Source organism: Schistocerca americana, chromosome 5 (assembly GCF_021461395.2).
Source record: "Schistocerca americana isolate TAMUIC-IGC-003095 chromosome 5, iqSchAmer2.1, whole genome shotgun sequence".
NCBI lineage: Eukaryota > Metazoa > Arthropoda > Insecta > Orthoptera > Acrididae > Schistocerca > Schistocerca americana.
In genome coordinates, this window is record NC_060123.1 from 689,891,288 (window position 1) to 689,963,376 (window position 72,089).

The window sequence follows — 72,089 nt, forward strand, 5'->3', positions numbered from 1 at the left end:
CTCAGTTTATGAACTTCAAAAATTTAAATAAAATATGATGCAATATACAGCCACATATGTCTTATTTTTTGAAGAAAAGCCTCCAAAAGCTGCAGTTTTAAAATATTATGAATCAAAATTATATAATTATGTATCATAATTATTATACATATAATATTTTTATAATTCAAAATCTTTTATGTTGCAGAGGTATTCATTCTTTATGCGGCGTTGTCCAGAGAAAGTTCAGAATGGATTTCTCCGTACCACAGGTTTATATGGCCTAGGCCTGTGGAAGCCTCTTTTCCCTTAAAAAGTAGCTCCCCTTGAGAAGGTGGTGAGGTTGTCGTTCCTTCAAGGGCTTATCACTAACATACCACCGGCCACTAAAATCGCAATTTGTTTTTACAAACACAATCCTGCATAAAAGAATATTTATCCAAAATTTAAAAAAAAATACGAAACATTTCTACTTTTACATCCTCTCGAACGGTTCACTTTAGCAAGATTATGCACTGAACCATTTTTGTTCTCAACTTAACGTAGATTATTTTTGTATACGGTACATTTCGCGCTAAACTATTCGGAATATTTAATACAAACTGATAAAAACTACTAATTTAACAAAATCTCCATCTCCTCACACCCACATACCCAACGCTTAAAATGGTGTAACGTTTTACCAAACAATATGTGGGCTGTACAGAACAATTTGGATCTGGAGGGAAGCTTTTACTTTGGATGTTGAGGTTTGGGTCTAATTGCACCGTAATATTTCCGCGTACAGCCCTGGGTCTCTGTTAGGCCTACTACGAACATCTACAAGCAGTAAATACTCTACAAGTCGCGATATCGTGAGTGGCGGAGGGTACCTTCTATACTTCTACTTGCCATTTCCTTTCCCATTCAACTTCCAACTAGTGCGAGAGATAAAAGACACTCTCTCGTATGCCTGTGTACATGCCCTCCTTCATCTTGTCTTTATAAGCATCACGGGAAATTTACGTTGGTGGCAGTAGAATCGGTCTGCAGTCAATTAGAAAATCCATTTCCCTAAATTTTCTCAGTCGCCTTCCCATTTGAATTCAAGAAGTACTTCAGTGAATTGAACCTACCAGTAATAAATCTAGGAGCTCGCCTCGAAAATGCTTCGATGTCTTCCTCTAATCCGACCTGTTGCGAATTCCAAACACTTGAGCAATACTGAAGGATGGGTGGCACTAGTGTTCTGTACGCGGTCCCATTTACAAGTGAACCACTCTTTCCTAAAATCCTCCCAACAAACCTATTTCGATCGTTAGCCTCCCCTGTTATTGTCCTTCCGTTCTCGTTCGATTTCAGATTTGCAATGTTACTCCTAGATATTTAATCGACGCGACTATGTGAGGCAGTACACTGCTATTGCAGTATTTGAACATTACGGTATTGTTCCATTGGATGTCTATGGATTCATTACAGGTGGTACAGACAAGCCGTATTGTGAATTACTTTTGAACACATTATACGAAAACTGTCTTGGGCAGCTGAATCGACAGCCAACGCGTAATGGAAATATTTTAGATCTGGTAGCCACGAACAGACCAGACCTCATCGACGGTGTCAGTGTTGAGACAGGGATTAGTGATCATGATGTCGTCATTACGACTGTGGTTACGAAAGTTAAAAAGTCGGTCAAGAAGGCTAGGAGAGTATTCTAACTAGAAAGAGCAGTTAAGAAGTTGTTAGCATCCCACTTAGTAAAGAATCGACTTCATTTACTTCCGGTACGATGGACGTGGAAGAATTATGGGCAAATTTTAAACACAATGTAAATCACGCATTGGAGAAGTATGTGCCGAAAAAGTGGGTTACAGAAAAGACCCACCGTGGTTTAACAGCGCATTTCGGTGAATGCTCAGGAAGCAAAGACAGTTGCACTCGCGGTACAAGAAAGATCGGGAGAATGAGAACTGGCAAAAGTTAGTAGAGATTCGTGCTGCTGTAAAAAGAGCGATGCGCGAAGCATACAACCACTACCACCGTCATACCTTAGCAAAAGATCTTGCTGAAACCCAAGGAAATTCTGGTCTTACGTAAAATCGGTAAGCGGGTCGAAGGATTCCATCCAGTCACTCACTGACCAGTCTGGCCTGGCACCGGAAGATAACAAAACGAAAGCTGAAATTTTAAATTTAGCATTTGAGAAATCTTTCACGCAGGAGGATCGTACAAACATACCGCCGTTTGAGTCTCGTACAGATTCCCGTATGGACGACATAGTAATAGACATCCCTGGGGTTGTGAAGCAGCTGAATGGGTTGAAAATAAATAAATCGCCAGGTCCTGATGGGATTCCAATTCCGGTTTACAGAGAGTACTCTACTGAATTGACTCTTTATTTAGCTTGCATTTATCGCGAATCTCTTGCCCAACGTAAAGTCCCGAACGACTGGAAAAAAGCGCAGGTGACGCCTGTATATAAGAAGGGTAGAAGGACGGATCCTCAGAATTACGACCAATATCTTTAACATCGGTTTTTAGCAGGATTCGCGAACATATTCTCAGTTTGAATATAATGAGTTCCCTTCAGACAGAGAAGTTGCTGTCCTCGGATCAGCACGGCTTTAGAAAGCATCGCTCCTGCGAAACGCAACTCGCCCTTTTTTCACATGATATCTTTCGAATCATGGATGAACGGTATCAGACGGATGCCATGTTCCTTGACTTCCGGAAAGCGTTTGACTCGGTGCCCCACTGCAGACTCCTAACTAAGGTACGAACATATGGGATTGGTTCCTAAATGTGAGTGGCTCGAAGATTTCTTAAGTAATAGAACCCAGTACGTTGTCCTCGATGGTGAGTGTTCACCGAAGGTGAGGGTATCATCTGGAGTGCCCCAGGGAAGTGTGGTAGGTCCGCTGTTGTTTTCTATCTACATAAATGATCTTTTGGATAGGGTGGATAGCAATGTGCGGCTGTTTTTGCTGATGATGCTGTGGTGTACGGGTAGGTGTCGTCGCTGAGTGCCTGTAGAGGATACAAGATTACTTGAACAGGATTTGTGATTGGTGTAAAGAATGGCAGCTAACTCTAAATATAGATAAATGTAAATTAATGCGGATGAATAGGAAAAAGAATCCCGTAATGTTTGAATACTCCATTAGTAGTGTAGCGCTTGACACAGTCACGTCGATTAAATATTTGGGCTTAACATTGCAGAGCGATATGAAGTCGGACAAGCATGTACTGGCAGTTGTGGGGAAGGCGGATAGTCGTCTTCGGTTCATTGGTAGAATTTTGGGAAGATGTGGTTCATCTGTGAAGGAGACCGTTTAGAAAACACCAATACGACCTATTCTTGATTACTGCTCCAACATTTGGGATCCCTATCAGGTCGGATTGAGGGAGGACATGGAAGCAATTCAGAGGCGGGCTGCTAGATTTGTTACTGGTAGGTTTGATCATCACGCGAGTGTTACGGAAATGCTTCAGGAACTCGGGTGGGAGTCTCTGGAAGAAAGGAGGCATTCTTTTCGTGAATCGCTACTGAGGAAATTTAGAGAACCAGCATTTGAGGCCGACCGCAGTACAATTTTATTGCCGCCAGTTTATATTCCGCGGAAGGACCACAAAGATAAGATAAGAGAGATTAGGGCTCGTACAGAGGCATATAGGCAGTCATTTTTCCCTCGTTCTGTTTGGGAGTGGAACAGGGAGAGAAGATGCTAGTTGTGGTACGAGGTACCCTCCGTCACGCACCGTATGGTGGATAGCGGAGTACGTATGTAGATATAGATGTAGATGTAGTCATTTGGATTTCCTTACTTTTTCTTTATTTAGAGCAAGCTGCCATTCATGGCACCAACTGGAAATTTTGTCTAAGTCGTCTTGTACCTTCATACAGTCACTAAACGACGACAGCTTACCGTACACCACAGCATCATCAGCAAACAACCAGAGAATGCTGCCCACCTTGTCCGCCAAATCATTTATGTATATGGATAACAACAGCGGTCCTGTCACGCTTCCCTGGAGCACTCCAAACGGTGCCCTTGTCTGTGATGAGCACTCGCCGTCGAGGACAACGGACTCAGTTCTGTTATTTAAGAAGCCTTCGAGCCATTCTCGCATTCTCTGTATCTTCGAACCTCCTTTAACAGTTTGCAGTGGGGCACTGTATCAAATTGTTTCCGGAAATCTACGAATATGGGATCTGTCTGTCGCCCCTCATCCATTGTTTGCAGTATATCACGTGAGAAAAGGGCAACGTGAGCTTTGCACTTGCGATGCTTTCAAAATTCTAGCAGATTTGTGAACAGATGACGCTACTTTTCAAGTAATTTTATTATATTCGACTGAGAATACGTTCAAGAGTCCTGTAGCAAACGGATGTTGTGGATATTGATTTGTAATCTTGTGAGTTCTTTCACCCTTCTTATATAAGGGAGTCACGTCCGTTTGTTTCCAGTCGCTTGGGACCATGCGCTGGGTGAGAAATTCGAGATAAATGCATGTTAAGTAAGGGGCAAAGGCCGTAGGAACTCTCTGTAAAATGGTACTGGGACTCCTTTCAGACCTTGCGACTTCTTTGTTTTCAACCTTTTCAGTTGCTTCTGTACATCAGTGAAGCCTATTACTCTGTCCTCTCTACGGGAACTTGTGCGACGGTCAGACGACGATATGTTTGTACGAACCTCCTGGGCGAATGATTTCTTAAAAGCTAAGTTTAAAACTTCGGCTTTACAGTCATTGACTTACGTGGCAACGTTGCCACACTAGACTGGTCACAAAGTGAATGGGTAGATGTCTTAGCCCCGTAGAGAGACTTTACGTGGGACTAGAATTTTCTCGGGTTCTCGGGAAGATCTTTCGCTACATGATGGTGGTAATTGTATATTTTGCTCCTCGGTCTTCTTACAGATGCACGATTTTACTGTCTGTCATCATTTGACGCACTAGCGCTCCAAGCGGTGAGAAAGCAGACAGCCAGGTGCGTCTTGACGATAACGATGGTTTTTAATTATTTTTTATTCGATTAACGAAACGGTTGTTATAATTGTGCGTTCCTTACGTTAGTAAATTACCTAAAGGCATGTATTATCGTGAAAATCATGTGAAACCTAACGATTTACGTTAATTCAATAACATAAGCCACAGCTTATTTCTGAAGATGTACGTTCAAGTACGAACATATTTGCAGCTTACTCCACTAAACACAATGGAATATAAACGTGTATTTCGAGCATGTGAAGCCCATATTTCTCATGTTGTCTGTTGTTATCATCACAAATACTTTCACTGACACTTAAACAATTTTATGCAGTCAAACGATTCGCCTATTCTTAAACTTCACTCGTCTCTCTAACGCACGAATAATTTTGTTAATCTAGTTACTTTTGCTTCAAAAACGAAAGTATTGATGTTCCTTGCTGTTTGTGGTTCAAATTTAGCAACATGTTTGGAACTGGTTCCTTCCTTATTGGGAAACAGTTCTATTGCTTTTGATGATTTATTATCACGTGTGAGGCGTTTTATCTCAAGCTACAGCTGTGGTGTCGTATTTCGTACATTATGTAATGTAGTTGAAATCATGTTCCAAATTCATTGAATTGGCCTGAAGTGTAGCGGACAAAATTCGACTTTGTAGGGTAGACATATAATGTCTTTATGTTAAGGGTCAGGTCTTCTGGTATTTGCTAACAGTTTTTTGTTATTAAAGGAACACATTATTCGTTAAATATCTGTACGGTACAACAGAATCGTAAGTCAACAGTTCTGTGATGTACCGTTTCGTACCTTCCAGGGTCCTCAGGAAACTACAGAGTGACAAATGTGGTGTGATTTTGTAGTTATTTTCGATTTTTATGTTAGTTAAGGTTCCCAACATGGGGGTAATTACCCTTGAGGGACAAAATGAAATTTTCTGAGAAATGAAAACAAAATGGGTTCGAATGTGTTTGTCACGAATTTAACTTATTTTTAAAATATTATGTCCATTATTACTAGTGAATTGTTTATGACTCTTTGCCGTACCTCTGTATTGTGTGCGAGTCGACTGAGGTTCTGCGGTGGTTTCGTTTTGCAAGCTGCCTGCCACGCACGTGAACTCAAATGCAAACGACGAAACAAGTGATTCTGAGCTCAGGCAGAATCCAACACAATAATACAAATGTTAAATTGATAATTATTAATGCTGCTAAATGCCAATGCAGGTGAAGTTCCGTTATTCCCAAAAAAAAAAAAAAAAAAAAAAAAAAAATTCAGTTCGTATAATTAGAAAGCGTGCAGCTAACTTTCCAAATTAAAAGAAACGAAGGTGTAATGGCACCTGTGTTATATCGGAAACAGCGTCATATTGAGACTGCAGTTCAGTGAGCTATAGTCCTCTGACGATATTTTTCATTAAAAGGGTCGCTTCATAATAACTAGACTGAGGAAAACTCATTTCAAAAATAATTAATTTATTTTCTCTCAATCAATATTTTTCAAGTTGAAGTTGGATTGATCTACAATTATTTTCATCAAAAAATTTAAACCGCAATATGCGTAGAAGGTTAAGATTGTTCTGAAGCACTAGCGTAATAACATGCAAATCGCCTCCCAAACGCTGCTCAACTCAGAAAAGCGACATATAGTGTATAGCTTCGAGTTAAAATCCCAGTATGAGAGAGAACTAACGATAGAAATCAGTCACAAAATCACGAAAAAGACTCGCAAAGTGTCAGCTACGCAGTGCACAGACGACACAAACCCGAGTCTCACTCAGAAACAGTGAAAGGAGCGTGACGCTGCAGCAGTGCGCCGCAGAGAGACTCTCGAACGAGACACGAACCGCCGCTAATGTGTGCTCGCCCCAAAATGCACTACTGACTACCTGCTCTGACATAAATCTCCAAATTACCGCAAGAGGAGAGAAAAATCACAGGGTTGCCACTGTGTCAACTGAAAATCTCCCTCTTTGTTGCTGCATGTAGCGAAAGCTTGCAGAATTTTCTTCCCCAGTACTTGTTGTGTTTTCTGTCAACAAACTGAAAGTAGCCAGTGTCCTGACCCTCACCTTACGATTTGCGGCATGATGTCTGGGCGTGTAAATGCAGTTCGCTTCCCATACCGTTCACCGAAACATAGCGGTGTTCAGTTGTCCCCTACCGCCTTTAGGACAACCTGTAAGCTTTTATTGAAACTCTCTGACGATCTCCTGTGATTTGCACTGCTTTAAAAGAATCTTTTGAAGTACTCTAGCCTAAGAGGCACTCACAGTGGTTCACTCACACGACCGCTGTCCATTGGAACTCATGGTGGTAAACCTCTCGGATTTCTGCCATTGTCTTCGCAACACGTAAAACTCGCAGGTGGCACATCTCGGCACATTCCAGCAGCTGGGAGGAACAGGAGCTAAAATGCTAGAATTCACAGACCCTGCTCTTCCATTTATATGTTGTTGTTGTTGTCGTCAGTCCTGAGACTGGTTTGATGCAGCTCTCCATTCTACTCTATCCTGTGCAAGCCTCTTCATCTCCCAGTACTTACTGCGACCTACATCCTTCTGAATCTGCTTGGTGTATTCATCTCTTGGTCTCCCCCTACGTTTTTTACCCTCCACGCTGCCCTCCAACGCTAAATTTGTGATCCCTTGATGCCTCAGAACATGTCCTTCCAACCTGTCCCTTCTTCTTGTCAAGTTGTGCCACAAACTCCTCTTCTCCCCAATTCTATTCAATACCTCCTCATTAGTTATGTGATCTACCCATCTAATCTTCAGCATTCTTCTGTGGCACCACATTTCAACAGCTTCTATTCTCTTCTTGGCCAAACTATTTATCGTCCATGTTTCACTTCCATACATGGCTACACTCCATACAAATACTTTCAGAAATGGCTTCCTGACACTTAAATCTATACTCGATGTTAACAAATTTCTCTCCTTCAGAAACGCTTTCCTTGCCATTGCCAGTCTACATTTTATATCCTCTCTACTTCGACCATCATCACTTAATTTGCTCCCCAAATAGCAAAACCCCTTTACTACTTTAATTGTCTCATTTCCTAATCTAATTCCCTTAGCATCACCCGACTTAATTCGACTACATTCCATTATCCTCGTTTTGCTTTTGTTGATGTTCATCTTATATCCTCCTTTCAAGACACTATCCATTCCGCTCAACTGCTCTTCCAAGTCCTTTGCTGTCTCTGACAGAATTACAATGTCATCGGCGAACCTCGAAGTTTTTATTTCTTCTCCATGGACTTTCATACTACTCCGAATTTTTATTTTGTTTCCTTTACTGCTTGTTCAATATGCAGATTGAATAACATCGGGGACAGGCTACAACCCTGTCTCACTCCCTTCCCAACCGCTGCTTCCCTTTCATGCCCCTCGACTCTAATAACTGCCATCTGGTTTCTGTACAAATTGTAAATAGCCTTTCGCTCCCTGTATTTTACTCCTGCCACCTTTAGAATTTGAAAGAGAGTATTCCAGTCAACATTGTCAAAAGCTTTCTCTAAGTCCACAAATGCTAGATATGCAGGTTTCCCTTTCCTTAATCTATTTTCTAAGATAAGCCGCAGGGTCGGTATTGCCTAACGTGTTCCAACATTTCTGCGAAATCCGAACTGATCTTCCCCGAGGTCGGCATCTACCAGTTTTTCCATTCGTCTGCAAATAATTTGCGTTAGTATTTTGCAGCTGTGACTTATTAAACTGAAAGTTCGGTAATTTTCGCATCTGACAACACCTGCTTTCTTTGGGATTAGAATTATTATATTCTTCTTGAAGTCTGAGGGTATCTCGCCGGTCTCATACATCTTGTTCACCAGATGGTAGAGTTTTGTCAGGACTGGCTCTCCCAAATTTGGTTAGTTGCTAATGCTGATGGGAACTAATAGATATGTGATTGCTCTCAGGGGGTAATGGTCTCAGAAACCACTGCACTAAATAGACGCTCTGTTGCAAAAACTGTGCTGCAGAGCAGTATAAACGTTAGTATCCTCACTCATCCGGTGTCGTATTCAGAGTGTTTCTTACTGGCCGCTTAGTGCGTTGCTATCGGTGTGGGTCACGAAAACGAGACGGAGTTTGTTCCGGCAATTCAATTGTGGGCCGTTAGTATGAATATTTGGGTGCCTTGTTGGCCGTTCCTGCTGAGTCTAAATTAATTACACGTTTTCCTGATAGTGCCCTGTACGTAGCCTCCACTGAAGTTACGATTACGTGGTGCTCAAAGAGCGAGATTTAAATGTCAGTGAGTTCCTTTAAAAGGCCCGCTGACAGAAGTAAATAACTAGCTCACCTGTATTGGTTTGCATAATTTACCAGTGATTCATTCAATCATACCATGCAAGGGTAAATTACAGTGAATTACGTAATATCTTTCAATCAAGTGTCATTTAATTTAATATCATCCGAATGTGTTAGTCATTCTTGGCGCCAAGTTTATTTTGACCACGACTGATTCACCACAACCGTTAGGTGGCCGACCGTTGTATCGTTAACACGGACTGTCATTGTCTCTATACAGACACAGTCGGCAAGGTCAAGTTTGTTCATAGCTACAAGATTTGAAACACTCCTATTATGTATTGACTCTCGAACTAGATGCGCGACATATTTTCGGAAAACTTGTTCAAAAGTACTTCACAAGACTTCCTGTCTGTGAAACGACAACGAATCCGCAGGTTCTGCCTGGGTTGATGGTTGTTTCCCTAGCATCTCGTGGAATCCCTATGGAACGGTCTCATCAAGTTACTGCTACTGGCAGGACGGATGTACCATCAGGTAGTACCTACACCCACTCATCACACAGAGCGCGGCTGGTCAGTCCTCCCGAAAAGTCTCAGAATCATAGTAACAGGGCATTAGTGTGTCATAACACTGTCATTGTAATCAAGCAAACTGAGGGAACCGTTTCTATGTTCACAAGGCACTGGAAGATATTGCGGGGTCTCTAAAAAGTGTCAAACTACTCTGTAATGGAACAATTCTAGTTGAAACTGCTAATTCAACCAAAATATCTAGGCTCCTGGGGTGTAAGGCCTTAGGTGACTACCCAGTCGAGTCTGACTTGCATAACACTCTTCACTTTAGTAATGGCGTGGTTACCTGCTCCGATCTAATGGAGGTGAACCCCGCACAGTTAGTGAAGATTGGAAAAATATGGTCGCCACGAAAGTGCAAAACTATGGCACATTAGAAAAATCGGCACCATCCAATCTAACGTATAGTACTCTGGAATTACCTGAACAAATCCTTGCAGGCTATATCCGTCTTAGGGTTCGCCTGTTTGTTTCTAACCTAATATGATGCTACAAATGTCAAGGTTTGGAAATACCACTGTGGGGTGTAATTGGAGGGTTACGTGTGGCAATTGTGGAGGCTCAGCTCAGGAATCAGGCAATTCTTCTACACTTCGAAATGTGTAAACTGCTCTCGGGATCACCCAGTGTGGTGCAGAAAGTGTGAGGTTGCAACGAGGAAAGGAAAATTCAAAGCAGTGCAACACTCGGTTTTTGCTACTTCTTTTGCATCAGCCCTTAAGTGTGATGTCTCCACACAAATTCAGACCACAGATTCAAGTAAGAACACATGCACTTGCCATTGTACCTGTGGGTGGAATGCTCCACTTGAAACTGAAGTCGTTCGGAAGCCATCAGCAATGGGCCACATACCACTACCCAACATCAGAAGCCAACTAAACTGTCTCCACAACCCAGGTAACCACCTCCTCCCATCAGTAAAGATATATGTCCTTCAAAAAGTAGTTCCAAGACCAAGAAAGCGGTACTTAAACCTTCAGATCGTCGAGCTCTCTCCCTCTCTGATGGGGACTATGATCTTGAGGATATGAACTTCCAGTCAGAAGAAGCAGAGACCAGAAAGCCGGCTATCGTTCTCCCTGACCTCTGCGGTAAATAACCGCCTCTGACGGAGAAAGGAAAGAACAAACATCGCTAAACACTGGCTTCCCAGGGACCTGCGTGTTGCAATGGAATCTGAATGGATATCGCTCACATTTGGAAGAAGTATAGCTCCAGGTCCAAGAGAAACTGTTGCCCATCTCCTTACAAGAAATGCATCTTAAAGTCACCTACACACCAGCATTACGGGGTTACCACACATATAGGAAGGACGATACTACTGGAGACAGGGCTAAAAGTGGAGAGGCTGTTTCCATTGGTACCAGATGACATTTCTCTTCTGTCCCTCTTACCACGACCATACAGGCAATTGCTGAGAAAGTTCTCACACCTTTCTATGTCACAGTGTGTTCTTTGTACCTTACCACTAATGAATCTTTGAATGCAGAAGCACTGGCAGCACTCTTTGGGCACACGCATGCCCATTCCGCCTTGTGGGGGACTTCAATGCACACAATGTACTGTGGGGCTCGACTACCACTTGCTACAGGGGTAGGATGATCGACCGACTCGTCCATTCTGAGATTATCTGCCTTCTGAACGCAGGTCAGATGACACACATTTCTGTAGCTACAGGGTCTTTTTCAGCCATTGACCTCCGTTTTTGTTCCCCAGAGGTTGCAGACTCATTTCAGTGGGAAGTGGGTACAGATTCACATTCTAGTTACCACTTCCCAGTGTGGCTTCATCTGCCGACTAGGATGGTGGCTGACAGGAGACCATGCAGATGGGTGATACCAAGGGCAAATTGCTTGCGGTACAACCGACAGGCTATTTCTGAACAAAAGCATTTGGCACAGAAGACAGTGGCCAATATCATTTCTGAGATGCAACAGGCTGCAGCAGAATCCGTCCCTACTAACCACCTCAGACGATGGCCTGCACCTTGGTGGAATGACGACTGTCGATTGGCAATCAGCGCCAGATGAACAGCTCTGCGGAATTTCAGACATTGCCCAACTACAGAAAATCTTTGTGCAGCAGATCTGCGACAGCACATGCGAGGCAAGTGATAAAAAGAATGGAAGAGGGCTTCCTGGAGGAAATTAACGACTTCCATTAGTCGGTCCACTTCCACTGTGCAAGGTTGGGAATCAATAAGATGGATTTCGGGCAAGAGTGGTAGTACACATCCCCTTACGTCCTTGTCAAGTAATGGGCTCTCGGTGACCACGCCAGATGACATGGCTCAGGTTTTAGCAGAACACTTCTTTACTGCCACTATATCATCCACAGAAGCTCCTGCTTTTCAGGTGTTCCATCAGACTGCAGAGAGGAAGTTCAGCTTCCTCTTGCATAATGAGCAAGACTACAATCTTCCATTCTCCATGTCGGAACTGGAATAAGGTTTGTCTGCAGCTAGAGACACTGTTCCAGGGCCTGATGAGATTGCTGCAGGGGCAATCATTGATGGAACCAATGACTTTCGTTAGCGCCTAGGTAAAGACAAGCCCAAAAATATGCTAATTCCCCTATTCGTCAGTCAAGATGGCATGGCAGGCTGACAGCAGTTATCACCATGGAAGGCAGAGACTCCCGATGATTCAGTGATTTCTGATCGAATGTTGATCAAAGGGAAACCTCGCACTAGCAGGTTTTGCATTTGTTATTAAATTATGGTTGGCATTACACTGGATCTTCTAATCAGTGACTGATAGAAGTGCTCCTTACATGATAGCAGTCTCCTTCCTATAGGTGGTTACACAGTAACTTACATCCTCGTTCTACCATTCTCTATAGAAATGTCACGTCTCTCTCTCTCTCTCTCTCTCTGGGACCATTCAGGTAGCCTTGCAGTCACCGTCCCGTGTCTCTAACTTACAGTTTATTTACATTAGCCATTGCTGATGAATTTTGTGATACATAAATATTTACTGAGAGATGAGACAAAATGATCAGTGCTTCACAATTTCTCAGATGCCCAGGACTGTGGATGGCCAACACATATTGAGAAGCTTATCTGTAGCTTTGAGTATTTTCTGGAAATACTGCTAGTTTTCTAGATTTTCAGAACAATGTTATTTTCCACTTACAGGAAGCCCTCTCACTCCACTCTCAGGTCGTAAAATGTTTTCACCGTGAGTTCACTCTACGGGAAATGTTATCGGTGTTCGTATATGAGGTGGCTGGACATCCTAAGGCGACACCAAGGAGATGGCAGGGATCCATTTGGCTACTGCCACTCGGCTCTACATCGTTAACTCTCCACGAATTGGGCCTATGGGGCGGTTGAATCTACTGACCCTGGCAGTCCTTGTTATTCCTCACCATTCAGAATGCTTTCAACGTTTTCTCACTTCTACCAGATAAGCAAAATGAAAATTAGATCTAGGAGTAAAAGAATAGTAAGTTACGTCACACAGTTTCTGACAATCACTAGTAATGCTGCTTTTCGTTTAACTTAAATATTCTAATCAAATGGGACTTGCATTATGAATGAGCATACATTATGTGAGTGGTTCTCGAAAAAATGTCCCATAACATAACCCTTCCTTCCTGTTTTAAATTTATGCCAATGCAGTTGTGCCCAAAACTTGTTAAAGCACCAGTGCGTCAAAGACATTTTGGTGCTGTGTGACATTAGAATTATGTGCACGGTTGAAACTGTTGCCGATATGCACCCATCAGTTTTGCTGGTGCACTGAATCCGTACTTCGCATTATTGTCCCAGATTATACTCATTTATCTATCTTGAAAATTGCCTTTACAACTAATTCTTACTTATCCTACATGAAATCATATTCTCTATTCACACATACTGATCGTTTGTAGCATACACTCATTCCATCATTTTAAATAATAATCAATTTTCATTTACTCTTCAGACTATTTCATATTTACTCCATTCCCACTCTCATAAAATTAGATACTAGATTCTACTAATACGTCATCAACATATAAAAATACTTTACTTAATAATTAATCTCCTAAGGAAAGATCTAATAATTGAATGAACTCTGATACACACAATTCAATCGAAATGGTAGAATTTTAAACTGATAATTTCGCCCGTTAAATAGAAAAGTCGCGTAATTTCGCAATTCTACAGCGAGTTTAACCTGGCAATGGCCGACCATGAATCCAATCATACTTAAATATGTACTTTACAGACACCCAATGAAGTCTCCCTGTACAGTTTCCTCTTTACATCAGTTCAAATAATGTAATTGATGTAATATTTCCAAGAGGTGTTGTACCTGAGTCCCTCTCTCCTCTATCAGTCATTCTCTAACACCATCAGGTAGTCGAGTAACAAGTTCCTCGACGATATGCAATTCGTTCACTTCATTTGAACGGTAGTTCATAAAAATTGCGGTAGCCTCCCCAACTCTCGTTGTATTTCAGTGGCCCAAAACTACTCTAGTCTTAGTTTGTGTTGGGTACTCTATGACGAATACTTTGCTTTAAAAGTTTTAATAAATTGATGAACAGTTGAAAATAGATTTAAATTTAACATCACACTTATATTATTACCCCATGTCTCTGGAAGAATACCTGTAAACGCTTTAAGAAATGTTAAGAGATGAACACAACCAATAGTGTCGAATGTAGGAAAATGGTTACTACTGTCTCTCAGTTCCACTAAGCGATCATACTCACTACACTTACATTTACTTTTACTAAAGGTGTGTGAAAATCCTAATGATCCTTCTCCGATTTCCTTCGATCCACTATCAGCACACTATCTGTACTACTACATGGAGTGGAATACACGCAAGTCCGATTACCACCATCAGGTTTTCGGTTACTGCTGGTTTTATTCTGGTTAAAACTGCCTTCAGATACTAAAAGGTTAGCATTTTTCACATTCTCTACTACCTATCTGCGTGCTTTAGTTATTCAGTCTTATACACTAGTACTTAACTTATTAATCACGGAATTAACTTTAACATGGTTACTACTAACCTGGTCAGTCACATCCTGAAGCGAGGGACTAGTATACGTTTCCTGTTCTTCTTTTGCTTCATTTAATTTTTCCTCAATATTTCCTATTTTTGTACTAACATCTGTGAACTCAGGATTATGGTACAACTTCTTAAGTCCTGTTTTGCTCTAACTAACTCATTCCTTGAAACATTGTTGACCTTGTGACAAATTTTCAATACTCTGTTTTGTATCCCCACAGAACTGTTTAGTATCTTCCTTGTCTTCTTACGAAACTGTTTAATCTCCTATAGAATTTCTCCTAAGAGTAGTGGATACTGCTCTGTCATTTTAAAAAATAATCTAGCATTTCCTTTGAATATCCGAACTTTACTTCACGAGCGTTAAATTCTCGTAACCACACTTAAACAAGTCACAGTCTGCTTGGGTTATCACTTGGTGCAAAATAACTCCCTACAGTGCTTAACTCGATTCGCAATTGAAAAGGAATAGCTGTCTTGACAACAATCCCAAAAACATTCATCTAATCAGATAAACTAATAACTCTTGTTTTATTACTTAACGTTATTTGTTCTCCATTCTCCGGAACCTTTCGAGGTGGCTACAAATAGGTCGCCGTTGGTAGGCGCAATGAAGACAACAGAGGCACAGCATGAAGTACAATCAGGCTGCATCCTCGTTACGCCTTATCTGTAATCGACTATGTCTCATTTGAAGTACTATAACTAATCAAACCAATATGCTTTTTTTTATTTAATTATATCGAACGTTCCACTGTGAATAGATCCACTCTCTCCTTCATGTATGTTCTGTATCATTTTCACAAAAAAAGTTTTTTCTGTCACCTAACACCCTCAGAATGTACCAACTTTACTATGTACAAACAACAGTACATCCTGGACCACATTGTCTAAGGACACCTGTACTATTCCTTACTGCTGTGATATGTCCTCATAACAGACAACTATACTATTCTCACACTAAAAGTACTGAACGATTAGTTTGTACCCTGTTTCTGGAAAGAAACAGCTTTTTTGGTAGCTGCTAAGTTTCGCTGCATATTCTATACCGTAGACGAAACGGAAAAACCCTCTGCTGTCCAGATGGACTGCAACTAAGGTGAATGCGTTCCCGAACCGCAAAGGCCATATGACTAGCGACTATTTACTTCCGACAGTCACTCAAAACCTTTGTATTTAGTAGAGGACAAATGGGTTACCTCCAACTATTCTTTTAGCCCCAGGTGAATTGTTTCTCGGTAGCCTGTCACACTCAGCAAGATACACAGCTCAGAATATTAAGAAGCAGGGATTAGCCCTAGCTCAAGACAAATCAGCAGACTATTGGCGCAATGGACTGACTGTATATATCACGATTCAGGATGTAGGTTATTTATGCTTTTATTAAACCCTGTCCTAGGTGTACATTTTAAGCAGAATACAGTAACATAGTTACATGAGACAGTAGCTGCTCTCTATTCACAGTAAAAAAAAAATTAAAGACTAGTTCACTTATTACCTCTCTGAACTTTAAGATTGCTACCCATTTAATGCAAATCTTAGCGATTCGTTAGCAGTCTTTCTTTCAAGGGGCAGAAATCAATGCACACGTCCTTCACGTGTACTGTTGGTACCACTCGGAAGTAAAAAAAAATAAAGCATTTCTATTTCTGTGTCAGCAAGCAAAGTCTAATCACTCGGGAATAAAACAACAACCACCCTAATAGTAAAAAATTATTTGAGATACTTGAATGTTATGCTTACAGCGGTGCGGTATTCTCAGCTGCCGAAACGAAATGTAAGTATGAATCAGTAATTGCGAAAACAACATTTGTCCAAAAATGCAAATATTTCAAAAGAAGAAGAAACTGTATACTAGCTATATGATGAAATGTAGGATGCGTGCATTCATTTAAAAATCAGCTGTATCTGTAATGTAAACTTTAACAATAAAATAATGAACTGTAAATGTAACACGTTGCATGTAGCATTTCTAAAATAATTTATGAATTTATGTGGTATCGGAGGTTGAACATTTTATACTAACATTTTGATAACAAAGTTTTTTTTATGTTACAAAATATTAGTTTATTATGTAAATTTAATATACAATATTACTTCTAGGATAGCTTCACACCAATTGTTTATTTTTTAAAAAGGACATTGACAAAAATCTACACAAAGCTTGTTTTAAACAACAGAATTTTTTATAAATCATAAGCAGGAATGTCTACAGAGGCCACTGAGCCAGTTCCAGATAAAAGGCTTTGCGCCCTTCAGGAATGTACAGCAGTAGTTGTCCTATGTCTTTCAGCTTTTTGACATTGATTGGGGCTATGTTGTTATGTGCCATTTATGAAGGCAACTTTGGTTGTGTCTATAACGAGAGTCGCAAAGAAGTTTTTTGAGACCATCACTATGATAGTAACACTCAATTTCCCCCATAAACTGTGATGGAAACTCATAAATGAGGGCCCTGTGAATTAAACTGTACAGTTCTGGTCCATACAGTTTACGCAACTGTCATCAGACAAACAGTATTGCTCATAAAATTTGGGCCACCATTTGTTGTAAACCAAAATCCCTTCTGTGTTAACAAGCTATGCCTGAATATTTTGATTTTTGGACCAAGTGACCATCTTTCCGACATAGCCCTACAAGGAGTATATTCTGTCTTGTTTCACGCAAGCAGGTTTACGATGACATGCCAAAACTACATGACCACGCACAGCAAAACGCTGGAACACACCTTTGAATTTGCCGGGATTTCAAAGCATTAGCTTAACCACTGAGTTGTTCTTGTATTATGCTGGGGACACGTCAGAGAACACGTGCTATTCAGAAACACATTTATTATGCACTGTCCTAATGTAATCAGCCAAAAAGGAACATATTTCGTTAGGTCCTTTGTCAACTGTATCTTCATGGTACAGATATAGCTTTGATCTGTTGCTTTTTAGGTATGTAACACAGAATGCATTAACGTTAAGTCGACGCAAATTAAATACTTCCTGCACTGTGAGCTCAGGAATCTGCAGATACTGCATGTAACAGAAACACAAATTTCATATATATACTCTCTTATGAAATTTGTTATTAACAACCAAACCCAATTCAAAAGTAATAGCAGTGTGCATAACTACAATACTAGGAGGAAGGATGATCTTCACTATTCAAGATTAAATCTAACTTTGGCACAGAAAGGGGTGAATTATACTGGCACTAAAGTCTTTGGTCACTTACCAAATAGTATCAAAAGTCTGACAGATAACCAACAAGTACTTAAGAAGAAATTAAAAGAATTTCTGAATGACAACTCCTTCTACTCCATAGAGGAATTTTTAGATATAAATTAAGAAAAAAAAGAAAAAAAATATTAAAAAAAAAATAAAGAAAAACAAAAAACACAAAAAAATAAAGTTGTTATATTAACTTAAGTATGTTGTTAAATTAACCTAATTATGTCATGTATTAGAAAATTCGACTCGTTCCACATCATTACGAAATATCGTATTCATGATCCATGGAACTAGTATTAATCTAATCTAATCTAATCTAATCTACACCACATGCTCATTTTCTGCACACATCTTCTTTACTGCATCCATCTTTGAACTGAATTTTCCTACTACCTTTTTTATGTACCATTAATTCCTCATAGCTGTAGAATATGCTATATCGTTGAACGATTGCCTCTCAGTTTTCGCTGCAAGTGACTCAAAAGAACATCAAATTCGGTTAGTGGCTGCTCAGAGCATAATTAAAACACTCAGTGAAACCCCTGAAATATATTTCATATGACGTGCAAATGTAGCTTTCTGAGCATTTCACAAATAGTTTTTACAAACAACTCAGCATCTAAGTAACACACTTCTTCGGTAGAGTTATGCGTGATATTCATAGGGGATGGATTAATATGCTTCTCAGTTATCTGCAGGTCTGGGGTGCCGCATTGCTTGCAGTAGCACATCCTATCTGTCATAGGGTTCAACATTGTTTTTCACACAATACCAAAAATCGTCGCACACGTTCATTTTCAGTGCCAAAAAGGCTGCAAAATTCCGGTTTGCACACTTTGACATTCCCGGCCTCTGTAGATAAACACGCGATATCGATAATTTTTTTCCGGGGTCTTTTGTGCACCACGCCTTCTTTCTCGATCAGCCGCGGAAGGTATCCATTATGCGTGCTCTTACTTTCAAAATCATGAAATTTACGGAATATTTCAATCTATTCGTGATCAAAAATCACATTTCGATACAGTTTCATACACTTGAAACATATCAGTACACGATTATCAATGCTATATGACAGAAACTGACATCACCATACAATCCAGAACTCATGTTGTTTCTACCAATTTTTGTAATGATAATATGAGAGCATTTGCAAACATAACTTATTTGTCTGTCTTTGAGGAAAATAAAAATTCTGCCTTTAATGTTTTTATAGAAAGAAGCTTCCAGATATTTTATAACAATTCTTCCTCCTCCTGTTAAATCGTAAGTTTCTTCAGTGCTTTGTCTTACTGAGACTTTTCATTCTTTATCTGGTTTATTTTATGGGTAAGATGTGTGTAGGTAGGGAACTATACTCTAATTTTAGAATACGAACTTTTTTTTGTTCCGACAAGTAACAACGGGTTTATTCAATAGAAACAAACACTACTGCAGGGTGCTTACCAAAGATTTGTCACGAGTGTCCTCCAGACATTTCTCTACACAGAACTCCATTTATAAAAAAATAAGAAAAATGATCGCCATCACCTCTTTGGACCCTGACATTAACTACTTGAAATTATAAATGAGCACACAACAACTCAACCTCCTCAGGCAATGGCTAGCAAAATCTACTGACACCCCAATAATCTACACTGACTCCGTTGGACCACTCGGCAGTCCTAAAATGCATAACAGAATGTACGGTGTGAAAAAAATTATTGATAAATAGTTCCAGAAAGACTTCCCTGTTACGGGGATCTCTGGATATTATTCAGCATTATTGGTCTCTTTGTCAAAGTCGACTTCCTGTCACCTGTAACAGTGCTTTGATCTTCTAAAATCGAACAGGGCCGCAACCTCACTACCATCCCCCAAAAAACACCGTCAATTAATTACGTGGAGCATATGAATAGCTTCCACTTAACAAACTTCCAACAAATTCTTCCATGAAATAGTCTCGCATCACCTATTGTGTCCTCCTGAACTGGTGAGTCACCTAATCCACCTACAATCCTGACTTTAGCAACGAATCAGCAGTCAGTCGATTTATGTCATTAATATACCAATGAACACGCAACCTGGCCACATACAATTAAGTAAGGCTCAGAGTGAACTCCCAACTGCGTAACTGCTCCAGCACACACTGCACTTGGAGAAATCCTATTATCGGTCACGAACGTCAATTCTGTCCAGTATTATCATCGCAATCATTTCATCAGCAAACGTATAGACAGGGCCTTTACTATCCTACTCAAACGCGCGGGAAATGCTAAACTCTTTTCGGCTAGTATGTTAAGCAGCCAACCGGATCATCCACAGCACTTCTATACTCGCGGTATTTCTAATGCCGGCCAGTCAGATTAGCACAAGTAATTTAGACTAGAAATGTCGTAATTGCAAAACTACATAAAATTTAGTGAAAACAAAATGCGTTTCCTTTCCACAAAACACATTACTAATAAATTTAATACTCTATGCCATTTCTGGCTGCCTTATAGAAAATCAAGCTCACTCGGACATACGTCACAAATTGCCCTATTGCGCAGCAACATCCTCACTCATGCATTTACATACTTTTAGTAAAATGTCACATTCTCACTTTACGTATGTCCTTCATTTACTCTCTGTCTCTCCAAAGCACTCACACCACCAAAATACAATGAAATAATAATTTTCCAACGTACTTCTAATTACGTCAGGAATCTGTGGTAATGAAACTAGAGAAATTCCATAAAATTAGGTTATACGAACCCATACTCTTGGTTGAAGTTTCAATTAATACTGCAGATGAATACGTTACAGTCCCTAATACGGGGCCGGCCGTTGTGGTCGACTGGTTCTAGGCGCTTCAGTGCGGAACCATGCGGCCGCTACGGTCGCAAGTTCGAATCCTGCCTCGGGCACTGATGTGTGTGATGTCCTTAGAACTACTTAAACCTAACTAACCTAAGTCTAGGGGACTGATGACCTCAGATGTTAAGTCCCATAGTGCTCAGTGCCATTTGAACCGTAATACGGTTTCACAATGCCAGCACGGATATTTTGTGTATTAGGTAAAAATTTACATCTTCGAAATCACGGAAGCTTTTGATATAAACTTGTAACAGTATGGTTGCGTTATCCATAGAAGTTGGTGTACCAAGTATGAAAACGTATTGCACGCAGCGTTAAGCAAGTACAACGCTCGTTCTCCCCAGGAGAGGTTGCAAGACAAGACAGACAGACAGAGGTGTAAAAAGAGAGAGGGCAGAAGAGAATATGTGAAATGCACGAGGCGTGTGAGAAAATTATAGAGATGAACAACAATGCGAGCGATCTGGTAACGCTGTGTTGTTCTTGTGCCGACCAGTGCTTTCATCCCTTCCTGATACTCAGTCTGAGTTTTCACCTCCGTATATCCATTATGTAACTTCTGAGACGCCATCAGTGATGTGGCGTTTTTATTGTCTGTTACGAAAATGGAACAGCGGAATCTAGAGCAACGTTATGCCATAAAGGTTGATGTTGCATTGGGGAATCAGCGTGTGTGACATTAGATCACTAGAAACTGGTCCTTAGGAAACATTTCTATCAAGAGCGCATGTTTTTACTGTCGCAAATAGATTTAGGAAGGCCGACAACACGTTGAAGAAGAATTGTGCTCAGAGAGAGACTTCAACTTCAAAATCCAACCAGAACATCGAACGTGTGTGGGCTATTGTGAGATTCTTTCTCCACGACAAAACCGTCAAGCAAGAGTTTTACAAAGATGTCCTTTAAAAGCCAGGAAAAGGGTGAATCGAGTGAGGCCGGACATCATAGGCAGGTGGATACTGCATTGTGACAACACTCCACTTCAAGTGGTCACATCTATCACGAATTTTTTTACCTCAAACGTAATTCTGTTCTTCCATAGCCCCACTATTCACCTGATATGAGTCTCTGCCACTTTTGTTTTCTCGAAACTGAAAAATATCTGAAAACGACATCATTTTAGATCACTGAAGAACATTCAAAAGAGTGTGACAGACGTGTTAAAGGACCTGCCAACTGAAGTCTTTCAAGTCTGATACCAATACTGCAAACAACTCCACTGGAGTGCACCTCCTGAAGGGAACTACTTTCGAGTGGACAAAATTCTTGTTTGAAAAAATTGTAACTATGATAAAAAAAATCCTTCTCATTACTTTTCTTACACATCTTGTACATGACATAGCTACACTTACCTGGGCCAAGGTGCTAGTACAAGGGTTGTATTCTCATAAACTGTACTTGTACAATATGTGTTCTTTGTATGCTGTTTTTGCATTTTGGGAGAATGCATTGAATGAAGTGTACAAGGAATTAATGCTTTATATTTTTCCTGTTCTTGGTTTGATACTATAGCGTTGAATCGTTGTCAATGCTAAAATTTATTCTAAACTTCTTTAGTCCCAGTACTTTCCGTAAACAAAAGTGATATTTTTTCCTGGTGTTGTAGGTTAGCTTGTGGCATGAGGAAGCAAGACAACTCAGTCGCAAAAACAGCGCTCCACATCAAGGCAGCAGGAACAAGACCGGCAAAGAGATGGACTGACAACGTCAGGGGAGACATGCACGTTTTTGACTTAAGAGCAGAAGATGTTAACGACAGGGAGAAATGGAGGAGATGTAGCAAAACAGCAGACCCCGCAAGTCGCTATTAATGCTTGGAAAGAAAGAGAGAGTAGGTCACCTTGTATTAATTTTCCTGTGTCATATTCTCCCTTATATCCATGAAATTTTAATTGTGGAATAGACTCCAATGCCGAATCGTCACTATCGCATAATTAATGCAACTCTGAACTGGTTTACATGGATCTCAAGTGTGATGGTATACTTCGAAGCTGTCATTGTGATAACCATTTTACCATGCACTTTGGTCCGTCTGGTTTCATTCCCTCATTTCCGTTTCAAACTATATAAACTCCTCACATCCGAGCGCTCCCACACTTCCAAAAACGTAATGCATCCCCCAGCCCTCCTTTCTGTTGGTGTTATAGTATCCACCTCTCTAACGGAGGGTTAAATAACAGAATTTTCAAAATGTATTTCTTGTTTTCCCAATTCCATAACATGGTTTGTTGTACATTACAAAATATCTTTGAGGCAATAATTTACTTTTTCTGTACAATCACAGTTTTCAGGCTCACGTGTACTTCGTCAATAGGCATAATAATAACCATTTAATATCTTACTTCCCATTCACACCATCATTCTGCATCTACATCTACATCTACATGGATACTCTGAAAATCACATTTAAGTGTCTGGCAGAGGTTTTATAGAACCACCTTCACAATTCTCTATTATTCCAATCTCGTATAGCGCGCAGAAAGAAAGAACACCTATATCTTTCCGCACGAGCTCTGATATCCCTTATTTTATCGTGGTGATCGTTTCTCCCTATGTAGGTCGGTGTCAACAAAATATTTTCGCATTTGAAGGAGAAAGTTGGTGATTGGAATTTCGTGAGGAGTTTCCGCCGCAACGGAAAACACCTTTCTTTAAATGATGTCAAGGCCAAATCCTGTATCATTTCTGTGACACTCTCTCCCATATTTCGCCATAATACAACCTAAGACGGCTCCTCAGATTGTCTCCCAAATCGTTTATATAGATAAGGAACAGCAAAGAGCCTATAACAGTACCTTGGGGATCGCCAGAAATCACTTCTGTTGTAGTCGGTGACTTTCTGTCAGTTACTACGAACTGTGACCATTCTGGCAGGAAATCACAAATCCAGTCACATAACTGAGACGATATTCCATAAGCACCAAATTTCACTACAAGCCGCTTGTGTGGTACAGTGTCAAAAGCCTTCCGGAAATCCAAAAATACGGAATCGATGTGAAGTCCCTTGTTAGTAGCACTTTATGTGAAAAAGAGCTAGTTGTGTTTCACAGGAACGATGTTTTCTAAACCCACGTTGACTGTGTATCAACAGACAGTTCTTTTCGATGTAATTCATCATGTTTGAACACACTATATGATCCTAAATCCTGCTGCATATGGACGTTAACGATATGGGCCTGTAATTTAGTGGATTACTCATACTACCTTTCTTGATTAATGGTGTGACCTGTGCAACTTTGTAGTATTTGGGTACGGATCTTTCGTCGAGCGAACGGTTGTATATGATTGTTAAGTATGGAGCTATTGCATCAGAATACTCCGATAGGAACCTCACCGGTATACAGACTGGACGAGAAGACTTGCTTTTATTAATTGATTTAAATTGCTTCACTACTCCGAGGATCTTTATTTCTACGTAATTCATGTTGACAGCTGATCTCGATTCGAATCCTGGAATATTTACTTCGTCTTCTTTTGTGAACGCATTTCGGAAAGCCGGCCGAAGTGGCCGTGCGGTTAAAGGCGCTGCAGTCTGGAACCGCAAGACCGCTACGGTCGCAGGTTCAAATCCTGCCTCGGGCATGGATGTTTGTGATGTCCTTAGGTTAGTTAGGTTTAACTAGTTCTAAGTTCTAGGGGACTAATGACCTCAGCAGTTAAGTCCCATAGTGCTCAGAGCCATTTGAGCCATTTCGGAAGGCTGGGTTTAGTAACTCTGCTTTGGCAGCACTGTCTTCAATAGTATCTCCATTGCTATCGTGCAGAGAAGGCATTGATTGTTTCTTGCCGCTAACATATTTCACATAAGACCAGAATCTCTTTGGATATTCTACCAGGTTTCGAGACAAAGGTTCTTTGTGGAAACTGTTATAAGAATCTCGCATTGAAATTCGTGCTAAATTTCGAGCTTCTGTAAAAGATCGCCAATCTTGGGTAATTTGCAACTGTTTAATTTAGCATGTTTGTTGCGTTGTTTCTGCAACAGTGTTCTAACTCCTTTTGTGCACCAAGGAGGATTAGCTCTGTCGTTTGTTAATTTATATGGTATAAACCTCTCAATTGCAACCAATACTATTCCTTTAAATTCAAGCCACATCTGGTCTACACTTATATTATTAATTTGGAATGAGTAGAAACTGTCTCTCAGGAAGGCGTCAAGTGAATTATTATCTGCTTTTTTGAATAGGTATAGTTTTCGCTTTTTTTTTTTTGGGTTAACCGATTACAATATTCAATCTTGCTATGGCAACCCTGTGTTCCTAATCCCTGTATCGAATTTGATGCTCGTTGTTAACTCAGAATTACTTGTTGCTGAGAGGACAAGTGTGTTTTGACAACCGTTTACTATTCGCGTGGGCTCATGAGCTAACTGTTCGAAATAATTTTCAGAGAATGCGTTTAGCACAATTTCGGATGATATTTTATGTGCACCTCCGCAATCTCGCCAACATATTGAGGGTAAATTAAAGTCATCACCAACTGTTACCGTATCACTTGGTTGCGTGTTTGAAATCAAACTCAAGTTTTCTTTGAACCTTTCAGCCACTGTATCATCTAAATTGGGAGGTCGATAAGAGGATGTACCACATTCCGCGAACGGTCCTGTCGACTATTCTGCAAATGGTCAGTTCCGCTTTCATCTTGCAAGCAAGACTAGCAGCCTTTACCACTTCTGTTAGCCGCTCGAAACCAGAGAGAATCTTTTATGATCAAAAATGACACACATCATTGGTACCGACGTGATCAATCACCCGCAGTTGGCTGCATCCTGTGCCTTTCATGGCATCCGGGAGGACCATTTCCACACCTGGAATGACTCCAACCGGTATGCACACGAAGTCCCTAAGGGGCCCCATAATGCGCATAACGTTGGAGCTCCCAATTTCCAATAAACCCACCCTCTATGATTGCCCAGATCTTGCATGCTGAGTGGTTTAAAATTATTAAACAAATCAGCAATAATTAATGACAGTCGTAAAAAGCATAATAACCACAGTTTTGTTTCAAAATTATGTTTTAACTACCAGATAACTTCATAGTCCGTAAGAAGCTGATGCCTTTCGACCACAGACGTAACGATAACCATGACTCGCTGTTGAAAGCTGCTGCCCGCTCCCGTATCTTACTTAATATAGGCGCGTTATGATGCGCTATGCCTCATGGCCATTCTTATTTTTTTTTTTTCATAGAATTGCTCTTGCAAAGCATGGTGGTTCAGTTAATTGGGCAACTGGCGAAGATAACAACAGAAAACACGTAGCGATACCTTCAATGTAAATGATGACGTTCCTAGAGAATTTATATAAAAAATTGTCCTGAACGCCTACAGCGTATAGTAAGAAATTGGCATCAGAATGAAAAACAATCTGAGTCACTCCAGTTTATTTTCCTTACCCAGATTTGCATAATCACTGTAGATCTAACGATAAATATGTGAAAGACGTGAATTGGTAGAATGTAAGACATATCTTGGTAGTTATGAAAACCTCTAATCACGTGGACAAATGCACAGGTTGCGCATTCAGTAACAGAAACTGACTGACTGACTGGCCGACAATGTTATCACAGCTACAGTCCACCTGTAATTTAAAAGTGTTGCATCAACAAGGAGCGGCGCTGTACGTTTACCAACACTTTTCTGGATACTAATCTGGTACGAAACTTGTGGGAAGGTTATTACTTAAACAAGACAATTTTCCATAACTCCGCACACGCAGTACTCAAAAAACTTTTACGCGAGTGGTGCGACATTAAACACCAATCACAAAGGATTACCGTTTCATTCGTATTTCCACTTCTTCTCCTGCTGGGCGACAGCACAATTTGTTATGAAAACTTTGCACTTGGTGTTTTGCCTGGCAGCAGCAGTGATTTGCCTTTGTATAGTCAAAAATCTGTGCTTACATTAGCAATACAACCACCTTTAACCGACTCTGTTGTGCATTACAACCATTCAGCTTAATATCCGAATTGGATATTCTAACGGGAATGGTTGTACTTATTATCTTCACCTTTAGGTCGTCGTTTGTAGAATGATTAGTAGAAATTTTAGAGTACGGTACGTTTCCCATGTGAAAGGAAAAGTGAAATTTTCGTTACTTTTTACTCAGTACTTGAGTTACATATAAAATTTATTTGATACCTCTTTCTGGTCACTTACTGTTTTGAGTGAAAATCATTTCAAAAACTAAGTTTCATGGCTTTACCTCAAACTATTCGTAAGCCGTGACGCCTCTTTCTAGGTGATGATGTAGACATATAGCATTCTCAAAGGGAAAACATCAAATAAGTGAGATAAAATACGTGGTTGCAACCAAAAAAATAAGTTTTCGAATGAGCAGTTTCAATTATCCAGAAACTATCTTCATTAAATGTAAATATCGGATAGAAAGCCACTTATATATATGGTTCTATTAAATATTACATGCTGTTTAACGCGTCGGCAAGAAGACAACTAATAATTCCTCGGATAGCGGTAACGATTTTAGATCGAACCTATTTACTTCAAAGGTACATTCATTTTTCGACACACACATTATATTTAGTTGTCAATTAACGACAAAGCTCACATTTTGCTAACGGATGTGGTTAGTTATTCCCATAAACTACTCAGACAAACAGCGTAAAAGAAGCCTTAAATACTTCCTGAGTGGAAGTATGAGGATTTAGCATGTCACGTGCGAGAATCTCCACTCCGGTTTAACACTCTGAAATGATTACAGGCGCTATTCGTGGGCATGCAGTCCGTTTGACGGCTCGTCTTTAATCCTCCAGAAACAATAACATCGATCGATATTGCAGAAGAGACGGCACACGCAACAATGAATGACAGTTGACGATCGCTAAGATCATATCCGCGGAAACGCACCCTCTCATTTGCTTCAAGATGTCGGAGCGCGTCGGAAGTGTTCCTGTCGCTGTGCCCGAGGCGAAGCGGAAGCCGTACTACGTGCCGTGGCACGAGTACGGAAAGGTAAGTGATATGTTGCACACGGTTTCAGGTAAGATCCGTAGCAGTGGAAAGTGCACAGATTGGAAGCTACAGAATTCGGATGCAGTGTGCACCGCTCCTCTTTCATAAAACGACTTTAAAACGGACTCAGCGACGTTGGAAGTTGCATCCAACGATATTACTGATTATGAAAGACAAAGATACTGAAACACGGTGTACTCGTTATTTCTTTGCTTGAAATGCGGGTCGATTTGCGTGGTTTTTTGTGCTATGCAGTTCGTAAACAGACGAAATGTAAAAGACGTTATGTATGACTAGCAAAATTCCCTTATCGTTGATACACATTTCGGAATGCAAGGATTTCATCACTGTAGCTTCCATTTTGTATCTATTTTGAGTTTCATTAATAATTTGTTGAACTGACGTGAACTTATAGCGTGTGCAACTCATCCGTTGTACGCTGCTGTTGGTAATTCGTTGATGTTTGTCGTAGCCAGTCTGGTGATAGTACACGGTAGCAGTTGAAAATCAATCTCTTCCCGTTTTTTCCGGCTATATATCCATTTCCGAAACGTGGCTGAAAATTTCACCGAGTTAAAGAAAATATCCATCAACTTCGTTTATGAAACACAGAAAGTTACGAAGAAGCAGTGTCGGTCTTTATCCACGGAATACAGAAGCGTCCGATCTTACCCGTCGGCTTTGACCCATGACGTCACAAATACCGCGGAAACGACTATAAACAATTCCAATATGGCGGATATAAAAACATCGCATACGTATTGTAAACACTGAAATACACAAGTTTCACAAAAAGCCTAATGACTGTAATGGGACAAGCGTGGGAAATTAGGGGTTTTTGGGTGCGGAGAAACTAAATATACAGAAATGTAGCCACCGACCGCCATTCAAAACCACGCAAAACAACGAAATAAATCAACATCACAAAACTGACCAAATACCAAAAAACACATTCCTATCCATAATCGGACACTTCCCTTAACCTATATAGCTCAACAGAACCTCCCGATCACATCCCCCAATAGAAAACTAAGAAACGAAAGCTTCCCTTACACCTACATACATCGGCACTTATGCAGTTTAGCAGGTACGGAAAAAATTTTTCATTTTTTTTCAAAATTTGATCATCATGTGTCGTTATGCGGTGGGGGGAGTCTGCAGTGCCCCCCCATCCCCCACAGACTTCATTAGTGTCAAATCAATATTTTCGAATCATAGGCGGCCGCTGCCGCGGCCGCATTCCAAAAAAAAACTCCCAACCTAACCTCGTATTCAGGGCTACGCTACAGATCAATGTGTAGGTCCCTTACGTCACGGGTCAAAGCCGACGCGTGATGAGCATTAAATTAACCATTAACTCACTAATAGAAATTCCGCTTCAAATCCAACACCTGAGCAACAGAAAACTGACCCCACCACACGAAACAAACGAAACAAACGAAAACCATGAACACACCACCAGAGAGCACGACAAACAAAAACAAGACATCTACAAACACGCCACAATCGCAAATCAAACTCCGCGCCGTAATGACGTCACACACCACAACACGCCTACGTCACGGGTCAAAGCCGACGGGTAAGATCGGACGCTTCTGTTGACCCTTATCCACATCCGATTAATTATTCGCCATGTTCACTTCCCACCTTTTTTCACGGGAACTCTTCCAGTATAAAGGCCGTAGACGGGGTAAGTGCACCTTTACCTTTTCTTGCGCATCTCACACGTCAAACTACCGTTGCATGTGTGGTTTGTAATCTTTGCTTATGTTTATGTCAGCAGACACCGGTTGTAATATCATTTGCCTAACATCAGTAATATTACAATGTTCGCAGCAAATATGAGTTAGGAATAAATGAAACACTAAAAGTATTTCTTAACTTCAGTTTTATAGATACTCAAGAAGACGGTACATCCAAAAATGGGCCATACGATCAAGTCTGAAAGTAATTGGTTGGGTACCCATAAGCACAAACTTAACATTAACTTTGTAACCATAGTCAGGAATGCGATCTCACCATCCCCTCTACCCAATAACGATAAAACAAAAACGCGTTACGCCAATGGATACAGACCACATTATCATCTTTCTTGTAAGAATTAGGCTATTGGCCGTTCCAAACTTAACAAACAGAATCATTTCAATATTTTCCGAAGCCCTCGAACAACTCTTTTCCCATTCGAATCGTAGTTCATGATTTTCTGTGGAATCTCTCATTCTCATGAGGTTTTGTGTCGATTTTGCACGATTCATTTGATTTTCGTGTTGAAAGTATTTAATTATGTTCCTTCATTTCCAAACACGTCTCTGTTCTTTCTTTTTGCGGTCTCCAAAGTTTCATTTGCATAGTGTAACAAAGTAATCACCAACATCCATCATCATTAATTTCCTTTGGGCCTTTGACCCACTTTAGTCCGATGTCGGCCTTGTTACCATATATTTGGCGATGGCCAGATGGCCAGATGTCCTTCCTGTCACACCCCATACCCACTGGGATGGACTTAGTATACCCCACCTGCATGTGTCTAGTGTAAGTAACAGACTTGAAACATATGTTCTAAAAATGAATTATCTAAAACCGATTTTTGTCTTACTGGATACTTTTTTCGGAATGTCATTATTTTCGTTATATACCTAGAAACGTTATAACTGAAAATTCACAGACAGCTATGATACAGGAAAAGCATGCAAAGCAGTCTTAAACTTAGCTACAAATCTAAAGTCAGGTGACGGAACGTATTCACCTTCTGAAAATAACAAAAAATAGTGTTCAGCCTCTTTTGTTTTCGGATTTTCGTTTTCCTTTCAGTATTTGTTCTACATGAACTGGTGTTGTCTGGTTTGCGTGAATTACCTTTCTCAACAGTTATACCGTCTATGATGTAGGCTGTGTAAATAAGTCAAAATCCTTTATAAAACAGTTGTTTTACTTACAAGGAAAAAATCTTCACAAAAGATCCATTTCATTCTATGTTTATAACAGGTGTATATTACTTGAGATGTTTATGGGATTTTTTTTGGCTTCATGTACGTGAAAATTAATGAGTAATTTAATTCAGTATCGTGTATTTAGATATAATCGGCGGGATAGTATATGATCAGTTGAAACTCATTTCTATCTTAACCCTATCCTCTCTTATCTCAGACAGAGCTAATATTTTCTCCTAAACTTCGCAAGGCCAGTATCTGACATGTGTACGTCTTCTCCTGCTTTCTGTTGTTGCCTAGAAGTTTTCCCATCATTCTTATCTCGCTTACATCTATGCAGTTATGTTGCAGGTTGGGCCAGGAAACTGTCTTCCCCACTGTAACTCCATTGTCATTCGCGAATTTTACGTAATTAATAAAAGATTGAAATTTTTGCTGTGCGTTCGAGTGTCTAATGTTACTTTTAGTTGTCCGTTTTCGTGACAAATATTTTGCGTAATACAGAGCATAATGTCGTGGGATAAGCGTAACCGCTGTATCATGATAGAAAACACCATCTGAGTCGCTAAATTTATATATTTATTTACCGGTTTCAATCGTAAATATATCTAGAGCTGAAACACTAATCACTGCAGCAGACACCTTCGTCCCATACCCCTAAACTTGTACGTCGACCTTCAAGACATGTTGATGTTGCTAAGGAAAGCACAACAATTTAACAACGTAGTAACATGGAAGGACTAGAAAATGTGCAGGAACAGAAATACCGCAGGTGTTCATGAGTTACCTCTGAAACTAGCTTTGAGGGTAGTAAGCGAATACATTTTCATTAATATAGATCCACAAATTACCAATTGAGTTTAAAGTGACGTCACGTGTTTATCGAATTGCCGGTCAACGTGTTTATCGCATTACCGGTTATTTATTTCGTATCACATAGTACTAATTTTAGTATCTTTCATCGCGTGTGTAATAATGACCGTTAAGGTGTGAGTCAGCCTATGGAGCGAGCACTTGTACTCAACAACACGAACTAAGGTAACTTACAAAATTACAAGGCAACCTTCGTACAGGTGATGCGGTCTAAGGTGACAGTGTGAATATATTTTACTTTCTTGTCAGCAGCAATTTGAATTAACTATGTTCAAGGTAAAGCAGTAAAGACATGAGACCCAAAATACGGAGCGAATCCGAACTTCTGAAATTCTTGTGGGCAGTTTATGAGTATTTCAGTATAAGGGTTTCGTGGTCACCAGCCCTCCGTTACACAATAATATTATAATGATGATTTATTCAACTTTTTACCACATTTACCGACACTTCTTTGAAGTATCTTCACAATAGTCAATACGCTGTGATATGCAATCAACAAGAGATACGAATCCAAACAGTGTAACGCAAAAACTCTCAGACAATGCCAGAATACAGTCATGTGTCTCCTGTGGCTGCGGGAACAGTCAGCATAGAATTGTTGTCGCAGTCTGCCACCGCACTGAGTCAGCCCAGACACGAGAGGAAAGTCGGCCTGTTCTTCGTCAGTAAACTTATCAAATGGTTCAAATGGCTCTGAGCACTATGGGACTCAACTGCGGTGGTCATAAGTCCCCTAGAACTTAGAACTACTTATACCTAACTAACCTAAGGACAGCACACAACACCCAGCCATCACGAGGCAGAGAAAATCCCTGACCCCGGCGGGAATCGAACCCGGGAACCCGGGCGTGGGAAGCGAGAACGCTACCGCACGACCACGAGATGCGGGCAGTAAACTTATCCGCACTGCAGTGTATCAGTGTGACGCTGTCGCAAATCCAAACCCAGGCATAAAATTACTGAACCGTACTGAATACAACATTGAGGACGAAGAGTCTAGCGGGCTTATAATTATCGACAGAAAGTACGATAAATAAATGGTACAAAGTTGTTTCCAAACAAGACACGCAACACGTACAGTGGGCACTTGCAATATTGCGCGTATAATTTCTGTGCAGTACAGGTACAAACAGGAATGGGAGTAGGAAACCAAACGAAATGCAATTACTCGGTGAAAAGCTACCAGAGCTCGTAGATCACTGATACCAAAATGATGAAAAAATGTCCCTGTCAAACCTCCGAAATTTTATCGGTACAGTTCTACTTCACCTAGCCTGAAGAATCCTGACTGTAGGTAACAGTCGAGTATGAAGTATATCAGAGTAATACAACTCGTGTAACTGCTATCCAATAGTTGTGAAAAGAGCCGTCATGAAACCAGGATGCTTGCGTTATAATAAAGACGCCCTAGTTTTCCTCATCTCGATGTATTACAACACGAATTTCTGTTGAAAACAGAAATGTTAATACACGAGATTGTTTCGCAGTTGCGAACCCGAACATAAAACAGTTGATTACGTTTGACGATCGCTAGGTTTGTAGCTGCAGGAACACCTCTCATCGGTGGGTTCACAATGGCCGAGCGAACCAGCAGTGTTCCAGTTGCTGTTCCAGACGTGAAAAAGCAGGAGCAATACGTGCACTAGCGTCGGTATGGAAAGGTAAAGAACACGACCCATGCAGTGTTACATGAAGTGCGTAGCTGCAGTAATTACATGTATTAGGCATTACAGATATACTAAAGTTTGCATCGTTTCGCACACAATACCACTCAGTTCAAGTTGCTATAGATGTAACGCTGTCTGTGACGTTCAGCGTTGGAAGCAGTGATATTACTTATTACAAGAGCAAAGCAAAGACGCAGAATTGCGCTTGCTACAGTGGGCCTCTCTGCTTGTGATGAAAATCGATGTATTACTTGCGTCAGTGTGTCTGGATTGAAAGTGCGTGTGGTAGGTAGTGCGAGTTCATGATCTTCCCGACCGGCATCCAAAAATTTCATGTTTACTATTGAGTTAACCGCACCAAAGATACAGTAACTCTAAGCACCTCCACAGTTAACACTAATAATTTATTGTGACTCCGCTATGTGGTATTAAAGTCCCGCCACATTAAGTTATGTCTTTTTTTCTTGTCAGCAGATGATGGGATTGAGTCTATTATCGTGACGCGAATAATGATTCTTGTTTATGAGCGCAGTGGCATTCAACTTAAGTGTCTTGTTTTCTCAGAATAAATCTCAACACAACACTTTTTTTCACATTGACTTGATATTGGCAACAGCGACAGTATTGCGACAAAGTTTCCACAGATTTTTGTAGAAGGTGCAATCAATCTGATTTTATATCTGTCAGTATGAATTATTAGCCTGCAGCTTCTATATTCAGTGAGATAGCGAACAACAACTTATTAGTAGCACATTGTAATTGTTCGTATATTAAATTGTTTTACGGAATGGTAAGCCAAGTAGCGAAAATTTTTGTTGTTGTTGTTGTTGTTCTGGTGTTCCGTATAAAGACTGCTTTGATGCAGCTCTCCATGCTACTCTATCCTGTGCAACTGTCTTCATCTCTGAGTAACTATGCAACCTGCATTTTTCTGACTCTGCTTAGTGTATTCATCTCTACGATTATTACCCCTCTTGCTTTCCTCCGGTGTTAAATTGGTCTTCTCCACAATTCTATCCAGCACCTTCTCATTATTTACGTGATCCACGCGTCTAATCTTCAGCATTCTTCTGTAGCACCACATTTCAAAACCTCATATTCTCTTCCTGTCTAAACGGTTTATCGTCCATGTTTCACTTCCATACATGGCTATACTCCATGCAAATACTTTCAGAACAGACCTGCTGACACTTAAATTTACACCCGTTGTTAACAAATTTCTCTTCTTCAGAAACAATTTCCTTGCCATTTCCAGTCTACATTTTATATCCTCTCTATCTCGACCATCATCAGAAATTTTACTGGCCGAATAGAAAAACTTATCTACTACTTTAAGTGTCTCATTTTCTAATCTAATCCCGTCAGCATCACCTGATTTAATTCGACTACATTCCATTATGTTCGTTTTGCTTTTGTTGATGTTTATATTATATACTCTTTTTAACACACTGTCCATTCCATTTTTGTTCATTCAAGAGAATTTTCCTTTTCAGGTTGCATAGGCTAGAAACTCACAAACTTTGTGATGCGGCACACAAAATGGTGTCGGTGGACAATCTCGATTAGAAACGTTGACTTCGTTTGAATTTTGAAATACTTTTATAATCAAAACGCAAGAAAATTCAACGAAGATAAGAAGAAATGTCGATTATTGTTAATGGCAGCGTATGTCACGTAATTTGATATTATTTGCGTCCTCGCCATTTAATTTGCAACATAGTAAAAGACAGCACGGCGACTGAGGTTCTCCCTTGTTGATCCGCCCCCTCACCTGTAGCTCACTTTCAATAAAACACTTCTCTGTCTTTAATTGCGTTGTATTGAAATGTTACAAAATAACGCGGTTATAAAAGCAGAAGAATTTATTCATACAACCGATTGTAGGTGATTGCGTGCTTCGGTTTTTTGTATTTCTGGTACGTACAATAATTCGAGTAAAGAGAAGCCTCATACTAGACGTTTGGCTTTGCAAACCGCTTTTGAATACTCGAGCGCAATTAACACGTGACTCTTTGCATAGTTTTGTGGTCCTGTTGCGTTATTTTACACCTTGGACACTAATACATAATTTTCAGCTCTGCTGGCAGAGAAATAAAATATGTAGCGTCACTTCAGAAAATCCTTTTCCGTGATATTATTTAGTAAACTTAAAGGAGGTAGGGACATAACTAGATATATGACTAATAATCTTCGTTTTAATTGCTTTATGCGTAATTTACGGAATAATCTTAGAAGCTTTTCTTAGCACATAGGTGCAAGCACGCTTTATCTTGTTCTTATTAATGATGAAACGTGATGAAATACATTTTATAAAAATTACTGAACTGAACGTTGACAAAATTTTGATGTAATTTTTACAATACGTTGACTACTATTGAGAAAATACCGTCGCTTTTGATATAGCATAATACTCCACACTCATTGCATTCTGCGTCTCTGTTCCAGGTCGTAAGTACTGCTGCCGAATGTAGCTCCGTTCCACCGACATGCCCTGTATTGAAACTATCGTCATGATTTACGAAATACAGCTGAAGAAACTCCTTAGTACAACCACACAAGCTAGTGTTCTATCTTTTTTCACATTAACAACATGACATATCGTTTTGTCCTAATATCACTTAATTGGAGTGATTGCAGTATTGCATATCGAACAAACGTTTTTGCCGAGCGTCTTACAAACATTTACTGCTATTCATAAATTTCCGCGTCTTGCAGTTTAGCGTAATGCCCATTACTCATTGCATTCCATATATCTGTTACAGGTGATGAGTGCTGATGCAGAGTGTAGGGCCGTTCCACCTCTACGACCTGTACGAGAGCAAGACGTGGAGATCTTGTTCAAATACCGTGAGTACCTTTTTGTGTGCTGAGGATACAAGTAGTAAGGATTCAAGTAGTGTAACGGTTTTGATGCAGTAGCTTTGTTACAGAGGTTGCGTTTGATATCAGCAACTTGTTTCCATATCCCATCTGCGTCTGCTATAGTAAACACGAAATGAATGTAGCGTTGCAACGTCTCTGTTACTGTGTTGTAGTTTGCTTCATACGTAACATGATCTGGAGATTCTGTGATATTTGCTAAGGATGATCGGTTCTGCTAGTCTTGCAGCAAAAAGCACTGTACCGATCATTTGTATTAGGAGTGATGCTAGGAAAGGTCACGTTTAAGGGTATGAATTTTTTACTGGTTATGGTCTCTTCATTAGCCTGATGGCTAAGTAGCAAGGACAGATTCCATTAATTGCGTCTGTCAGTGAGTGAACTCTCTCCCGATGGAACTTTAACTAAATCCATGTGGCAGTAACAGAGTTACAGCAAACGCGAGGAAAGCTTCATAGCTCTCCAATATAGAACCACCGTAGTGTGAGTCATATTTCCACTAAATACTGTACTGGTAATGGGCATAACACAGCCCTCTGTGATGGTCATCACTGGTGTTTCATACTTCTTAAACACTAGATTAGTTCATAATTATTTATCACATCAAATAAATTTCTGTTTCCAGAGGGTGCTAACTTCATTATTATTTGTCTGCTAAAAGTGTCGACAACGTTGGGTAGCAGTAAGTACTATAAGATGTATTCAGCTTTTCTGACATGCAAGAGCAGTAATGATAAGTATTATAGCTGTCTATGTACATACTGCAATTATGACACATTACTAGTCTGTAGCAGTGGACGACTGTGAGCTTTTGCAGATAGATGTTGTTTAGACTGATGGTGAACTTTTATTTTACAGGCCACTGCTACCGCCATGATGTGCAGTCTGAGCCGTCTCCGAGAGCCGCGCTCACGTATGTAATATCAAACGTGGCAGCAGGTAAGGTGCAAGAGAGGCAAGGTGCAGGCGAAACAGCCCGACAGCAGCCGCCGCAGCAGCACCGCGATGTGGTTGAGGCAGAGGGAGGTGAGGAGGAGGAGGAGGTGAGGGAGGCCGGGACCAGCCGCGGCCTGCTGCGGCGGCTGCTGCTCGCCTGCTGCCTCTGCATTAGGTTGCCACGAGGCCGCAGGTCCAGGAGGACCAGCAGGTGAGTCCGGCCTGACGTGCCGTGTGTTCAGAATTCTTCAGCTTGGAACTTACCATGTAGCACAGCTGAATTCGTGAATATGCTGTAATTACAGCCCCACACAGTGACCTCTAGGATTGTAGAGAGTGGGGGAGGGATGTTTGGGCTTATCCAGATTTATTGTCTGAAGCTGTGTGCTGGGACTTTAGTATTAGTTCTCATGCTTTAGAGTTCTGATTGTATGGAAATTGCTCAATCAAGTTCAAAGAATGCTCATGAAGAATCTCCAATTCCAAATTGTAACAGTAACTCAAGGATCAACGAGTTGGGTTATTTGTGTCAGATATCATATATGTGTTTTAAACAAATTAATTGCAACTATATAACAGTTTTACATGGCTGCTACATGCGTAATTCCTTGTATGAATAATTTGTGTAAAACGATTTTAAATTTATGAATAAATAAAACTAAAAATATTTAATTTATTTCAGAGTTCATCCTGAAGAAGCGCCGACACCTGACACTCTTGCTAAAGAAGTGAGCGCTGCCAACAAAATCCCGGTATGTATTGAAAGAAACATCTACAGAACTTACAAAATCTTTGTAAATAGATGTAAGATGTTGCTACTTGTCCACTAGCCATTTCATTAGTTTGGTTAATAGTTAAGTGAGTAATGATAGAGAATACTTGGCATCATTTCTGACCTGAAGGAAAATTGTAATATATGGTTAATTGTACTCATCACAACAGAAGCCTAGCGAAGTTTAATTTAAATAAGACTAGCAGTAAATAGTAACTCAGTCTGTCTCTGCAGTGTCATCTATGAGTCACGATGTAACCTTGGCTCTACCTGTAAAAGAAATGATATTCCGTGATTAAGGAAATGGTACAAAGTGAAAATTTGAAATTACCATCTTTTTATACTTTTCATTCTCTAGCACAGAGAGTACTGTGGATAGTTTGAGGTAGGTTCTACAGTCCAGATCTTGTCAGTCAAATGGCAGCTGACTTAGTAGTGAATCAGATGGTTCCCCATCAGGAAATGTTTAGGAAGGGTTTTCAAACTGTAATATGCTTTGAAATTGAGGTCAATTTTTCGACATACTTGCTTGGAACTGGAGAATAGGAATACATTTTAATTTATTTCTAGCACATATGACATTTTCTTAGAAAAAATTGTGATAGCTTGGATAGTTAGTTTTGTAATTAATTAACTTCTGATCTTCTTACTTTGTGCTGTGTACTTGTAACACTCGTCATGAAGGTCACCGTCTCTGTCCTGCTACACAGGCTTAGGAATATGCCCTTGATATTTTTAGTTGGGCCATGTCCCTCGCCAATGAAAATTAAAAGGGCTACAATTTCCTGTTTCTGTCCACTGTCTTCAGAGATTTGTTTTGGTTGTTAGCTGTTGCAATTACCTCTACGTTATTCCAAAACACGAAGCCTGCTGGGTATCACATAGGTCAAATTCTACCTGCATTAGCTGTTGGCTGGTAACATTCAAATTGGTGAGTTCTCATATGTTAACCAGAAATGCTACATTTTTAGAACAGAATGACATGAGTTAGATGTTGCTATTTCCTGCACATAACGACGGACTGGGATGTTACACACCATGATACAATCAGAAAAATTCCTGTCTTTATTCCTCTATGTTGTACGTTCATACACACACAACAGTCGTCAAACGATAATGAGTGAGGCGTAATCAACATAAAATTTCCCAAGTGTCATGCCTTTCTCGTTTTACCTGATGCGTTGATACACACATTGTAGATGAACATACGTTAATAAAAGAGTGTATGAGTACTGTCCATTTCGACTAGTTACCGATGCAAGAAGATGGGTTACAATAAACATACTTTGTTTGTCATTCAACATTTCATATATTAGCAATCAGAAGCATAGATGCTGAAGTGTTGTATGACAAACAAAGTACATAACATTTTCACCAAGCAGTGAACAAATTGTACTTGTCGGCAATGTCTTAAATGGAGAATAATATACAGTCTACAGGATGATCCCATAATGATGCTACAAACTCTCGGGATTGATAGAAAAGGGTAAATGTATCACCGTGAGGTAGGGGACCATGTCCAGTAAACGAGCGAGTCGAAAGTTATAAGCGAAAATTATTCTGGTGTCCCTGACAGTCGCCTTTCTGCAGCAGGCTCTTCGTTGTCCATACTTGGGAAGAAAGTAGAATCGATAAATTAAAAAAAAAAAAATTCATTAAGTTTGGACTCTAAAGTGCATACCTGAATAGCTATGAGCAGTTGTTAACTTTTACTACTGTGAAACGCATATCCTGTATTGAACAACTACTCATAGCTCATTAGGTATGTATTTTAGAGCTCTTGTTTACTGGATATTTTTGTTGTTTTGGTTCAAACTACCTAATCCCAAAACATGAAAAGCAAAGAATTTCCAGTAGAAGTGAACCACTGTCAGGGGTATCAGAACTAATTTCGCTTGCAAATTAAGAATCTGTCGTTTCTGGCCGATATTCCCATGCGTCGGATTGATATATTTATCCGTTTCCATCACTCTTGAAACTTTGTAACATCATCACGGACAAACACCTTGAAAGCTCGCATTCTCTGTGCTTTCGTCATTCACACCACCATTTACAACAATGATCTAACACTCAGCATAGAGAGAAATTTCTATTTAAACGGATCTAGCGTTTCGTTAACCCTATACTGACTGCAGTGTCTTCATCTGTTGCAGGACGGAAGTGTAGACGAGATGAATAACAGAAGATCGGAAAATCGGTTTTCTTTTGGAATACAAATACTGACAACTGTTTGTTTTGCTAGGTATATGTTTCACTGACGGGGAAAGTAATACTGAATTAATCTAACTGTGTTTTCCCGTTGCAGGAAACATACTCGAAGGAGAAGCAAGAGCTGGTGTCTGCGTGGGTGCTGAAGCATTTCGGAAGCCCCGAGGACCGCTGCAGGTGGGTGGAAGGGCTGCACGAAGATGCCGTCAGCGCGGAAACAGCAGAGGTAACGTATTGTGAAAGCTTCAGCTACGCAAGCAGTGGTGAGTAGAACAATAATATAAACAGAAATTCGTATACACTAGGCACAGTAAACTGTAAATACAATGTGGTGTTACATCAAAGACTTAATCATTGCGTCACATTCAAATTTTCAACTGAAACTGTTTTATTTGAAGGAGAAAACTTTAGTCTCCGTAATGGTAGTAAAAACCTTTCAGTTAAACGGTTTAATTATCTGTTGCGAGCCTCATCCTGAATTCCGCTGAGTAACTGTTGTGTTGGACGTAATTTATAATGCATAGCATGAAATAACGTAAGCAAATACATATTAGTATACTTCCTCTTATAAACTGTAGCGGTTTATAGATAATGAGTTTAGTAGTGTGAGTTCCATCTTTTAAAAGAGGAAACAGGAAAAAATCTTGAAATGTAATTATCGTAGTCTAGTTACCAGTCCTATAACGCAAGATCGAGAAAGGACGTGAAATAGTGAATGCATTGTGATATAAAACAAAACAAAAATCCATGTAACCACCACTTCCTCGTAAATGTCAAACACTTTGCACCAACAGAGGACGAACATGTTAAGTATCTAGATTCCTTGAATCTGTGTCAGATCTGTTATAAAAATACCGAAGCCGATCTTTTCAACACAGAGCTGTTGACGTTTTAAATGTCACATTAAGTGAAATACTAAAGAAAATTAAAGTTGTTTATTGGCGGTGTTTACATCATAAGAAGAACAGCGATAGACACTGAATTAATATTTTTGTACCATTGACCTAAAAGAAATCATAGCGAACTGTAGCAGCAGACACTGAGTAAGAATACCGGATTCAAACAGTGTACTTGCACTAAATCAACGTGAGTGTAATGTGGACTCCACATCAGCAGAGCTACAGATGTGCTCGTAGAGTTTCCACGTGTGGCGAGCTAGTTCGCAAGGCAGGGAGCTGGACCAGACACGAATGCATGCCATACGCTGGACTAACAGATGTTGGTTTGATTGACTGCTCAGCCTCAGTGAGGTTTTTAGGCGGTTCTTCATGCTCGTTTAGGCGAATCCTGTGCTGGTCCCCAGTCTCTGCCTCAACGTATACACAAGCAACTGGAATACTAAAACATAAAGTACAGTCAAACTTCCTGGCAGATTAAGACTGTGTGCCACACTGAGACTCGAACTCGGGACTTTTGTCTTTTGCGGGCAGGTGCTCCATCATCTGAGCCACCCAAGCATGACTCACGACCTGTTATCACAGCTTCAATTTCATATAAGCGCACAGTCCGCTGCAATGTGAAAATCTCATTTTGGAAACATCCCCGAAGCTGTGGCTAAGCCATGTCCCCGCAATTCCTCTCTTCCAAGTGTGCTAGGTCTGCAAGGTTAGTCGTGAAGTTTGGAAGGTAGGAGACGAGGTACTGGCAGAACTGAAGCTGTGAGGACGGGTCTGGAGTCGTGCTTGGATAGTTCAGATGGTAGAGCACTTACCCGTGAATGGCAAAGATCCCGAGTTCGAGTCTCGGTCTGGCACACGGTTTTAACCTGACAGAAAGTTTCATATCAGCGCACACTCCGCTGCTGAGTGCAGATGTCAGTCTATAAAGAACAGTGTTTAGAGGATTCTCAGACAGGTAGTGAACACAGGTTCCCTCCATTAGGCTTAACTTATGGCTGAGGTGGCCAGCCAGCAAGTAAAAATTAAAAACAAAAAACTGCCAGGTCGTGAGAACTGTGGACGTCGACCACGCTATAAATGTTCGGAGACAGAGATTATACGGAGCAACTGACGTGAGGATCCGAATAATTTATTTAGTATACCTGGAAAATTAGGCATTACGCACGCTGGTTTAGGAATTAAACCTCTTAACATTTGTTTCTTACTCTAAGCCTTTTTTGCGGTAACCGTTGAAATCGTATCGTATGTGATTCAATTGTTCAGTAGGAGGAAATGTTTCAGTAAGAAAACAATGTTGTCAAACACACAAATTTTAAAACCGTGATGGCGTAAAGTATATGAAAATACAGGTCTTATATTACAGAATGTGCAGTGAGAGTATTAATTATATATAATAGATAGCTACATATTTATCCAAAATTTACGCAAAATGTGTAACTTGCAGTATTTCATAGTACTTCCGAGGGTGCTCAGATGTATAGAAATGCTCTGAATTTTTTCCGCCATGTTTTCCCCAAAAGTTACTTAAAGCTGCACTTGCGTATTTGCAAAGACTGAACTAACGCACAAATTAATTACTTCCCAAATCTAAATTCCAGTCACATTTCGAAAGTTGGGTAGGAAAGCAGCGGCAAGAATAAACAGATGACTATGCATTTTACACGCCTCAGCTAGTCTGAGAGTAGAACACATGCAGTTTTATCCAGTTTACGATGTAAAATATGCTTCGATATTTCGAGAGTACTGAACCACTGAGGAACTACTCTTCCTCGTATCCACAACTCTCACATCCTGTCAGCACAACATGAAATGCATGCATCTTTACAAGACACACATAGGCGCTAGAACTTATATTGCACTTGTCGACAAGAGTAAGCAGTGTCACCACCATGCCAAATCTCTTCTGACATCAAAGCCAGTCAAACATTATAGTGAAGTCATAAAACTAATTATTTTCCACATCTGGGATGCTTCCATATTTCATTATGTTTATCCACATATAGAATGTCTGCAAAAAACACGCCAGCAGTGGAAAAAGTGCAGTGTTGACAACGTGAATCACAATGTCTAAATTAATTGTCACACTGTTATTACCCACACGTATTTGTCATATGGGTTGGCAAATCATTATTAAGAATCATAAGTATACTATTTCCACGCCAAAAATACATGTCGTTTATGAAAAGTAACAGACAGTTCACGTTCTAAGTTAGGCCTACGACATCGAAACTATTCTAACCAAGATAAGTACTATTTGAGTACAAAAAACAAATACGCATTTTTGAATGTATAATTGAGCCAACTCATTGAGGAGTAACGCCAATTTACGAAGGGTGAAGATAATAGACCATATTGAAGATTGTGACTATTATAAAAGATTATACCGAGTCGAGGCGATGTCTCAAAGAAACACATTTACAGACAGCATTTCCTCTAATCAACACAAACATGTAATGAAAACACCCCACATTCACACAACACACACAAACGCTGATGTAAGAAGGAAGGTATAAGGTGCTTTACTGTGATATATTACCTAAAATGGAGAACAACTGCTTTGTTTATGCACACATGTCATAGGTAGGTGACAGAGATGTCAGAAGTATAACTCCAGATCCCTATGACAATTAGCTCAAGATGGAATTGCATTATTCCTCAAAATATGAAAGATTTCTACAATTACATCTACATCCATACCTCGCAAGCCACCTGACGGTGTGTGGCGGATGGTACCTTTAGTATCTCTATCTGTTCTCCCTTCTATTCCAGTCTCGTATTTTTCGTGGAAAGAAAGATTGTCGGTATGCCTCTGTGTGGGCTCTAATCTCTTATCCTCATGGTCTCTTCGCGAGATATATGTAGGAGAGAGCAATATACTGCTTGACTCCTCGGTGAAGGTATGTTCTTGAAACTTCAACAAAAGCTCGTACCGAGCTACTGAGCGTCTCTCTTGCAGAGTCTTCCCCTGGAGTTTATCTGTCATCTCCGTAACGCTTTCGCGATTACTAAATGATCCTGAAACGAAGCGCACTGCTCTCCGTTGGATCTTCTCAAACTATTCTATCAACCCTATCTGGTACGGATCCGACACCGGTGACAGTATTCAAGTAGTGCACTGTCACCCACTTCCTTTGTTTTCGGACTGCATTTCCTTTGGATCCTTCCAATGAATCTCAGTCTGGCATCTGATTTACCGACGATTAATTTTATATCGTCATTCCATTTTAAATCACTCCTAATGCCTACTCCCAGATAATTTATGGAATTAACTGCTTCCAGTTGCTGACCTGCTATATTGTAGCTAAATTATGAAGATCTTTCTTTCTATGTATTCGCAGCACCTCACACTTGTCTTCATTGAGATTCTATTGCCATTCCCTGCACCATGCGTCAATTCGTTGCAGAGCTTTCTGCATTTCAGTACAATTTTCCATTGTTACAACCTCTCGATATACTACAGCATCATCCGCAGAAATCCTCAGGGAACTTCCGATGTTATCCACAAGGTCATTTATTTATATTGTGAATAGCAACGGTCCTACGACACACCACTGCGGCACACCTGAAATCACTCTTACTTCGGAAGACGTCTCTCCATTGAGAATGACTTGCTGCGTTATGTTATCTAGGAACTCTTCAATCCAATCACACAATTGGCCTGATAGTCCATATGCTCTTACTTTGTTCATTAAATGACTGTGGGGAACAGTAGCAAACGCCTAGTGGAAGTCAAGAAGCACAGCATCTACCTGGGAACCCGTGTCTATGGCCCTCTGAGTCTCGTGGACGAATAGCGCGAGCTGGGTTTCACAAGACCGTCTTTTTCGAAACCCATGCTGATATCTACAGACTAGATTTCTAGTCTCCAGAAAAGTCATTATACTCGAACATAAGACGTGTTCCAAAATTCTACAACTGATCGATGTTAGAGATATAGGTCTATAGTTCTGCACATCTGTTCGACGTCCCTTCTTGAAAACGGGGATGACCTATGCCCTTTTCCAATCTTTTGGAACATTACGCTCTTCTACAGACCTACAGTACACCGCTGCAAGAAGGGGGGCAAGTTCCTTCGCGTACTCTGTGTAAAATCGAACTGTTTTCCCATCAGGTCCAGCGGCCTTTCCTCTTTTGAGAGATTTTAATTGTTTTTCTATCCCTCTGTCATCTATTTAGATATCTATCATTTTGTCATCTCTGCGACAATCTAGAGAAGGAAGTACATTGCAGTCTTCCTCTGCGAAACAGCTTTGGAAAAAGACATTTAGTATTTCGGCCTTTAGTCTGACACTCTTTGTTTCAGTACCATTTTGGTCACAGAGTGTCTGGACATTTTGTTTTGATCCACCTACCGCTTGGCATGAGACCAGAATTTTTTAGGATTTTCCGCCAAGTCTTTACTTTCGAATTCATTGAACGCCTCTCTCATAGCCCTCCTCACACTACATTCCGGTTCGTGTAATTTTTGTTGTCTGCTTGGCTTTTGCTATGTTTATGTTTGCTGTGAAGTTCCCTTTGCTTCCGTAGCAGTTTTCTAACTCTGTTGTTGTACCACGGTGGCTCTTTTCCATCTCTAACGATCTTGCTCGGCACATATTCATGTAATGCATATTGTACGATGGTTTTGAACTTTGTCCACTGACTCAACACTATCTGTACTTGAGGTAAAACTTTTGTGTTGAGCTGTCAAGTAGTCTGAAATCTGCTTTTTGTCACTTTTGCTAAACAGAAAAATCTTCCTACCTTTTTTAATATTTCTATTTACGGCTGAAATCATCGATGCAGTAATAGCTTTATGATCGCTGATTCCCTGTTCTGCGTTAACTGTTTCAAATAGTTCGGGTCTGTTTTTCACCGGAAGGTCTAATATGTTATCGTCACGAGTCGGTTCTCTGTTTAACTGTTCGAGGTAGTTTTCAGATAATGCACTTAAATGAATTTCACTAGATTCTTTGTCCCTGCCACGCGTTATAAACGTTTGAGTCTCCCTGTCTAGATCCGGCAAATTAAAATCTCCACCCAGAACTATACCACGGTCGGGAAATCTACTCGAAATATTTTCCACATTTTCCTTCAGGTGCCCTGCCACAACAGCTGCTGAGCCAGAGGGCCTATAGAGACATCCAGTTACCATGTTTGAGCCTGCTTTAACCGTGACCTTCATCCAAATTATTTCACATTTCGTATCTCCGTCAATTTCCTTCGATACTATTGCACTTTTTATCGCTATAAACACGCCTCCCTTCGATACTATTGCAATTTTATCGCTATAAACACGCCTCCCCCTTTACTGTCCAGTTGATCTCTGCGGTAAACATTCCAATCTGAGTTCAGAATTTCATTACTGTTTACATCTGGTTTCAGCCGACTTTGCGTCCCTAGTACTATGTGGGCATTGTGACCGTTTATTAATGAGAGCAGTTCTGGGACCTTTCTACAGACGCTCCTGCAGTTTATTATCACCACATTAATATTGTCATTCCCTGTTGCTTTTTGCGTACTGCTATCTTGTCGTGTCTCAGGAGGCGTCTTGTAGGGCCTAGGGAAGGAATTCTCTAACTTAAAAAACCCACATGTGTACTCCACACGTACTCCGATACCCTTGTAGCCGCTTCCTGCGTGTAGTGCACGCCTGACCTATTCAGAGGGACCCTAAATTTCTCCACCCGATAGCGGAGGTCGAGAAATTTGCACCCCAGATCTCAGCAGAATCAGAGGACCGCGATCGGTTCTGGGAACGATACTACAAATACTTAGCTCATATTCCACCCCGCGAGCGAGGTTTTCCGCCTTCACCAACTCCGCCAACCGCCTGTATGAACTGAGGATGACCTGTGAACCCAGACGGCAGGAGTCATTGGAGCCGATATGAGCAACCGCGCCCGGTACACGTGAAGATGTCTCGACAGCAGGGACCGTGGGTGAAGCATGTAACACCTGGGGTGTACCATGCGACGCACGAGTCTCCCCACTGCTGGTACATTCCGAGACAGCAGCCTAAAGACGGCTGGCCGTGGCCATCAGCACGTTTAGCTGTTCGCGAACAGTGGCCAGCTCCTCCTGCGTCCGTACACATCAGTCACACATCCTATCCATCCGAAGAAATCAACAATTTACTGTAGAGAGTTAATCAACTTTTAACTAGACTGCTAATTCACTAAAGGCGGATAATAGCTAGCTAAACTGTGGTTACTAGACACTTATTGGTGGAAACAATGAAAATACGCACTAACTGTCTCTGGATTGTATTCAAAACAAACCCGAAATCTATGGAACACTATTACTAGTACTCGAAAATTAAAGCTTCCTAAAAGCAGAAACACACAGGAAAAGAAGTGACACGTAAGAACAACACAGTTAATATTTAATTTACGTAGCTTGCTACACAGCAGATGTGAAGCAGACGGCAGTTACGACGACACTAAGATTACTGGCACTACAGCTGACTAAAGTGACTTCGTACACTTTGCAAGAACACTGGATTCAAATTAAATACTTCCACATCTAGAGAGCCTTAGTCCCTCTTACAAACATTTTATGGAGCCATAATTCCGATTTCAAAAGTTTGTTTCATAATTAGCCCCGACTATATCCAGTCATGTGCAATAACTGCCATCGATTTATGTTTCCTAAGACACGTTATCTTCGCCTCTTCTAAAATGGTGCTGAAAAATAGCCTGTTACACCAAGAGTAGGCCGAAAATGCCTAATTTCTTTCACTGCCTACCTAGAACTGTATCGTGATATTATAGTTTACATCTTTTACACCTAATTTATAAGGTTTACTGTGCTATTTTTCTTATAGCACTTGTGATTAGGCATGGAAAGATCATACCCTAGAGTTCACTGTCATTTTATAGGTACCAGTATGATGAATATGTGTGGTAAATAACGGAGTATTATTTTACTTAAGCATTATTATACTCAGCATAAAGACTGTAATTTTTGCATAGCTAGAATGTCTTTTCCAGATGTGTTAAATGTGAAAACAGTGTTGTGATACTTGACAAGTATGTGGAAATTAATTGGTCTGAGGGGGTTTTCTGTACTGTTAGAATGACTTTGATGTCAGACAAGATTTGACATACTAAGAACAGTGTTTACTCTGTTCAGCAGTAGAAATACTCACAAGGGAACATTCTAAGATTTTTGATGATACTTGGTGGATACATAAAGTGCAAATAGTGGTATAGTTATTGTCTCGTTTCGGGCCATTTTCACTTTTAAGGGGTATAAACAAACCCAAAAGGTAAAGAGTCATTTTAGGATTAGAGGGAATATCTTCAAAACCACAAAATATAAAAGAAATGTGTTCATGTAATTGTTGAAATGTAATTAACATTCTTCAAGCCAGTATAACCAATTTTTTTATAATTTGAAGTTTTGTAAATTATCTTACCACAAGAATACCTTGTTAATACTGCCAAATGAAGGCTTTCGTTACAACATAAAGTACAGAAACTCTCACACCACATCCATCCACACGTAATGAAGCTCGTACCTGAAATGCCATTTTTGAAAATAAGTTGTAAATAATGCACTGTCGAAATATTTTCAAGACACCCACTTGAAAAACCAAAACGTCCATTATCATTCTGTTAATTTCTTTTTATTTTTATGTTTTATGTTTCAAATTCTAATTTTACATTTTAAGTTCATTTATTTCTTTGTTTTTAGACGACAATTTCACAAACATTTATTTTGTTACTTGAAAATGAAATGTTATGTTAAAAAACCATTACAATAATGACAATCTGTAAAGAAATGTATAAAACATAACGTATCGTTACGCGAGAAACGTAACATGAATGAAATTTCTTCACCTGATTCACTCAACAAGCAGCGAATATTATACAAAATTAAGCAGGAGTGTCAAATTGTGGAGTTCATCTTGTAGGTTCCACATTGGCGATCCTTGGTGTTTGAAACTGATTATGTGGTAGTGACTGTGCAAGATAATATTGCTTCTCAAGTAGAGAGGTACATCATAGTCATTCAGCAGTATTAGATACAGTATGAAAATGTTCTCACAAAGTTGTTCAAACTTCGAAAGCCATCTAAGTCCATCAGCTTTACCTGGCGCATCAAGGTACTGGGATCTCCACATGAACAAGTTCCATATACTCAAGTGCAGAACTCAAAATTGTTCTTCCATACTTATCACCCCAGGAATCTAACTATAATACAATATTCTCCCACCCTGCGGAAGAAACCTCTGTCAAATGTATCGATTTGGTCGGACGGTAGTTTCATCAGATTTCGATGCAGTCATAAGAACATTTAGTGCTTTAAAAGGAGATCCTCAAATTCCCAGTCCAAAGTCTCTATTAGTTTCCTTTACAGCAATAAAAAGGAGGTAAGCAATTTGCCAGCTGCAATGCCTATAAAGCCTATACTCTGAATCGTGTGAGTGAAGTTCTCTTTGTGGCGCGCCTCTGTAGCGTCTCACGATAAGGATCGCACAAAGAGTCAAACAGCGTGTCTACTGATAGCGAACTCCAGTCTACTGGGACGTTGCATTAGAGTACTTAGTGGTCAAACCATTATCCACTGAGAACAGTGGCTGGAACAAGCTCTTCACGACACATGGATTGTGATTTCAGGGCATTTTTCTGTTATTAGTAGCTGTTTCTAAAGACTACTATTTGTAGAATATAGAAGTGCTGCATCATGTACAACATGTCTTGTCACCACCGCCGGGGCCCAGTCTACAGGTGCTGGCTGTAGACCACGTCGCGAATCTGCCGGGAGCTGCTCTCATCGGCGTCTTCCAATCGACACCTTCCACTGTATAAGCCGCTGCTGTCAACTCTTCAACAGTCTCCTCCGCCACTTGCTACTCCTGCGGAATTCTACAACGCCGCACGACAGCTGCACCTCACAATATTGTTCAGGCTCTCTCTCTCTCTCTCTCTCTCTCTCTCATGTTGCGGCAGCTACGGATCGTGGTCGAAAGCACATCTCCTACGGTTGCTTGTGATTTGAATACAGTCCCCGATTTATCGACGTCGGCGCGGACTACATGGCCTTATCGTGTGAACTTCAAGTACCCGACACCGTAACGTCAGCACAACACGTATCTCGCAGCAACGCCATTGTGCCAGACCTGCCACAAGGACGATACAGACATCCACCGACTGCTTTGCTCTGCGCCTATCGCCTTCATCCAACACAACTCCTCGCGATTTCAGTGACGTCTTTACTTTACCCTGACGACATTTCTTATCCGATAATGAAGAGAAATGCAGTACACTGGCTAATGGGCACTGCCGCTTAGTGCATACTAAGTATTTCCTTTCTACGAAATTATTATAATTAAATACAATGAATATTTCAAATATATTTACAAATACGATATAAATGTGTAGCTACTACCATCCATTCTAATTCTGATTGAAAATGTGTGTGGAAATCAGAAATACGAATGCAGGAAACACGCTTGGAAAAAAAAAATTCATACCAGAGGCAGGAAATTTAACTTTCGGTATCAATTCTGTAATTATGGAACCGGCCTTTCTACACCTTCAACGAAAAGCAATTTCATATGTTTTGATACTCCAAACCAAGAATAACAAACTAACTTTAGTAGTTCATTGTCTGTTTCGTTAGAACAAGAGATGAAACAAAAGCATCTAAAGTTTGAGTAATGAGCACTGACTTTTGTGAAGAAAAGGCATTTGCAGACAGTGCATTATCGATAAGTAACCTTTATGTTCATGTCCGCTATGAAATCAGATAATTAGGAACAGTTATTCTAATACACCTACATATAAACATTGTGAACGGATGCGTGCAGTTTGTTTTCGATAATGGAGACTACAATGTCCGCGCTGGGGGTGGCCATGACACGTTTCATGTGGTGGGTGGAACTGCTTGCATAACACCTAAAACCGCTCTTCAGGTAGAGGACAACGTACCTCGAAAGTATGTTACTGCTCATGCTATTGAAAAACGAGGCATGTTTGATTTGCAAACTTACAGAGACCCAAGTACATCTGGCGATTGTAAAATAATTGCTGCAAAAATGGCTTCCCCGAAAGTAAAACCACTGTCATATGAATATGGCCGAATACTTAATTTGTTTTGGTTGACTGGTACCTGGTTAGAAGGCCCAGAAGAACGTAAAGCTGATTGTGACGGCTGCATGGAAATGCTGTATGCGACGAGAGAGTTCCAAACTTCCGCTGTAGTCCCTCTTACATTCATCAACTTGGCTCCTTCAAATCCGTCAACAATTTATACGGCTGTTCTTCAAGCTGCCACAAAAGGGACCAGCAATGGATAAAGAATAACAATGGTGACTTTTGATCAGCCTTTGTACGCCAAAGCTCGTGAAATAGTAGGAACAGCACATGTAGACAGCCTTTTGAAGTCACTTTTCATTCGACTAGGAGGTTCTCACTTGTTAATGCCCTTTTTGTCAGCAATTGGATTCATCATGGCAGGAAATGATTTGGAGGAGTTGTACAGTCCTGTCTATGCCAAAAATAGTGTTCAACAAATGATGAACGTGAAAGCTGAAACGAAGTTTATTCGTGCTCTCTTCCTAATCGAAGAGGCACTAATTGCTATATTTTTGAAAACTACTTAAGCTCTCTTTCGTGTGGTTAAAGATTAGCTTAATGTTGTCTACTACACTTGCAAGCATAGTAATACATCTTCTGAAGAATTTACGAAGGCATCTGTAGTGAACAATTTTGTAAATATTTTGGGAAACCAACTTCAACGTTCAGAAGAATCAGAACGAACACAAAGACTGTGGATGCACTTCACAGAAATGGTTCAACTTGTTCGAACGTATATTAGAGCTGAGAGAAGTGGGGACTTTCTTCTTTACCTTCACTGTGTACATCAAATGCTCCCTATTTTACATGCGTCGGGTTACTTAAACTACGCTAAATCTGCACAAGTTTACCTACAAGATTCGCTGGAACTTCTCAACTCAATGAGCCCAGAAAACGATTTGTTCGTTAATTGTGTTATTTCACCATCCGACGTTCTGAAAAGCTTTGGTCTGGAGTCTGGGTTGACATTACCGTTGAACATGTTTCGATGACATCCTTGAGTAGCATTGGTGCCTTGACTGGAGGCAGAGGAATAACAGCGGCAACTATTGCAACTTGAATCAACTCCATGCCAGTTTGTCCTAAGGTGTGTGAAGCAATGGAAGAATACGCAGGTGTGTGCAGCGTCTCTTCAGAGCAGCACGTGGAGATACGAGAGGCAAGGAAGAAAAGAAGCTGCAAGGACTTGCAAACTTTTGTTTCTTGGTTTGAGGAACACAATCTGTTTTCTAAAGCACCCTAACTCTCTTCCTTGTCAGCAGGGGTTGAAGCAGATGAAAACGTAAACTGTGATGAAGAGTTTGAAATTGGAACACTAGCCTTGAAACAGATTGAGAACAACACATTCAATGAGATACACTTGAAAAGAACGTTAGCTGTTAAGTTTCTAGCCTCTGTAACCACGTCCATGACAATTAACAACAACACTGCATGTGTGAACCTTAACACTCTCTTACATCGGAGGGTGTGCATAGTAAAGAATGATGAGAGACTTGTAGAAATATTTGAAGTTGAATTATGTGCTTATCCTTTATCCTTGTTCGACGAATCTGGCTTGATGAGGAAGGAAAGCAAATCTTCAATGGTGACTGTATTGGTTCCAGATTGGAATGAATCATCGATCACCCCAGATTAAGAGAAAGTGACCTATATCATTGATGGAGTCACCTCCTTTATCCTGTTGTCTGGCAACGCCCAGCTATCTTCTGATAGATTTGAGAGCTATACACAGAAAACATAATTAGTCGTTATGGGCAAACAACTGTTGTTTTTGATGGATACAAGCAAGAAAACACAAAAGATGAAGAACACGTACCCAGTTCACGTTCCACCACTAACAATGAAGTGAAAGTAGAAGACTCAGTCCATGTAAATATTAATTAAAGCAAATTTCTAGCAAACGCTAAGAACAAAATCAGCCTTATTTCTCTCCTTGCAGTGCACATGCAAAGAGGTGGTTCACAGTTCATCAAGCATCGGGTGATGCTAACTTATTGATAGTTACAATAGCGATTGATGAAGCGAAGAAAGGAGTTGAAGCTTGTTCAGTTGGTGATGACATGGGCTTACCAGTCCTGTTGACTGTCCACACACTATCAGAGAACAAACTGAAAATCGTGGTACAAAAGAAAGGCAATCAGCATGAAAATGTATAGACTATTTCTGACGTTCTGCGAGGCATTGGGAATATGAAAGGTGTACTCTTAGCAATATACGTCTTCACAGGATGTAACACTGTAACAACTACCTACAACAAGTGGAAAGCGCAAGCCAACAACGCTCTTTGTACGAAACCTCCAGTCTTCAGCGATACCAAAGCTGACACCAGCGCAGTGACTGACGCTGGAAAGAATTTCCTTTTTGCGATATTTGGAGCCAAGAACACCAAAGGTCTAATTTGTTTTGGCTACCAATATTACTTGCAGGCTACTGCATGCAGCCTATACATAATTGTTCAAGTTGGCTGCAGTTCCCCCCACTTTAGCAGCTTCCAGGCAGCATTCATTTAGAGCCTATCACAATGTGCAGCAGTGGCGGAACGAGAAGACGAATCCACACGAGTGGGGGTGGAAGAAGACTGGCGAACACTTCAGACCAATTACAACAGTACGTCCTGCAGCTCCCTGGAATTACTATCCCTCGTAGTGTGCGCTTGCAAAGACGTATGCTTCAGTAACTGAGAGTGCAGAAAGAGGGGTCTAAACTGCATGTGTGGTAATTGTTCAGCCCTAAGATGTGTTATCAGGGACACGAATATCATACATCAAGATCTTGGTGAGGACTCAATACTGATGAAAAACTTTACATTCATTTAAGGTCGCATTTAACATTCTACATTTTTATTCAGTATTACTGCTGAACACAGTTTATGAACTTCAAAAATTTATATAAAATATGATGCAATATACATCCAAAATGTCTTATTTTTTGAAGAAAAGCACCCAAAAGCTGCAGTTTTAAAAATAATAGGAATCAAAATGATACAATTATGTATCATAATTATTATACAGGTAATATTTTTATAATTCAAAAACATTTATGTTGCAAAGGTATTCATTCTTGATGCGGCATTGTCCAGAGAAAGTTCAGATTGGGTTTCTCCGTACCACAGGTTTATGTGGCCTAGGCCTGTGGAAGCCTCTTTTCCCTTAAAAAGTAGCGCCCCTTGAGAAGGTGGTGAGGTTGTCGTTCCTTCAAGGGCTTATCACTAACATACCACCGGCCACTAAAATCGCAGTTTACTTTTGCTTTTACAAACGCAATCATGTATAAAAGAGTAGTTTCCTTAGTGATAATGTCATATTTATTCTGTCATATTTATTCAAAAATTCTAAAAAAATACGAAAAATTTCTATTTTTACACCCTCTGGAACGGTTCTTAGCAAGATTATGCACTGAGCCGTTTTTTTCGCAATTTAATGTAGATTATTTTTGTAGATGGTAATTTACGCGCTAAACTGTATAGTTCTCGAAATATTTAATCAAAACTGATAATCTACTAATTTAACAACATCTGCACCTCCCTTCACCCCAAACCCGACGCTTAAAATTGTGTAACGTTTTACCAAACAATATGGAGCCCCTTAGGAAAATAGCGGGTAGGTCGGGGAAGAATGCCAGTGTGCACTCGGTGTGCTTGCCGGGGGGTCTCGTCCGTAATGTGGAGGAGGCCCTTCCGGCAGCTATTGAACGCACTGGGTGTGACCGGCTGCAGATAGTAGCACATGTCGGAACGAATGACGCCTGCCGCTTGGGTTCTGAGGCCATCCTTGGTTCCTTCCGGCGGCTGGCTGATTTGGTGAAGACAACCAGCATCGCACGCGGAGTGCAAGCTGAGCTTAATATCTGCAGCATAGTGCCCAGAGTCGATCGCGGTCCTCTGGTTTGGAGCCGTGTGGAGGGTCTAAACCAGAGGCTCAGACGACTCTGCGACTATAATGGTTGCAAATTCATCGACCTCCGTTATTGGGTGGAGAACTGTAGGGCCCCCCTAGACAGGTCAGGCGTGCACTACACACCGGAAGCAGCTACTAGGGTAGCAGAGTACGTGTGGCGTGCACACGGGGGTTTTTTAGGTTAGAGGGACCCCCCCTTGGGCGAAACGATAAAATACCTGACGGCTTACCAGAGAGGACATTATCATCGTTGATAAAGAACGTCCGTCCTCAGAGACCAAAAACAGGAAAAGTCAACGTAATATTGGTAAACTGCAGGAGTATCCAGGGCAAGGTTCCTGAATTAGTATCTCTTATTGAAGGAAATAGTGCGCATATAGTATTAGGAACGGAAAGTTGGTTAAAACCGGAAGTGAACAGTAACGAAATCCTAGACACAGAATGGAATATATACCGCAAGGATAGGATAAACGCCAATGGTGGTGGAGTATTTATAGCAGTAAAGAATTCAATAATATCCAGTGAAGTTATTAGCGAATGCGAATGTGAAATAATCTGGGTTAAGTTAAGTATCAAAGGTGGGTCAGATATGATAGTCGGATGCTTCTATAGACCACCTGCATCAGCAACCGTAGTAGTTGAGCGCCTCAGAGAGAACCTGCAGAACGTCGTGAAGAAGTTTCGTGATCATACTATTGTAATAGGGGGAGACTTCAATCTACCAGGTATAGAATGGGATAGTCACACAATCAGAACTGGAGCCAGGGACAGAGACTCTTGTGACATTATCCTGACTGCCTTGTCCGAGAATTACTTCGAGCAGATAGTTAGAGAACCAACTCGTGAAGCTAACGTTTTAGACCTCATAGCAACAAATAGACCGGAACTTTTCGACTCCGTGAATGTAGAAGAGGGTATCAGTGATCATAAGTCAGTGGTTGCATCAATGACTACAAGTGTAATAAGAAATGCCAAGAAAGGAAGGAAAATATATTTGCTTAACAAGAGTGATAGGGCACAAATCGCAGAATATCTGAGTGACCACCATCAAACGTTCATTTCTGAGGAAGAGGATGTGGAACAAAAATGGAAAAAATTCAGAAACATCGTCCAGTACGCCTTAGATAAGTTCGTACCGACTAAGGTCCAAAGCGAGGGGAAAGATCCACCGTGGTATAACAATCATGTACGAAAGGTACTACGGAAACAAAGAAAGCTTCATCATAGGTTTAAGAGTAGTCGAATCATAGCTGATAAGGAAAAGCTGAACGAAGCGAAAAAGAGCGTAAAGAGAGCAATGAGAGAAGCATTCAACGAATTCGAACATAAAACATTGGCAAACAATCTAAACAAGAACCCTAAAAAGTTTTGGTCATATGTAAAATCGGTAAGCGGATCTAAATCCCCTATTCAGTCACTCGTTGACCACGATGGCACCGAAACAGAGGACGACCGAAGAAAGGCAGAAATACTGAATTCAGTGTTCCGAAACTGTTTCACTGCGGAAAATCGTAACACGGTCCCTGACTTCAGCCGTCGCACGGACGCCAAAATGGAAAATATTGAAATAAACGATATCGGAATTGAAAAACAACTGCTATCACTTAGTAGCGGAAAAGCATCCGGACCAGACGAGATACCCTTAAGATTCTACAGTGATTATGCTAAAGAACTTGCCCCCTTTCTATCAGCAATTTATCGTAGATCGCTGGAAGAACGTAAAGTACCTAGCGACTGGAAGAAAGCGCAGGTCGTTCCCATTTTCAAGAAGGGTCATAAAACAGATGCGAATAATTATAGGCCTATTTCGCTTACGTCAATCTGTTGTAGAATAATGGAACATGTTTTGTGTTCTCGTATTATGACGTTCTTAGATAATACAAATCTCCTTCATCATAACCAACATGGATTCCGCAAACAGAGATCATGTGAAACTCAGCTCGCCCTATTTGCCCAAGAAATTCACAGTGCCGTAGACACTGGCGAGCAGATTGATGCCGTATTCCTGGACTTCAGGAAGGCATTTGATACGGTTCCGCACTTACGTTTAGTGAAAAAAATACGAGCTTACGGAATATCGGACCAGGTTTGTGATTGGATTCAGGATTTCCTAGAAGAAAGAACACAACATGTCATTCTTAACGGTTCAAAATCTGCAGATGTAGAGGTAATTTCGGGAGTACCGCAGGGAAGCGTGATAGGACCTTTATTGTTTACAATATACATAAATGACTTAGTTGACAACATCGGTAGCTCCGTGAGGCTATTTGCAGATGACACGGTTGTCTACAAGAAAGTAGCAACATCAGAAGACTCGTACGTACTCCAGGAGGACCTGCAGAGGATTAATGCATGGTGCGACAGCTGGCAGCTTTCCCTAAACGTAGATAAATGTAATATAATGCGCATACATAGGGGCAGAAATCCATTCCAGTACGATTATGCCATAGGTGGTAAATCATTGGAAGCGGTAACGACCGTAAAATACTTAGGAGTTACTATCCGGAGCGATCTGAAGTGGAATGATCACATAAAACAAATAGTGGGAAAAGCAGGCGCCAGGTTGAGATTCATAGGAAGAATTCTAAGAAAATGTGACTCATCGACGAAAGAAGTAGCTTACAAAACGCTTGTTCGTCCGATTCTTGAGTATTGCTCATCAGTATGGGACCCTTACCAGGTTGGATTAATAGAAGAGATAGACATGATCCAGCGAAAAGCAGCGCGATTCGTCATGGGGACATTTAGTCAGCGCGAGAGCGTTACGGAGATGCTGAACAAGCTCCAGTGGCGGACACTTCAAGAAAGGCGTTACGCAATACGGAGAGGTTTATTATCGAAATTACGAGAGAGCACATTCCGGGAAGAGATGGGAAACATATTACTACCGCCCACATATATCTCGCGTAATGATCACAACGAAAAGATCCGAGAAATTAGAGCAAATACGGAGACTTACAAGCAGTCGTTCTTCCCACGCACAATTCGTGAATGGAACAGGGAAGGGGGGATCAGATAGTGGTACAATAAGTACCCTCCGCCACACACCGTAAGGTGGCTCGCGGAGTATAGATGTAGATGTAGATATGTGGACTGTAGAGAGCAATTTGGACCTGGAGGGAAGCTTTTACTTTCGATGTCGAGGTTTGGGGCTAATTGCACAGTACTATTTCCGCGTAAAGCCCTGGGTCTCTGTTAGGCCTACTACGAACATCTTCATGCAGTAATTACTCTGTAAGTCGCGATATCGTGAGTGGCGAAGGCTACCTTGTATATCTGTACTTGCCATTTCCTTTTCCATTCAACTTGCAAATAGTGCGAGAGATAAAAGGCACTCTCTCGTATGCGTGTGTGCAAGCCCTCCTTCATCTTGTCTTTATAAGTCTTACGGGAAATGTTCGTTGGTGGCAGTAGAGTGGTCTGCAGTTCCCTAAATTTTCTCAGTCGCGTTCCTATTTGAGTTCAAGAACCTTCCAGTAATAAATCTATCAGCTTGCCTCGAAAATGCTTCGATGTCTTCCTCTAATCCGACCTGTTGCGAATTCCAAACACTTGAGCAATACTGAAGAATGGCTGGCACTAGTGTTCTGTACTGCGGTCCCATTTACAAGTGAACTACTCTTTCCTAAAATCCTCCCAACAAACCTATTTCGATCGTTAGCCTCCCCTGTTATTGTCCTTCCGTTCTCGTTCCATTTCAGATCTGCAGTGTAGTTCTAGATACTTAATCGACGTGGCTATGTCAGACAGTACACTACCAATGCTGTATTCGAACATTACGAGATTGTTTTCCTAGTCATCTGGATTTCCTTACATTTTTTCTATATTTAGAGCAAGCTGCCATTCATGGCACCAACGGGAAATTTTGTCTAAGTCGTCTTGTACCTTCATACAGTCACTAAACGCCTTCACCGGATTCTGTCTGTGGGTATTATGTATCCCAAGTAGCCCGCCATCTTATGTCCAAATTTTGAATTTTATCTCATCCATAATCGCCAAAAGCTTACAGTAATTGCTGTGAAATTTCATCGTGCTCTTCCTACATTTTTCCTGGGATCAGTATATCAACATGCATCGTAACCTTGCCTTTCAGCGTCTCTGAGATTTCAGATCAGAGTCCTGTGATATATGCTGATGATCAGACGTTCAGGTAAAATGAAGGTTTCTTAAACTGGAAGCAACGTCCACACCACAAGAAAGCTGTGTACTGGCGACAATCTGGGTAAAGTTCTGATTGCCAACAGCTAAAGGAAGTGCAGCAAGACTTCTTACTCCATGGAAGCGCAGCAAGACTTCCTTTATTGTCTCTGGTCTGTCCCTTGCTGGCTCTGTTACGATATTTATTTACCGGTAATTAAGCAAGATCCTCATGGATCCGTCTTTTCTCTTCATACACCATAGTGGATTGTGTACTAGCTGACAGTTTCTTCTATTACCCCTTCTTCCGACATTTTCTTCACTTTTTTCTGGATATTTTGCTTTCACATTACTCGCAGTTGGTGAGGATTGACAAAAAACTTGCGAAGTTTCTTCACCCTCAGTTTATATAAGAAGATCCCCACTCGCCCCCGGTGCATATGAAGCACTTCCACGTACGATTTCAAAACATGTCTAGTCCAGTTCATGCGATTCAAAATCTCATAGCTCCACCCCTACCTCTTCATAAATAGCCCGAGTTTCGTCCTTATGGGCTTCCACTAACCAGAGTGCCATGACTCTTTGCCTTCTACCTTTTTCCACACAATTATCAAAATTCAAACCGGCAGTCTTCCCTGCCAATTTCACAGTGGTGAAACTCTCTCAAATGCAAAACAATCTCGTACTTTTTAACAAGTCAAGCCCTAATATCGCCTATAATTTCAGTCTTTGTGCACAGGTTGGATTAAACCAATATTAAGATCTATATTTACAACAGGATACTCGCATATCCCTACTTCCTCTTCCTCTCCCAATAACAAATTTCTAATTTTTTCAAAATCTGTATTCAAAGCTCCAGCTGTTCTGTTACATCAAACCGTTCGTTGTTGAGCAGATCCCTCCAGTCAACTCCCTCATACCAGGAGTTCTGTTGGGGTTCAAGGCCTTCTAACGTGGACGATCTCCACTCTTTCCTTTCGTCTGTCTTCTCTCCAGTCATTATTTCTCCTGTCGTCGTATTTCCAGTTATCACTGTTTATTTTGTCTGCGTTCCTCCATTTATTTATGCCACCATAGGGTCGATACTGCGGCTTCCGACGAGGTTTGTCATTCCTTCTTCCTCATTCATTTCCATACTTTATCGGTGGATGGCGCCTTCCCCAATGCTGGTTGTTTGCTGGTTGATGTACTGATGACAAATTCTCTCTATGAAATTTAGTGACACCCTGTTTTCCTTGCTACTGTGATATCCAAGCTCACACAGTAGCTGCTAGAATTCTTCGACGCCGTGTAGAGATTCGTACCTCTTTTTGAATCTGACGTGAAAGTTTCGTCACCCAAAGTTGTATGATTTCGGATGGTTCATATGTCGCTTCCTACCACACCTTTGGAAAATGGCACTGGATCTTGCCTTCTCGATTCTACGTAGTTTTGTCGTCACGATTTCTAATTTCACTTGTTCTTGTTTTCCCTTGCACCAGTATTATTCCAAAAATGTGGGGGTAAATTATTCATATGTCTTACATTGTGCTGCGATCTTTCGCATTTTCGTCGCCGCTTTCTATGTGAAGCGAGCACGGAGAAATCTAATTTTCAGAACAGGCGGGCAAGATTTTGATAACGTCTCGCGGAATTCTTTGGCCCACAACTACGTGTGTAGACGGTTCGCGATGTCCGCGAACGGTGAAAATTTCTGAACTAACACAAACTGCTTCCTCAGCTCCTCTTCCTCCATGCCACAAGATACCGTATCGGCAGTCACAGTGGAAGTTATTGATGGTTCAGAGCGTCGTGGCTCTTCTCTGACTTGGCATAACCATTCGATTAGATCTCTTCCCTGTTGTGTTATTCTTCGCTCTGAATCGCTACACTATCTTGTCGCTTGTCTCTTGTCGAAAACTTAATCTTCTCTATTTCTATCGGTTGTGCCCCAGTGTCTCCTTGCTCTGGCGGTTTATGGTTTCCTGCACATTCGCATCAAGTGCGTGGTGACCGCCTTTCTCGTTTGCGTTGCTGGCCTCTGTTGCTTGCCTGCTTGGTCGTTTGGTGCTCGCACACTAGTATGCACAGTATTCTTATCTCGCGTACCGCATGCTGTGGTTGAATGTGCGTGATAATATTTCGTGTGAGTACGACCCTGATTTTAAATTATTGATAAAACTCTAGTGGACGCAACGGATAACAAGACACATACACACAACCAACGCACTCAGTAACGGGGGCGATAACCGCTAGCATTTTTTAAGGCCCACTGACTTATCAAAAGGGGAAAATGGGATTGCTAGTTGATTTGGCATTATTTAGAAAGCTAACAAGGAAAAAATTGGTGCTAAGGTCTTAGGGGACGAAACTGCTGTGGTCATCGGTCCCTAGGCTTAGATACTAATTAATCTAAATTAAACTAACTTAAGCTAAGGACGACACACACACTCATGCACGAGGGAGGACTCGAACCTCCAACAGGGGGAGGCGCATGGACCGTGACAAAACGCCCCTGACCGCGCGGCTACCCCGCCCAGCAGCTAGCAAGAGGTTCCTTGCTCTTGCAATTATCGATTTGAGCTTTGGGGGACGAGAGGTAATTTTCTGAAATATCTAACACTTTTTTTTTAAGGGGACTAAAATTTTATTACAAATTTAGATGTTATGATTGAACATAATCTCGATACTACTGTCTGTGCTGACAAGTACTGAAATAGCTAATTGGTGACGTATTATGAGCCGATTATTGGTCTCACCATGGCGAGGCTGAGAGGAATTCACTATCACACACCAGGACAACCCTTCCATGCGTCGCCACGCTGAAGTACACCGCGAAACACTATGCGAAATGCCGCTACTATATAAATTAAAATCAGAAGGGCGACCGCACAGAGCAGGGAAGCTACCCACAGAGATGCTTGAGCAGATCATTTTCAAGTGAGCCGAGCGGAAGAGGGAAAGTTGGCCTGCGAACGGTATCTAATATGATGTACTGCATTTCAAATCTTACCACCTTCCAGACGGAGCGTCGTTTTGTTCAAGGGTTTTCCGCCTTCTCCCCATATTTCTTGATGTCGTCATCAGATTTCTGGTTTATAGCTCTTATGTGTCTGCCTATTTTTTAGTTAATTTGAAAATTTGTATATTTTGTGGTGTGACCGCCAGACACCACACTTGCTAGGTGGTAGCATTTAAATCGGCCGCGGTCCGTTAGTATACGTCGGACCCGCGTGTCGCCACTATCAGTGATTGCAGACCGAGCGCCACCACACGGCAGGTCTAGAGAGACTTCCTAGCACTCGCCCCAGTTGTACAACCGACTTTGCTAGCGATGGTTCACTGACAAAGTACGCTCTCATTTGCCGAGACGATAGTTAGCATAGCCTTCTAGTTAGCATACACCTTCAGCTACGTCATTTGCTACGACCTAGCAGGGCGCCATTACCAGTTACTATTGATACCGAATCATTTACCGTCAAGAGCGACGTTCACCATTTATAGATTAAAGTTAAGTATTCCACCAGCTACGTCCGTTTTCTCTAAATTCTAATTTCCTTGTCCTGTTCCAGTCCTCACGCCAGCCTGCGTGAGCTAAAACGCGTGCCTTTCGGCTTCCTCTAGTAAACCGGTGTTGGCTCTGTTGTGGCGTAACAAGACAGCCAACCCACTCGGAAGTAGCCGAAAGGCACGCGCTAAGCTCACGCAGATGGGCGTGAGGTCTGAAACAGGATACGTAATGAATGCTATAAAGAAAAGTACGTAGCTCCTGGAATACTTAACTTTAATCCATCCTTGTGGTACATCGCTCTTGACGATACAAGTGAGACTCTTTAGATACAAGCAATGTAAGGCAAATGGCGCCTTGCTAGGTCGTAGCCATTGACTTAGCTGAAGGCTATTCTAACTATCTGCTCTGTAAATGAGCGAGGCTTCGTCAGTGTGCATCGCTAGCTACGTCGTCCGTACAACTGGGGCGAGTGCCAGGACGTCTCTCTAGACCTGCCGTGTGGTGGTGCTCGGTCTGCGATCACACAGTGGCGACACGCGGGTCCGACATGTACTAATGGACCGCGGCCGATTTAAAGCTACCACCTAGCAAGTGTGGTGTCTGGCGGTGACACCACAGGCTCTCCTGCCAACCACAACATCTTTTCTCATGAAATCGTGCGTGCCTCGTCTCTTCAATCTCCTTTAAGAGATTCTAGCCCTTCTCAAGCCGTTGCCCTAGTTGTCTGAATTGTGTGTCATTCTTCTCTTCGCTTTTCTTATAACTAGCTACATTTGTTACTTGTTTCCTCAACTCTGTTTAAACTGCTCGTGTTGGAAGGTCCGCAGATCGAATACCGTAGGTGGTGGTGGTGGTGGTGGTGGTGGTGTGGGCTCGCAGTCAGCGTCAGTCTGTGCTGCCCTTTTCACGGCCAGCAATTCCCTCGTTGTCTGCCTCGGGTCAAGTTTGGTGATCCTCTGTTCCACTAATTTCTCCCTCAGATATTTCATCGCTGTCTTGTCCCTGATCTTTATTTACCGTGTTGGTTTCATCCTGAGACTCTACTTCGTTCAGTTCACTGTTAACTATTCCCTGACGTGCTAAACTTTTCACCCTCGCTCTCGCAAACCGTGGCGTACCAGAACAAAGATATTAAATTCTAGACGTACCTGACTTTCAAAGCAAACCTGATCCCTTTTACACTACATTTGTCAATCATCACATACACTCTAATATTTTTTCCTCTACTAACATGCAGCAGATATGCACACAAAACAATAATAGCCACTCCTAAATTTCAACGAGAAATCTCCCTCTCGACAATACAGACACTACAAACCGAACAATATCATTGAGAAAATACATAAATGGTTACGTACCAGCACCCAAAACTACTTTACATTTTGTGAATTTAATTGTTTTTAAGATAGTGACACGTATCCTTCTGTTGTGTAACCTAACTGCTGCGTCAGGAGGTCGCACATCAGCGAATCCTAGGGAGGTGTGGCCAGAATACGCCTGGTGACGTTCTAAAATCTGTGTGTTGACACTCCAGGTTAGTGAACTGTAATCCACGGACGCGTCACAAAGGAGTGCAAGGGTACCCTCCAAAATGAAATGGCAAGGTTCAAATGGTTCAAGTGGCTCTGACCACTATGGGACTTAACTACTGAGGTCATCAGTCCCCTAGAACTTAGAACTACTTATACCTAACTAACCTAAGGACATCACACACATCCATGCCCGAGGCAGGATTCGAACCTGCGACCGTAGCGGTCACGCGGTTCCAAACTGACGCGGTTAGAACCGGACGGCCACACCGGCCGGCAAATGGCAAGGAAAATTACGGCTGTTAAATGAGGCGCTAATTACAGTTACTCGATTTATTCCAATAAAATAATTGGTAGACAAATGACAACCTGTTGCGAAGTTATTATTCCCGCACAATTATAAGCAAAACAAATGGCAACCTGTGGCAACATTAATAACAAGACCTTGGCATATCTGGTGACAAAAGGGGTTGGGAGGAAATATCATAATAATGATTTAATTGTAATCATGAAGTGCCCAATGACTGTCAAGATTTTAATTGCAAACAGATCCTACGACAGAACGGTATGTCACACCTGTGATCAGAGGTGAACGAAACTGTTCTTTGGCGTTAAAATACAAGTCTCCCGACTGATGCTTGAAGCAACCAGATTACTATAAAATGTCTTTAATGTCCATGAAGAAAGACCTAAAACTGCACACCAAACTCAGATTTCGAACTAGTCGCCTAATATAAATACTTCAACTGCAGACAGAATCACTAATAAACTTTTTAAGGAAGCCAATAAAGTTTCTGGTTTCTGCCAACAAAATACGGAAACTGAAAAAAAGGTATTTATTGCGTGTTGCTGCTGGTGTACTTTAAATACGATCAGAATCTCTTAGGATCTTCTGATTTCGAGAAAGTCTTATTGTCGTTGCAGTTTAAAACATCAAGCACTGAAGGCTGAGCTAAGTTTGGAGCTTAAGTAAAAATCGCAAATCTTATATTAATTTATTTTGTGTAAGTCTCTCAGTTGGCTCAGATACTATTTCTTTGAATTTAAGCCGTATATCATCTAAGTTTACATTGTTGGTTGGTAAGGAATGGAGGCTTTCTCTTAGGAAGGCTTGAAGCCTGATTGTTTTAACACATATATTTTCGTTTGCTTTTAGTGGATTTGGATGATATCAGACTCGTTGCAACTATCTTGTGATCACAGAGCCCAGTGCACCTCATGGTGCTCCCTATTTGCTCACGATTATTTGTTCCTAAGAGGTCTAGTATGTTTTCGCAACCATTTAAACTTCTATATGAAGATGGTATGTGTTCTTTCGGGAATGTCTGAAAGAACAAATACCATCTTCATATACACTCCTGGAAATTGAAATAAGAACACCGTGAATTCATTGTCCCAGGAAGGGGAAACTTTATTGACACATTCCTGGGGTCAGATACATCACATGATCACACTGACAGAACCACAGGCACATAGACACAGGCAACAGAGCATGCACAATGTCGGCACTAGTACAGTGTATATCCACCTTTCGCAGCAATGCAGGCTGCTATTCTCCCATGGAGACGATCGTAGAGATGCTGGATGTAGTCCTGTGGAACGGCTTGCCATGCCATTTCCACCTGGCGCCTCAGTTGGACCAGCGTTCGTGCTGGACGTGCAGACCGCGGGAGACGACGCTTCATCCGGTCCCAAACATGCTCAATGGGGGACAGATCCGGAGATCTTGCTGGCCAGGGTAGTTGACGTACACGTTCTAGAGCACGTTGGGTGGCACGGGATACATGCGGACGTGCATTGTCCTGTTGGAACAGCAAGTTCCCTTGCCGGTCTAGGAATGGTAGAACGATGGGTTCGATGACGGTTTGGATGTACCGTGCACTATTCAGTGTCCCCTCGACGATCACCAGTGGTGTAAGGCCAGTGTAGGAGATCGCTCCCCACACCATGATGCCGGGTGTTGGCCCTGTGTGCCTCGGTCGTATGCAGTCCTGATTGTGGCGCTCACCTACACGGCGCCAAACACGCATACGACCATCATTGGCACCAAGGCAGAAGCGACTCTCATCGCTGAAGACGACACGTCTCCATTCGTCCCTCCATTCACGCCTGTCGCGACACCACTGGAGGCGGGCTGCACGATGTTGGGGCGTGAGCGGAAGACGGCCTAACGGTGTGCGGGACCGTAGCCCAGCTTCATGGAGACGGTTGCGAATGGTCCTCGCCGATACCCCAGGAGCAACAGTGTCCCTAATTTGCTGGGAAGTGGCGGTGCGGTCCCCTACGGCACTGCGTAGGATCCTACGGTCTTGGTGTGCATCCGTGCGTCGCTGCGGTCCGGTCCCAGGTCGACGGGCACGTGCACCTTCCGCCGACCACTGGCGACAACATCGATGTACTGTGGAGACCTCACGCCCCACGTGTTGAGCAATTCGGCGGTACGTCCACCCGGCCTCCCGCATGCCCACTATACGCCCTCGCTCAAAGTCCGTCAACTGCACATACGGTTCACGTCCACGCTGTCGCGGCATGCTACCAGTGTTAAAGACTGCGATGGAGCTCCGTATGCCACGGCAAACTGGCTGACACTGACGGCGGCGGTGCACAAATGCTGCGCAGCTAGCGCCATTCGACGGTCAACACAGCGGTTCCTGGTGTGTCCGCTGTGCCGTGCGTGTGATCATTGCTTGTACAGCCCTCTCGCAGTGTCCGGAGCAAGTATGGTGGGTCTGACACACCGGTGTCAATGTGTTCTTTTTTCCATTTCCAGGAGTGTAGATAGGGCTTACCGGCCAATGATTTTCTTCAGCACGGATGCACTCACATTGCTCAAACTCTCACGGGAATCGGTAGATTGCCTGCCGCGAGTTATGTGTATATTAAGGAGGGGCAGTACACATGTAGTGTGTGGACAGTAAGTTGGAAATGTGGGTCTCACAGGGAGCGTGTCAGAGATAAGTCAGAGATAAGTCCATGCAGTCGCACTATCGTCTGTGTCCTTGACGGCTCAATCGGATAGAGAGTCTTCCGTGTAAGCAGGAGATCCCGGTTTCGAGTCCCCGTCGGGGCACACATTCTCAACTGTCCCCGTTGACATTTATCAACCCCTGTAAGAAGCTAATGGACTGGATTTCGTTGTAATTTCATTTCCACTTCTAGTGCTCTCCTGAACCAATTGCGCAAAATAACTTTCTGTCGATGTTTTACGCCTACCACAGGCAGTGAATACGTATTTTCGCCAACAAATCGCGGGCACATCCAAGTCTCCATCAACTTCTGTCGTATGGACGGGGTACCTATTTGTGATGAGACTGAAGTTATCTTTGAACTCTTCAATAAGTGTCTCACACTACTCGAGAGTGATAAAAGGAACCATTTATTAATTTATCCCTGCTGTTACGTGTAACCTCTACCCATACTAACTCACAGGCACTATCTACTTCAATTTTGCTACGGGATAAACTACTGCCAAAAGCGTAAAAGGCGTCGCCTAAAACTGAATTTAATCTACGCTTTCTAAACGCAGTTAGGCCCTTTATTAAAATTTCAGCTGAACTTATCTCCGACTTTAGCCAACTTTCGGTAGTCTACATACTAGCTGAACTTCAATACTTTCTATTTGTTCGTGGAGGTCTTGTTCTTCCCCAACTCAGCTATGACAGTTCTTCCCCAAAGTAGCTTTGACAGTTTACAATTGCTGTGTTGACTGTTGCTATGTCAGATGGTTCAAATTGCTCTGAGCCCTATGGGACTTAACATCTGACGTCATCAGTCCCCTGGACTTAGAACTACTTAAAGCTAACTAACCTAAGGACATCACACACATCCATACCCGAGGCAGGATTCGAACCTGCGACCGTAGTAGTCTCACGGTTCCGGACTGAAGCGCCTAGAACCGCTCGGCCACAGGGACCGGCGTTGCTATGTCTACCGTCTTCCTATGTTCGTCCTACAGTCGTTCGAGAACGTCTAACCTAAAGTCACCCAGTCCATTTCACACACCCCTCGCTATCCATGTAGCTGCCTCCTGCATGTAGTTGAAACATGGCCTATTAAGTGGACCCCGAAACCCCACCACCCTAGGATGGCACCACAAAGAGATGTCACTCCCTCGACGGTCCATCTGTGAACTGGCTCTGGGGATTTCTGTGCGTTCTCACTTTCAAAATTTTCTCACTTCTACCAGGGACCCAAAATGCAAATTCGAATTAATAGTAAAAGAATGGTATGGTTGCTTTAGTGAAATGGTTCAAATGGCTCTGAGCACTATGGGACTTAACATCTGAGGTCATCAGTCCCCTAGAACTTAGAACAACTTAAACCTAACTAACCTAAGGACAGCACACACATCCATGCCCGAGGCAGGATTCGAACCTGCAACCGTAGCCGTCGCGCAGTTCCAGACTGCTTTAGTGAGTAACCGACAATAAATAGCACCGCTCTTTATTGTATACCTTGGTATGAATTAAATTTCCGATCAAATGGGACTTTTATTATGAATCTGCATTAGTTATGTGACTGTTTCCGGAAATGTGGTCCCGTAACAGGTATGGAATTCGCTCCAGCATAAAGTCAAGCGCCGGCACGACAGGGGGAAACGTTAGAGCAGAGAGGGCTGTGAAGAGGACGTCAGCCAACTGCAGGTGGACCGACCCCTCTCCAGGACGGCAACTCAACGGCAGCGCCGTCGACATGAAGAGGACATAAGCGCTGAGCCGGCTGGCCACGGCCCAGTTGAAGACTAGCATTCGGTGACTTCCACAGCGGCATTAAGAATAGGCACTTGTTTAACAGCGACTTAGGAACTGTATTACTTCTCTTGTATTACGAATTGTATATACTGAAGGTACTTCTTGTTTGTCTGTCGCCCTTTGCTCGCGACACGTCTGTATCTCACAAAGTTAAGTATTGTAATCATTTCCTTTTGTAATAAACTTCATTAATATGACTTGCTTGAATTGTTGTCCAGCGATCCGAGAAAACAGGTTTCCTAGGCACACCATATTCGACGAGTAGGTAGGATACAACATTGGTGATGAGGTGGTCAACGCATTCCATAGCGACAAACCAGGGCCTAGCTGCAAGAGAATTCCTTGTGTGTTTTGCTGGCGCCTTAATTCTACACTTAGGAATGTTCAAGTATTTGCATTTGCCCTTCAGCAGTGCTTCCGCACCCTCCATTTTTCAACGTTACTTGGAACAGCTGACTACAAAAGTGTCATTTTGTTCAAACTGCTTGACGATATTGTCGTGTCAAGTCGTACAGAGGAACATATTGCCAATTTTCGTACCCTCTCGATTTTTTTCAGAAGCTGGACTTAAGTGTGACTTTCATCAAACCGAACTACAATACTGAGGTCATGTGATAAACAGTCAGGGTGTGCATCCCCTCCAGTCTGACTTTCTTGCAATCCGTGACCTGCCCCTGTACCCCGCAATGTGTCAGAATTCCAGTCAGTACTAGACAAGATGACATACTCCATTCAGGTCATACCGAATGCTGCTCAGATCGCGGCTCCATTGCACCGCTTGCGTCGCGAAAATGTACCTTTTGTGTGGACTAAAGACTGTCACGACACATTTCAGAAAGTCAAGAATGCCTTGCTCAGTGACAGATGTTTGGTGCATTCTGACTCTGCAAAGTCGGCAGTTTTTCAAGTAGACGCTTCCTGTTACCGAATAGTGCTGTGCTTTGGCAGAGAATTGGTGCACAAGACAGACCTATTGCTTTTGGTTCAAAGTTGTTGCCTCAAGCTCAGTGCAATTATTCTCAAATAGAAAAAGGGGCTCTGCTATTGCGTACGGCGTGACCAAATTCCATTGCAAGTTCTTTCTAGTGACAGATCAGAAGTCTTTGCAGTCCTTGTTTCATCCGTCCAAACCGGTTCCTACACGCACTGGTCAAAAATTCCAACGTTGGGCTTTATTGCTTTTGAAGCATCAGTATGAAATTGCGTACAGACACACGGCAAGGCATGGCAGTGTATAACCCTCCTCTCGCCTTCCAGTTGGCCCAGATTCTGGTTTTGATGCATCTGCCGTATCTTGTTGCCAAATCAATGTGCAGGACTCTGAATTGCTGGAATATTTTCCCTTACACTACACAAAAATAGCACACACCACGGAAGCAGATCCAGATATGAAGATTTTGTTGCATTGCGTTCGCTCGTCTTGGCGTCGTTGATTGTACAGTGTCCAGAACTCAGTTGTGCGCCGATATTTTGCACGTCGGCATAACCTTTCAGTACAACAAGGCATGACCTTAGTGCACTCTAATAGTGGACAATCGCGTGTTCTCATTCCCAGAGTGTTGCAAAAGGATGTATTGCGAATGGTACACCATGGACTGTACTTGGCAGAGCATGGACGGCCACATAGAAAGGATGATGCCACAGCGTCGGGCATTCGCGGAAAGCCCATCCACCTCACGACAGACATTCGCAGTTTTGCGTGCAACTCAATCCCCATGGCAGTGAATGAACATAGGCTTTGCAGCATCATTTCGGAACGCTCATTGTCTGATAGTGGCAAATTCTTGTAGAAAGTTCCCATTTGTTGTGCCTGTGACTTCTACCACATCACGTAGCACCATTCAAGCGTAGTCCTCCATTTTTTGCATAGAAGGTTTCCCAGAAGCACATGTGTTATACAACGGATCACAGTTCACTTCACTTTGAACGTTGTTGTGAACGAAACGGCATTCGTCTTCTAACAAGTGCTCCATTTCATCCCCAGTCCAAAGGAGAAGTAGCATCATGCTCAAATTTAAACAACTAAAGGCCAAGCTTAGCACCACCCACACACGGGAACAGGCGCTGCAAATCTTATGAGCCAGACGAGCCTTATAGATGCATGCTGTAACTATTGCACACTATGGAAATGATAACGTGAAGAAGTTATGGCCCTACCTATGAATTCTGAATTTGTGAATTACAAAGGATGAAATATAGCAAGTCAGTTAGACTTGAATTCGTTGTACTTATAAAGATCGCAGTTTAGTTAGTAAGGCATTAGTCATTTCGTGTTAATTGTGCTGCACGCTTAGGTGCATACTAAAACAAGTTATTGACAATGGTTGACTTCTGGTTTCGGTTTGTGCATGAAGACAATTTAAATTGGCCATGATGTTGTTTGCTGACAAATGGCGATGAACTGAGCGGCGATTTCACCGCCTCGGCGACGGAAATAGCATTTTGTGACCCTTAAATCGAGCCCACATTGGTTTGAGACGGCTTGCAGAGCCCTGCGCCATGTCGCTTTCTAACAGGCAGGCGGCCACTGCAAGGTGTGGAGAGGGTAGTTTGCGGCCGACAGTCGGTTTATAAGGCCCGTGAGAGGGGGCGCCTTTGGACCGCCAAATCTCTTTATTAAGATCAGTGTCAAAGTTACGTTATAAAACTAAATCTGTGACTCTGCCATTCATCAGTTGTGGTTCCCTGTTCATTCACTTCATTCAGGTTCAAGATTTGTGATAGGAGGTCGACTCATATGACATACTTAAAAAAATATCTATAGTAATGCAAATTATATGGACAATACATATCATCTGCAAAACATACTGATATTAATCACGCTCTGGAAACACTGAAACATGTTAGAGATGTCATGAACACACAAATTCAAAAGAGATGTGTGGTGTCACCGCCAGACACCACACTTGCTAGGTGGTAGATTAAATCGGCCGCGGTCCATTTAGTACATGTCGGACCCGCGTGTCGCCACTGTGTGATCGCAGACCTAGCGCCACCACAAGGCAGGTTTCGATATACGATAGAGCACTCGCCCCAGTTGTACGGACGACATTGCTAGCGACAATACGGACGAAGCCTTCCTCTCATTTGCCGAGAGACAGTTAGAATAGCCTTCTGCTAAGTCCATGGCTACGACCTAGCAAGGCGCCATTAGCCTTACATAGTTTGAGAATTATAGTATAAATGTCTCAAGAAGAATGCTGTAGTCATCAACTAATAAAGTTAAGTATAAAGCAGCTACGTACTTTTCT